The sequence below is a fragment of the Tripterygium wilfordii genome, chromosome 10 (genome assembly GCF_013401445.1).
Source record: "Tripterygium wilfordii isolate XIE 37 chromosome 10, ASM1340144v1, whole genome shotgun sequence".
NCBI lineage: Eukaryota > Viridiplantae > Streptophyta > Magnoliopsida > Celastrales > Celastraceae > Tripterygium > Tripterygium wilfordii.
This window is the reverse complement of record NC_052241.1, coordinates 6,071,699-6,143,787: the sequence shown is the minus strand read 5'-3', so window position 1 is coordinate 6,143,787 and position 72,089 is coordinate 6,071,699. Positions and strand designations below refer to the sequence as shown.

Sequence of the window (72,089 nt, the reverse complement as noted above, 5' to 3'; positions counted from 1 at the left end):
GTGTGTTTGATGCTCTTAAATCTCATGATGATCATAGTGATTGTTATAATGTTGATACTGCACATGATCTTGTGAGTAGGGTTTTTCAGGTTACTAGTGTTGATCCAGTTGAAGCAGTGGTGGGGTATGGTTTGAATGAGAAAATAATTTTTGAAGGAGAGTTGGAGGATGACCGAATAGAGGAGGTATCCAAGCATTCCAGTTGGATCGACCTTATGGCGGTGAGAATACTCCTCCTTTTGAGTAGCTGACGCCTACTAATGCATCTCTTGTTCCCTCAACAATTAACACACCTAATTTGGAGTTGAAGCAGTTGCCTAGTCATCTGAAATATATTTATTTGGGTGAGAAAAACACTTTACCAGTGATAGTTGCTGCCAATCTAAGTTTGGGGGAGGAAAAGAAGTTGATTCGGATCTTGAGGAAGCGTAAAACAACTATTGGTTGGACTATTACTGACATAAAGGGAATCAGCCCAGCAAGGTGTATGCATCAGATTTTTCTAGAAAATAATGCAAAACCCACCCGAGAAGCACAAAGGAGGTTAAACCCACATATGAAGGATGTTGTCAAAGCTGAAGTTCTTAAGCTACTTGATGTGGGGGTAATTTATCCGATTTTGGACAGCAAGTGGGTCAGTCCAATTCATGTCGTCCCGAAGAAAAGTGGCATCACTATGGTGAAGAATGAAAATAATGAGTTGATACCTACGAGAATGACCACGGGATGGAGAGTGTGTATTGATTATAGGAAGTAGAACAATGAAACACGAAAAGACCACTTTCCACTACCATTCATTGATCAAATGTTAGAGAGACTAGCTGGATATAGTCATTTTTGCTTTCTTAACGGCTATAGTGGATACAATCAGATTGCCATAGCACCTGAAGATCAGGAGAAGACCACGTTCACATGTCCATATGGCACTTTTGCATACCAAAGGATGCCGTTTGGGCTGTGCAACACACCAGGTACATTCCAAATGTGCATGATGAGTATTTTTTCTGATATGGTAGAAAAGTTTATTGAAGTTTTCATGGATGATTTCAGTGCATTTGGAGCTGATTTTGATGAATGTCTTGAGAATCTGAGGTTGGTTTTAGAGAGGTGTGAAGAAACCAACCTTGTTTTGAATTGGGAAAAATGTCACTTCATGGTGCAAGAAGGAATTGTGTTGGGTCATTTGATTTCCATTCGTGGAATTGAAGTGGACAAGGCAAAAATCGAAGTCATATCAAAGCTGCCTCATCCAACTACAGTGAAGGGTGTGAGGAGTTTTCTTGGTAATGTGGGATTCTACCAGAGATTTATAAAAGATTTTTCCAAGATTTCTCGACCTTTGTGTGCATTGTTGACAAAGGAGGCAAACTTTGTAAGGATGAATGAGTGTAGAACAGCGTTTGACAAGTTGAAAGAAGCACTCACTTCAGCTCCTATTATGCAAGTACCTGATTGGGAGCTACCATTTGAGTTCATTTGCGATGCAAGCGATTATTTTTTGGGGGCTGTTTTGGGTCAGTAGAAAAATAAGATGCCATATGCCATCTATTATGCCTCTCGTACCATGAATGATGCTCAACTGAATTATTCAACAACAGAGAAAGAATTGTTGGCGGTGATTTTTGCATTGGAAAAATTTAGATCTTACCTTATTGGCTCGCAAGTTATTGTGTATACAGATCATGCTGCTTTGAGGTATTTGATGACTAAAAAGGATGCCAAGCCTAGGTTAATACGATGGGTACTCTTGTTGCAAGAGTTTGATTTAGAGATTAAAGATAAAAAGGGAAGTGAGAATCTAGTTGCCGATCATCTTTCTCGGCTACAACCTGACAGTGAGCATGAAGAACTTTCTTTGGGTGACTCTTTTCCGGATGAGTAGCTCCTATCCATAAACACACTGCCATGGTATGCTGACATTGTGAATTGTCTTGTTACTAACTCTTTTCCTACTGAGTTGTCGTATCAGGAAAGGAAGCGGATAAGTTCACGGGCAAGAGATTACATATGGGATGATCCTTACCTTTTAAAGATATGCCCGAATCACATTATTCACAGATGTGTATCACAATCTGAACAACAAGAAATTCTGAAGCATAGTCATGCTTATGCATGTGGAGGCCACTTTGGGCCTAAAAAGACTGCACTCAAGGTATTTCAAGCTGGATTTTATTGGTCGACTATTTTTAAAGATGCTTAGATTTTTTGTAAGAGTTGTGACAGATGCCAAAGGACCGGTAACATAGCTGCCAGAGATCAAATGCTCTTAACAAATATTCAGGCCATTGAACTTTTTGATGTATGGGGAATTGACTTCATGGGTCCTTTTCCTAACTCTTTTGGCTTTGAATATATTTTAGTTGGTGTTGATTATGTGTCCAAATGGGTCGAGGCAGTCCCCTCAAGAACTAATGATCATCGAGTGGTTGTGAAGTTTTTGCAGGACAATATTTTCTCTCGCTTTGGGATACCACGAGCTATCATTAGTGACGGTGGAAGTCACTTCAATAATTATGCATGTTCGGCATTAATGAAGAAATATGGGATCACTCACCTTGTGGGCACCCCATATCATCCTCAGACGAGTGGGCAAGTGGAGATAAGCAATAGAGAAATCAAGGCCATTCTTGAGAAAACGGTGAATCCAAATAGAAAAGATTGGTCTCTTCGTTTGACTGATGCATTGTGGGCATACAGAACTGCTTACAAAACACCCATGGGGATGTCTCCATTCCGACTGGTTTATGTGAAAGAGTGTGACCTGTCGTTGAATTAGAGCATCGAGCTTATTCGGCTATTAAAAAGCTCAATTTTGACATGAAGGCAGCTGGAGAAAGACGTCGCTTGCAATTAAATGAGCTTGAAGAATTACGGCATGAAGCCTATGAGAATGCCAAGTTATACAAGGAGTGGACCAAGCGGTACCATGAGAAGAAGCTTGTGTGAATAACTTTTTCTATTGGACAGAAGGTGTTAGTGTATAAATCTCGTTTGATACTTTCTCCGAGAAAGCTCAAATCAAAGTGGCATGGCCTGTATGTGATACAAGCTGTGTTTCCTCATGGGGCATTAGAGCTAAAACATCACGATTATGATCAAACATTAAAGGTTAATGGCCATCGAGTGAAGCCTTATTGGGAGAATGTACTAGTTATCATGGATGAAGTGGTATATCTCCACTCCATTGATCTCTGACAGAGTCCAAGACTATGTCTGGCTAAAGACAATAAATTTAGCACTTCATGGGAGGTAACCCACGTGGAAGAGGAGCACAATCTTTGACAACTAAAATCAACTAAGTCTCTCTTCCTTTTCTTTCACTTAATTTTTTTTTTGTTATTTTATTTTCGTCATCACAAATTTTCTTTTTGTTTTCTTTTTAAACATTGAGGACAATGCCGATTTCAAGTTTGGGGGAGAGGGAATTTGTTTTTGTCGAAAATTTTTGAGATTGCTTTGAGAAGAGAATTGGTATACTTGTGCTTAATTGTTATGAAGTGCTTTTGAGACTAATAGTGTGATTATTTGCATAATCTTTTGCAATGAATGTCTGCTTAGTTTACATATTATTTGCAACACCAATTAGCTTGTGAGGAGCCTGCAGAAATTTTGTGTGCTATGAATTTCATGACTGTGTATAGCTAGAACTTGCATTAGACCATCTCAAGTAAATGCTATGTTTTTATTCTTTGAAAGTGATGAAGGCATTCTTTGAAAATTTTGGCCTACCTTGAACCTTGCCTTTGCTCTTAGTCCTTTGATTGAACATTCTTCTCTTGCAATAAACCTTCCCTTCGTTGTGATGTGTTATGCATGTTTCATAAGTCATAAAATAGAATTCCATCATGAGGCTATCGTTTGGAAGGTGATTGATAAGGTGAGGAGGAATTTAAGTGTGTTGTTTGAAGGAAGGTAGTTCTGAATATTGGGAGAAGTGTATAATAGAGTTCTGAGAAATTTGCAACCTATTTGTGACCTAGGTGCTACATGAGTTAAGTGCACAAAATCGGGGACTTAAATCTGAAGCAGCCAATTCAAAAAAAAAAAAGTTTCTCAAGAAAAATTCTAATAAGGTTCGCTTGTGATTCAAGATCTATCTATGGCTACCAGAGGTTTCAAGAGGAAGAAGGGGCACGCGTGTAAGAAGAAGAGATTTGAGGCTCAACAGAAGGAAATGTTTGACATGATTCGTGACTGGACCTTACCCTGATTTTATTTGATTGATGTAATGATATTATGACTAGGATTAGTGATGCTCTGACTTGTTATTTTGGAGGAGTGGAAGCTTTTGATATTCTATTATGTTGGTTCGGTTAGATGGAGTTAGGATTAGTCTTATGATAGATGCCTATTTTTGAGACTGTGTGATATATGGCATGATCATCACTTGTTTTGTTTGAACCATACCTTTATCCAGCTGATGTTAGTTCTTGAAGCTTGTCCTTGTTGCCTTGAAACTTAATTGGGATTGGATTATGATGACTTTAGTTTGAATCCAATTTATATTTATTTTGTGCATTTTTTTAGCCTTCCTGAGCCAATTTTCTTGCTCCCAATAAAGTCCTTCTGATTCATTGAATGAGAATTTTAGTATGAAGTAAGATTGGTGGACATGTGAGCATATGGCTGCAGGTTATGAGTTCATAAGAGAGTAAACACTACCCTTACACTTGAGTGAAAATTTTCTTCTATATATTATGTGTGTACCTTTGTGAGGGTGTGTGAAAATAAATGTGCAAACTGGTGTAGTTGTGAGTAGAGTTAAGGTTGTACAATTTTTCTACTGGATGTCAATGTTGCATTGAAATAATGCAAGGGTACTTGTAATGCCAATTCTCGATTAAAGCTTTTCAAATGATGCTTAAATGGTTTAAACTTTTTCTTGATTGCTTGCTTGAGGACAAGCAAGGTTGAAGTTTGGGGGATTTTGTTAGGTGTATTTTATGTTTCTGGGCTTAAAGTTATTATTTTTCTATGGTGTTTAGTACAAAATACTGGCCATACTGGTATTTTTATGAACAGGTACTGTTGGAGGGTAAAGCTGACATTGGACAGAATTTGTAACTTGTTTTGCAACCTATTGCGGGCGCAGAACGCGGGAATCAGTCTGCATGTTTAAGTTGCTAACGTGGCAAAGACAGCTGGGTCAACTTAGGGTTTTAAAGCTATATAAAGGGGCTCATGTGCTGGGGAGAATACACGCTGTAGCTGCTGGAGGAAAACAGAAACCTAATTTGGACAAAGAGTGACGGCAAGAAGAAGGAGAGGAGGCACATCAAGCTTCGGCAAATCTCAATTCTCCCATTGATTTGAACATTGTTAATGAGTATCTTTATGGTTTTTATTATGACTATGTGTAGCTAAACTCCTTTCTAGCTAGGGTTTGGTAAATCTTCTACCATAAACCTTGTGCACAGATTTGATAGACAATCAGACTAAGTTTAATTCTTTGTTCTCCGGATTGATTACTTATTTTCTATTGTTATGCATGCTTGATCAACATCATAATTCTAGGAAGTGTTAGTTAAATATATTTGGCTGACCATGACCCGGTGTTTGACGAAGTAACAAGAACTTGCGTAAGATCCAAGTTTTGGGAATATAGAACATAATTGATTGGGTAATAGACCATTTTCCTAGATTGTGCAATTGTCGATTTCCTAGTGCTTATGATTGTCTTAGGAAACTCTTAGGATAGACCAACCAAGACTCCTTCGATAAGAAAAGATCTTGCAACTGGACCAAAGTCAGGATCGTTGTTTAGGGAAATCTAATTGACTACAGCTGGACCAAGGCCTTTCAATTGACATTGTTATACTTTTAAATTGTGTGATTGCGTATTAATTTGTGTGCATAGGTGGAGGTAGTTGGCAAACCAAACCCAAGCTAGTTTTCATCCATTGATATTTAGTTCAATTTTATTGTTAGTTGCTATTTGAAGTAGTTAATATTTATTTTCAACTATTGTTGATAGATATAGTTGGTAATTAATACAATCTTCGTGGATTCGACCCTATTCACCATTTACTGTTTTTCGGCACGTACACTTGCGAGTGGGATAAACCCATCGGTATTGAGTTGCAAGTATTTTTTGCAATAAAAAGTATCGATCAATGTACTAATAATCTTTAATAAATTAAGAATATGAACAATTCTTTAACGTCTGTGTGAGTGTACGATTTTCCATATAGTCAGACTGGGAAAATTGACTCACACGTAGTCCTGATCAATACACTCCAAGTGTACTGGTATAGTAAGTTCAAGCTTTGTCACTCTCCTCAACCAAGATAGGTATACTGAAATACTATACCACAGCCAAGCCGACGGTTTGTCCAATTCCGTCTTAGCTGTGATCGCTTACTTATATTCAATAGGAACTTATGAATCGATCTTCCGTGTGCAAGCTTAGACTCTACGTACCAATTCATATACCATATAGAATAAAAGACACTGATGTCAATATGTCTTTTCTCCTTTTAAATGCTAAATATATTCTATTCAAATAAATAAATCGAGTTTGAATATTACATAAAATAATGGCCTTTAGCATACTATTCCTATCAATCTCCCACTTCTGCTCAAGGCCATGACGATACACATCTTATTTCCAGGCCCTCCAAGTGTCCCTCAAATGGTTTTGTTGGTAAGCACTTGGTGAATAAATCTGTCAGGTTATCCGTTGATGCTATATTCGTCACTATGACGTCACCTCTCCGTATGATCTCTCGTATCAAGTGATACTTGCGTTCAATATGTTTTCCTTTTGAATGAGCCCTTGGTTCCTTTGAATTTGCAACTGCTCCGCTATTATCACAGTAAAGTGTAATAGGCGACAGAGCTGTAGGCACCACATTCAAGTCTACAAGAAAGTTTCAGAGCCATATTGATTCTTTAGCTGCCTTAGAGGCTGCTACATATTCAACTTCCATAGTCGAGTCAGCAATACAAGATTGCTTGACACTTCTCCAACTAATGGCTCCAGCTCCCAATGTGAAAACATACCTTGAAGTTGATTTTTTGGAATCTCTGTGTGACTGAAAATCTAAATCTGTATACCTAATGGGTATAAGTTCATCAGACTTGTAAACCAGCACATAATCTCTCATTCTCCTAAAGTACTTGAATATGTGCTTTACAGCAATCCAATGTTCCATACCTGGATTAGACTGATATCTGCTAACTAGACCAACCATATAACATATGTCCAGTCTAGTATACATCATGACATACATGAGGCTTCCCACTACCGAAGCATATGGTACTTGACTCATTTTCTTTATCTCATCAGCGTACTTAGGACACTGATCTCAAGATAAAGTGATTCCATATTTGTAAGGAAGAAATCCTTTCTTGGAATCTTTCATGCTGAATCTTGCCAGGATGGTGTCAATGTAGACTCGCTGAGATAGGCCCAACATTCTTTGTTTCCGATCTCTTAGTTGTTTGATTCCAAGAATGTGGCCAACTTCTCCCAAGTCTTTCATTTCGAATTGACTACTCAACCAAACTTTAATAGAAGATAATATAGCTACATCATTTTCGATGAGTAATATATCATTTACATAAAGTACTAAGAATATCACCACACTTCCATTGCTCCTTTGATGGACACAAGGTTCATCAGGACATTGCTCAAATCCATATGATCTTATGATCTGGTCGAATCTTATATTCCAAGACCTGGATGTCTGCTTGAGTCCATAAATGGATCTCTTAAGCTTGCACAATAGGTGCTCTTGGTTTTTCGCTACAAATCCATCTGGTTGCTGATCGTACTATATTTTATATATTTTTAAACATCACTTTACACTTGTTTTTTTTGTCTCTTTTAATTGAACTAAGCATGGATTCTACATAACTTCTCATTATTTTGATTTTCAGAATATTTATGAGGAAAGTGATGAAAAATGCTTGCCTTGAGATAATCCAATACACATGAGGAATGAAGGATACTTGTAGATCAAGAAAGAAAGAAGAAAGGAAATAAATAAAAGAACAAAATGGGTTACTAGTGCTACTCGTGAGACATTGCCAAGGAAAGGACAAAGAAAGTTCAATAAAAGTCAATCTTGGGGTTTTGAAAGAAGTAGAGCCATCTCTTTTGACAATGAGAAAGCAAGGTACGTAGAGATCAAGGAAGGAAAGAAATAAATAAATAAAAGAAGGAAATCAAGACAAATAAGCAAAGGAGAATGAAAGTCAAAAAGTTGCATGGAAAGTTAGAGCTACACGCATGAAGGCGTTGGTCATTAAAAGAGCAAAAGCAACCACGAGATTTGCACGGCAAGTAAAGGAAATCGAATCAAATTAAGTGAAGGAAACCAAGTTTGACAAGATGATTAATTGAAGGAAGCTTTTGTCACTATAAAAGGGAGTCCTCTAGCACAATAGAAGGACGATTTGGAGAGCCACATTCTCTAGCTTTTGTTCTTGTTCTTCTCTCTAGCTTTTCTCTTTGTTCTTGTTCTTGATTCATGGTGTTCCCATATTTAGTTTCCTTGTTTTCTTATAACATGAGTAGCTAAACTTCTTTGCTAGGGCTTGATGTAGCCTAGTATGATTATTGCAAGTACTTCAATTAATTGAATGCATAATTTTGGTTCATGATTCTTGTCTTTAATTTCTATGCTTATAATCTATTGTTTGTTGGGTTGATTGGCCACCAATTGAATGTTCAATTAGATTCATCTAGCTAGGACTAAGGAACGAACCGAATTCACGTGTCTTAGTGGAACTGAAATTAGGGAAATCAATTGTCGACTGCCATGAACAAGGTTTAGGGGATTGATTGGTTGTTATAGTTCTTTAGATCGTAATGAGTTGTTAGCATTGGGTTAAAAACTGCGAACCGAGCAGGATTAATCCATTGTTAATAATATTTGTTGGCACCGCGAACGAACGAACCAACATATTTAAGAAAGAATCAACCCTTGAATCGGAACCATAATTGTGTGTTTGTTAATTGGATGCTTGTGATAGGATTACTAGGTGAAATCATTGCCCTAGTGTTCTTCTCTTATTGGATACAAAATCTGAATTTTATTTCTTTGTTTTTATTTTATTTTATTTACATCAATCATTCTTCCTTTTTCCCCAAATCTCAATCATTCATCAAGTTAGGTACATTAATTAGATTAACTAGTCTCTGTGGGATCGACCTCGTACTTGCATACACTGTACTATTCGTAGACTCTTGTGCACTTGCGAGAATTATTACATCAAGTTTTTGGCGCCGTTGCCGGGGATTAGTTTAATGTAATTGTGTACTTAATTTTTTTTTATTTTGATTTTTTCAGGTTTATGCAAGGTAGACGCTCTTTGAAAGGAGAGTTACAACCTTACATAGACGACATTGAAAGTTTGTTGAGGAACAAGAATCAAGGCAAAAGTAACGAAGAATCCTCAACCGAAGACAAGAAGATGGCGGTGGTTGTGCAAGCCGAAACGATGGGTGATCTTGACATCCCCACTATTCCAGAGTCCCCACCTATGTACATATACAACAGCGGAATAATAAAATATATCTACCCGATACCAAACCGTATAGTATCTACAAATACAATACAATAAGTTCTCACACCCACACTGAAGAGTCAGCCCAAGGCTACACACCAGCTCACGCATCCCTCTGCCGACCGCCATCACCTACATCCAACTCACCTGAAAGGGGATAAAGAAGAGGGGTGAGCCACAAAGCTCAGTAGGGCGTAGAGAGGAAACGCCAATATCCATAAATAATAGTAATAAATCCATAAATGTAATGCATAGTATGCAATACAGTAAATATACATCCATCAGTAAGTAAACCAAATAGCACAATAGCCGATAAGGCTAAACAGCACTGGAACCACCCACACTGGTCTCCAGAAATCCATACACCAATCCAATCAAGTGAAATGGTAGCCGATAAGGCTATCCAACACTGTAACCACCAAATCAATCTCCAATAATCCATCACACCCCTGGACCCACCCTAATCCCCGTAGGGTGTCTCCCAGTCCAGGTCCACACCGAAACTGGATGAGGATCGGGTATCCCGATAGCATAGCCTACACCAGAGGGCGTCCCCTGTGATGCACCCCATCTCAGACGGTCCACCGGTATATATATCCGGTCTGTATATGTATATATATCATCCATCAGAAATCCATATCCGATCATTTGGGCGCCTATATGGGCCCACAATCCACGTCCACATCCAACACCTCCAATCACCACTCACAGAAACATACCAACAGTGATATATAACAGAGAATATAAATCAACATGTAAACAGGTCGTATTTCCACCCCCGGAAACCAACAAAACCATAACATCGTCAGAGTCCGTAAAATCAGAACTCTAAAGTCACATGCAAGAGTAAGGAAACCCCTACCTGGAAATCGGAAAGCAAATACCACGCAAACGTCCCCGTCAACCCCTGACTCCGAAAGTCAACCCGCTTCAAATCTCAACTGAGATTACCGTCTACACCGAAAAACACGATATACGAAAATACAATTAAAATACGGTCGGTCAACTATGGTCAACGGTCAAACAGTATTGAACCGGTCCAAACAGTGCAAAACCGGTCAAACCGGGTCAAATAGTGCAAAACCGGTCAAACCGGGTCAAACAGTGTAAAACCGGGTCAAACAGTGGCAAAGCGGGTCAAACAGTGGCAAACCGGGTCAAACAGTGGCAAACCAGGTCAGACAGTGGCAAACCGGGTCAAACCGGGTCAGACCGGTCAACAGACCAGTCAACCGAGTCAACTCGGCCTGACTCGGTCAACTCGGCTGAAACCCATTCAACACTACCACCGGAGATCCGGCCACCCAAACCTGCCAAATCTTATATCAAATCGAAGAGCTCGATGAGATGAACTCATAGGTACCTGAAAGAAGTCAAACCATCGCCGGAATCGACCGGATCGACCAAAAGAAATTCAAGGTGACCGAAACTTCAAACTCCGATATCTCCCTAACCGTAGCTCCGATCGACTTGATTCAAGTTGGGTTACACTCGTCTCGTCAATACGCTTCTTTTGATACCAAACACAGCCATCATCGTCACCGGAATCAGAAAATCACCAGGAGAGAGAAAGGTGTACGGGAGAGAGAAGAGTTGTGAGGAAGAGGGTGTATTTGTAAATAGTGAGAAATCTGGGTATTTAACTTATTTACTTAAAACTTCACTGTAGTCCCTGAAATTTTACGAAAATGCCACTCACCAAATGTAAAAATCCAACTAACTAAAAAAAACATAATAAATCCAATTTAAATCCGATTTGAGTGATTCTTGCGTCTAAAATTTTCTTTTAAAATCCTCCACTTATGAAAAATATTTCCAGATTTTTATCTTAATTTAATTTTTATTCTCTTCAAATACCGGTTCACCAACACAGAGGTTCCCTCCACCTCAACCACCACAATAAAATACTATGAATAGTGTAAAGTTATATCAGGATATTACATAATATGTTGCAATGGATAAAAGTATCTGGTAGATTTAAGCATGGCTACTGGCGAAAAGGTTTCCTCATAATCGATCCCTTCTTTCTGAGTCTACCCTTTCGCAACAAGCCTTGCTTTGAAGGTTTCAACCTTACCATCCACCCCCTTCTTTCTCTTGTAGATCCACTTGCAACCAATGAGTTTTACACCATTCGGTGGTTCTACAAGTTCCCAGACCTGATTTGTGTACATGGACTCCTTCTCAGATTTCATAGCTTTCTTCCAAGATATTGCATCTTTATCTTGGAGAGCTTCTTTGAAGTCACTGGGATCAGTATCTTGTTCAATTGGGATCATTTCATACACCTCACCCAATAGAACATATCGACTAGATAATCTAGTTACCCTCCCACTATGACGAGGCCGTGTTTGTTCGTTTGGAGTATTTTGGAGTGATGATTCTGTTCGATTTGTATCAGGATCTTCGCGCTGATCTGGTTGATTCCCTAGCATGTCCTGATCATCCCTTTGAACACAATCAGTTTAGGATTCCACAATCCTCCCACTGCTATGTGGCACTGGATTGTTATCCTCAACTGGTGTTTCTTGAGTTGTTTGGTTTCCTTGTGTTTCCCCTCTTAATTCTTCAAGAACAATCTTACTTTTGGGTTTGTGATTCATCATATAGTCTTCTTCTAAGAATCGGGCATTGGTCTGACAATGACCTTCTGATCGTTAGGACTATAAAACATACTTCTGTTATTGATTCCAAATTTCCCATGTTTCCTACCAACACATGGGCCGAACTACCCCATATCCGTATATGGGCCAAGCTGGGCTTTCGCCCTGTCCATAATTCAGTAGGAGTAGTTGAAACTGACTTAGAAGGAACTAAGTTCAAAATATAGGCAGCTGTTTCAAGGGCATAGCCCCAGAAGAAATTAGGCAACTCAGAAAAACTCATCATCGATCTTACCATTTCCATAAGAGTCTTATTCCTCCTTTCTGCCACACCATTTTGTTGTGGTGTGTCTGGCGCAGTCAGATGGGATGAAATCCCCTCTGCATTTAAGTATTTCATAAACTCTCCCGAGAGGTATTCGCCACTACGATCAGATCATAGTGATTTGATACTCTTTCCTAAACGCTTCTCCGTAATTGCCTTATAGCTTTTGAACATCTCAAAAGTTTCAGACTTACGGTGCATTAGAAAAATGTATCCATACCTTGAGTAGTCGTCTATGAAAGTGACGAAGTACTCATAACCGCCTCTTACTTGGATAGTCATTGGACCACACACATCAAAATGTACCAACTCCAAACATTCTTTGGCTCCATACCCTTGGGCAAAAATGGCCTCTTAGTCATCTTACCTTCTAACCATGATTCACAAATTGGAAGTTCCTCAACTTCTAATGAACTCAAAGGTCTATCTCGTACCAGTCTAGTAATCCTGTTTAGATTTATATGACCTAAGCGTAGATGCCAAAGATAGGTTTGATTTGGTTTCGAAGGTTCCCTTCTTTTAGATGACAAAATCGTTGAGTTATTCAATTCATTACATTTAGCAGAATTTGGACTTATAATGTCAAGATTATCTACCAAAGTACCAAAACAGATAAAATGTTTATTGTACCTGATAACAATAGAGTTATCAAACTCAAAACAATATCCATTCAAAGCTAAAGATGGAACTGAAAGTAAATTTCATCTCATAGCTGGTACGTAAAGACAATCGCTCAAAATTAAAGTCCTATCACTACTAAAACTCAAATGAAAAATGCCTACTGCTTCTACTTTTAGTCTTGCCGCATCTCCCAAAAGCACGTAACTCTCTTCCTTATTTGGTCGCCTGGTTTCCTGGAACCCATGCAACGAACTGCAAACATGATTAGTGGCTCCAGTGTCTACACACCAAGATCCAGTAGACACAACCACTAATTGTGTTTTGACAACAAATAAAAGAAAGTTACCTTGAGTATTCTTGTTTAACCATGTCTGACATTGCTTCTTCCAATGTCCCTTCTGACCACAGTGAAAACACTTGCCTTTCAGCTTTTTCACTCCACCTTGAATACCCTTGGAGTCGATTGATTTATTCTTATTTTGAGTCTTTTTCTTCTTCTTACCTTTCGGTTTAGTAGAAGATCTTTTCTCATTCAGATTAACCTTAGCTTGCTTAGGTTGAAGTTTCTCTGCTCCTTTAAGTCATTGAGAAGTTTCGGCAAGGTATAAAGCCTTTTGTTCATGTTATAGTTCAGCCAAAAATTCTCATAGCTATCAGGAAGAGATTGAAGTACGATATCAATCTGGCTTTCACCATCAAGTACTTCGAGCTCATTCAAAAGACTCATCATCTTAAAAGTGTGCTCACTTACATTGGCTCCTTCATTCATCTGGGTGTTTAGGAGTGTTTTCATGGCAGTCTGCCTTGATCACCAAACATCTCCTTTAGGCTATAAATGATGTCATAGGCACTTGTCATATTCTGGTGTTGTGTTTGTAACACGCCTGACATTGATGCTAACATGTAGCATTTAGCCAATCCATCAACTTTCTTCCACTTCTTGTGAGCACTGATTTGCTCATCAGTGGCACCCTCCTCAGGCAATTCAGGGCATACTTCAGTCAACACAAATTTATACACTTCAGAGGTGAGCACAGTATCCAAATTTCTTTTTCAGTTGACATAGTTTGTTCCATCCAATTTATGGTCTTTCAGTATAATAGATAATGGGTTGAATGAAGACATTTTTGAAAAAACTAAAAAATGACATAGTCAGAAATTAATTATGGCATACATGATTCGAATTATCTAAAATTGCACCCAAAATCATTCGTATAATTAATTAACAATAAAAACACTTTAGCATGAAATTTCCTAAACCCTAAACCCTATCTCGATGAGAGAATAAATTCCATGCAATTTAGTTCACATTAAATTTCATTATCTAGACAACACGTCGTGTCAAATGTAAATTTAATTAGTTAACTTGCTTTGGTCCTATAAATAATGGTATTGATTTCGATGAGAAATATTTCCATAATTTATAGTTAACTGTATAACCATCACTTGATCATAATCTCACCATCTTCATAAAATTTATTCCGATGGGGAAATAATTTTATAATAAATGACTACCCATTATGACTATTAAGAAAACTAATAATCCGAGATATCTGTAATCAAAAATTTCCGAAAGGGAGGAAGGTCTAAGCCAACACATAATTTCAATTACATCTATATTAAATTTTCGTACCAATAATCCAAACTTAAAAAATATTTCCGTAATTCAAAAACTCATGGAATAGAGATATCTTAAAAAATGTATTGACCGGAATTTACGCATTTTCGTATCACCGCCCAAAACCGAGATTCGTTACTGATTTTCTCCATGAAGTGAAACCGTTATCGTAGCACCATAGGTTTTCAATTTAATGATTAACAAATCTAGCAACCAAGTCATTCCCATGAAAGAGGGGGCTTTCCGAAAAACGATGCTCAATTAAGTAACCTCAATCCTCGACAGAACTTTTTAGACATTGCATTGTTAATAATAAATTAGAATACTTAAATGCATGGGTCGGAATTACACACTTTGGTTCCGAAAAGAATCTTAAGTTCAAAACGGATTTTCCTAAAATAATACCGTAGTCACATTTAATATCTCAACTTTCCGAATTTTATTATGACATATTTTCCTTTGAACCAATGATGGAGAACGTAGGGTGATGTGTAACCCTTCTCCCACTTAATATTTTATTTTCGGGTGATTAGTATTTTAATTTCCATGTTTAGATAACATCCATAAATAAATAGGAATCCTAATCTAGCATGGCATGTAATATCCTGATTGAGTTTACACTGTTCATAATATTTTGACACGTTAATCGAGATAAAGTGAACCTCGATAATCGTGAATCGGGATTTGAGGAAAATTAATATAAAATAAAAATATGGAAATAATTTTCATAAATGAAAATTTTAAAAGAAAATTTTTGACGTAAGAATCACTCAAATCGGGTTTAAATTGGATTCATTATAAATTTTTAAAGTTAATTGGATTTTGACATTTTGTGAGTGACATTTTCGTAAAACCGCAGGGACTACAGTGAAATTTTAAATTAATAAGCTAAATACCCAGACCTTTTCACTATTTGCAAAAATACCCTCTTCCTCACATGGTTTTCTCTCTCCCATGGATGTTTCTCTCTCATTGCGACTTTGTGATTCCGGCAACGGTGGTGATCAAGGTTAGTACCAAAAGAAGCGGAGGAGTGAGACTAGCATAACCCAGGTGAAAGCACGTTGATCGGAGCTACAGTGGAGGAGAAATTAGAGATCGAAGTTCCGATGACGATTTGGCTTGATTTAGGTACCTATGAGTTCGTCTTTTCGAGCTCTTCAATTTGGTGTGTGGCTTGGTCGGTTTTGGTGGCCGGATCACCGGTGACACCATTGCGTTGAGAGTTGATCGAGTCTGGGTGAGTTGACACGGTTGACTAGTATGTTGATCGGTTTGACACTGTTTGACCCGGTTTGACACTGTTTGAACGGTTTAACACTATTTGACTAGGTGTAAAGGGGTGATCCCGATTGAGATTCGGAGCGAGTTAACTTTCGAAGTCAGGGGTTTTTCAGGGACGCGTGCTTGGTATTTGCATTTCAATTTTTAGGTAGGGATTTCCTTGTCTCTTGCGTGTGATTCTAGAGTTTCGGTTTCACGGACTCTTATTATGTTGTGATTCTGTCGATTTCCGAGGGTGGAAATACGGCTTGTCTGCATGTTTTATTTATATTCCCTATTGATTATCATTGTTGTTATGTTTTTAGGAGTGGGGTGATTGAGGTGGTTGATGTAGACTGTGGGGCCCATATAGGAGCCCAACCTATTGGATATGGATTTATGATGGATAATATATATATATAGACTGGGTACGTACCTGTAGACCGTCTGAGATGAGATGCATCACAGGGGACGCCCTCTGGTGTAGACTATGCTATCAGGATATACGATCCTCATCCAATTTTGGTGTGGACCTGGACTGGGAAACACCCTACGGAGATTAGGGTGGGTCTAGGGGTGAATTATGGATTATGGATTACGGATTACGGATTATGGATTACGGATTACGGATTACGGATTATGATTATGGTGTACGGATTATGGATTACTAGAGACCGGTGTTTGTGGTTTCGGTATTGTATAGCCTTATCGGCTACCATAATACTTGGTTGGATTACTGATGTTTATATATTTATTGTATGCATATTCTGCATCATATTCCTTGATTTCATATTTATGGATATCGGTGTTCCCTTTCTATGCCCTACTAAGCTTCTTGGCTCACCCTTCTTCGTTATTCCCTTTCAGGTGAGTTAGATGTAGGTGATGGTGGTCAATGACGGGATGCGTGAGCAGATGTGTAGCCTCGAGCCGACTCTTCTAGCAGAGCGTTGGATTTTGGTATTGTATTTTGTATATATTATGTGGTTTTGGCATCGGGTATATATGATTTATTGTTCCGCTGTTGGATATGTACTCTGGTGGTTTAAGTGGTTGTGTATATGGTATTCTGGATACAAGACTGTTCCACATCGTGTTTCAAGAGTCATTATTATTATTCTTACTGTATATGTTTTTGGGTTTAATTATTGGTTTGGGAATTGGTTCGGGGGATGGGGTGTCCCTTGCCAGTCACGTTCTTGTGGGTACAGGTACATTTCGGTATACCCTAGGGGAGAGGGGCGTGACATGACATTTAATTACAATAATACATGCAATTAAATTAGGAGACATAGTTAAAATAGGAAACCTAATCAATCAAGAGCCCTAGCTATCATGCCCTTCAGTCAAGCCCGAATCTCTACTCAATTAGGAATCCCTGTTTGGAAACTGCTAGAAATACCGCTGCCCGATCTGCCCCCTGCTGCCCACATCTGTCCTGCAGCTTCAGACTGTGACAGCTAGCTGCATGATGCGCTGCGGCAGCTGTTGGCTGCTGCCAGCACTTGCTACCTGTGCTGGCAGCAACTACTTGTGCTAGCAGCAACAGTAGGAAGCGACAACAAGGTTGTCGGTGTCCTTCGTCTCTTCATCTGTTTTTACAAAAAAAAATCATAGCCTCCTTTAAATCGGAGATCACAATCTAAAAATTCGATTTACAAAAATTTGTACTCCTTTATTCGGAGCGAACAATTCTAAAATCAGAATTAAAAAAAAAAAAACTAGACCATGATAGCCAGAATTTCAGCCTACAAAAACAAGTTAGCAATAACACCGAAAAACATAGATTATGCTAACAAATTAAATTCGACAAATTTTATTATTTTGTTTAGCATCGATTACATATCTATGACCGACTCCGATACCAATTGTTGGAAACATGCAACTCACAGAAGCGTATAAGGACCTCATAGACATAAACGATAGTTAAACAAGTTTCAAAAATTTCTTATCAAATACTAATCACCATAGCATAAACCATATATCAATTAATTGCAAGTAGATTATTTACCTTGAGATCTCTCTGATTTGATCTCTAATAATCACGAACGAAGGATGGAGTTTACGAGTTTGATACTAAGCTCAACCCTGTGGATCTTCCACCGTATGCACCAATTCCCAAACTTGGATTGAGAGGATGGTCTCTTTTCTCCAAGAACCTAAATAACACAAACCAAAACTAATGGAAACGATTAGAGAGTAGAGATACCAACTAGTATCTCAAAACTTGTGTTAACAAAATACATACTACGTGTGTATTTATATGGTCGGCCACACCTAGGGTTTTCTCCCTAGGTGGGCCGGCCCCTAAGCCTCTCCTTCTCCTAATTCCGCTCCGTTTTTGTTTTCATGTATCTTCTAGTATTGGGCTTCTGGGCTACAGTGGGGACCAACTAGAAAAAATAAAACATCGGCTTCCTATGAATTTAATTATCAGTCCAAACCCATGGACATAATTACAATTCATAAATTATAATATATTCCACTAAAATATTATAATTGCATTCCCCGTTTTATCTCAAATTAAATTTGTGTCCTTCATTATACTTGTTCATAAAATTCCTCACGTTAAGTTACAGATACTCGTCAATTAAATATGCCACTGACATATACTATTTAATTGACATCTTTAAGTATTTCCTTGAGCTTACCGCTTAACTTATTTGAATGTGTCGGATTAATTAAAATCCACCTGTATGGTCTTTACACAATCTCAAATCCTATAAGTATTCTCAAGAGGGTATCATCAATCCATAATTGGATGTGAATTTTATTAACAAATTATTTTTCATCGTACATTTAATGCGGTGATCCAACTCACTTGGTGTTTGTTGGCCTGTACAAAAAGACATCACCCTTTAGTAAATCAAAGTCACATACATTAAATGCACATGTACTAATAATCTTTAATAAATTAAGAATATGAACAATTCTATAACGTCTATGTGAGTGTACAATTTTCCATATAGTCAGATTGAGAACATTGACTCGCACGTAGTCCTGATCAATACATTAAGAGTGTACTGGTATAGTAAGTTTAAGCTTTGCCGCTCTCCGTAACCAAGATAGATATATTGAAATACTATACCACAGCCAAGCCAATGGTTTGTCCAATTCCGTCTTAGCTATGATCGCTTACTTATATTCGATAGTAACTTATGGATTGATCTTCCGTGTGCAAGCTTAGACTCTACACACCAATTCATATACCATATAGAATAAAAGACATTGATGCCAATATTTCTTTTCTCATGCTAAATATATTTTATTCAAATAAAAAAATCGAGTTTGAATATTACATAAAATAATGACCTTTAGCATACTATTCCTATCATAGGGATCTAAATGAACATTGTCATGCTCAAACTATTTCAAATATGAAAATAAATTGGAGTAAAGGGATGAACATTCCTCAATTGGTGGAAAAGAGTGACATGAGAAGTTTATTCATGTAAAAGAGTGTAACAATATGATGATAAGAAATAAAATATAGCGCACCATTATAAGCACCCAGTTCTGCAAGCCAGCAAAACATTCCCTAAAGGTGGAGTTTCTCTTATCAGGGAGTTGATTGTTAAGCTATAGAAGAAATTTACTCTTCACCTTTTCCATATTGTCCAACATATCCTGGAGGTGAATAAGTAAATTGTGACTCTCATACTCACAAATTATTTGGGACTAACCATAAAAAGAAAAAGGGTACTACTTACTCTTCAATGAAAACACATTGCATTTCATTCCCACACATGGAAAGAAAAGTTAGAGAAGGTACAAGCAGACTCACCTTTCACTGGATCCTTGTAGGTGATGAAGCTTTTGGAATATGATCATATGAATCACCCTAACCTATATGTATTAAATAACAATGATTGAGAATAAATATGGGTGTGCATGCCCTTGCCCCTTGCCCTTCATGTATATGTAGGAAAGGTCAGTACTGCTAGTGACCATGCATAATGCATTTTATGTTCTACCCTTCTGCTTTCTACTGAGAGAGCATCAAGACGACAAGACTCTCCATGGTTATACAATTTATTGGGTGGCCATGCATTTACTGACACTTCAAACTAACCTTCTCTGGGTATACCATATATATCTCCTCCTGCCTTTAGAAAAATGGCTTCTGTTGCTTCATAAATTGACTGCAACAATTCTTGATGAGTTGTGGGTCATGTTTATCAATCATCAAAATGCATTCTGTTCACACATGCTTTAGTTCTACACAGGCCCCAGTGCATTAAAATGCTTCCAGCTGCAAGGACAGGTAATCTTTTTAGACAATCTTCTAATAATTGTTTCACTATCTTCACATTAATTGGATTCGGTTATACCTACCCAACAACCTCATGCACATAATCTAGAAGGCCACACAGTAGTTATTCTAATGAAATACAGTTCTTGCATCAACAGCTCATGCAAATGCAGATCGATCAGTCGGCTAATGACAGTCGCCAACAAATATACGTGGCCCATATACATTGACCGTTAAACAGACTGATTGATCGGTTATTATAAAATATATGTTAGTTAAATGGATTGATTGATCGGTTATTAAAAAATATATGTTAGTGAAAATCAATCGAAAATTCAAAAAAAAGATCAAACCATAAACACATTGCATTTCACCTTCTCTGTTGCACATTCTATTGCTGCCTCGTCCAGATGAATCTGCAGCCAAGCAATCATGACGTTTCAATTTAAAAAATCAACATAAGTAAGGTAAAGAGCATGGATAATAAGAACACACATATTATAATGTTGATAGCAGAGCACGTAAATTTCCTTCTTTCCCTGCAGCCCAACGTTTGATCTCAGCATCCAATGTTTCAACAATCCTTTGAAATTTACGACATGGAAATACCTTTGCCGTTGGATGCTCTTTTGCTGTTGGATGAATATAAACATCACCAATAATCGTAGTGTTCTTATTTCCATCACCATTAGCCAAAATATGGGGGCAGATGGACCAAAATTAGGCTAAGTACATTGCAGAATATTTTAAAGAAATCCTACACCATTGAACACAGATTTAGATGGTCAACGGTTGTTTAAGGCCGCACAAAATGGAAGAAACATTGAGCATATCATCAAGAACTAAAAACTGACCAAATCACAACAATCAATAGACACATAACCACAACATTTGAATGCATCCATGATCTCTTTCACAAATCCTGGAGTAGAAATTTCCAATTTCAATTGAAACTTATCCACTCAAGATTCCCCTTTTTTGTTTTTGTCAAAAATAAAGATTACCTCCTAACCTCTCTTGGTGCCGCTGAAGGTGTTTGGTATGGATTTAATTGCAAGTGGACGAATCGCACAAGTAATAAAGAGATGAGTAAATTATCGTTTGCACGAGGATATGTTGGAAATTAAAATCAATGTCAAACAAGTAACAACTATGTAAATTGGAGAAAATGATTTGTGATTGGTTTTGTTTTAAATTAAACTAAATCAAGTAGTAAAAGAGCAATTAAGAAATCACAAATGTAATCAAAGATGGGAAGCACTATGGTACTTAATTTCACATCACCTTATCCGATTCAACTCACTTGGTCCCTTAATCCCTAATTACTATCTCTCAATTTACAATCGGTTTCCCTATCCTATTCAATGCTTCATTCTTGATTACACCGAAAGTGTCTCTATCCCTAACCCCTGTTATTCCTAACAATCGGGTTCAAGAGACAAAGACCCATTAAGATTTGTGGATTAATCGTGTAGCAATTGCATAGGTCATGCCCCTATATTCCTATGGTTCATCCAACCTATGTCGTCTATGGCAAGAGGAAAATACTGTTGCTAACTCTTCTCCTCTTGAAATTTCATCTCCCAATGTGTACTCAGGTTCTGCTCCTTCTTCACCCACTATTTCTTCACCATCCTCCACGCATCCATTGCTTCAGCCATCAGACCCCTCATCTCCTCTCATTCGTAACTCCTCATGTGTCACACATCCCCCCGTTTATGTTCAAGATTATAATTGCAATAATGCTTTAAGCATGGCTCCTTCCAATGCTCCACTTGGGACTGCGTCATCAACATCTTTTCCTCTAAGTAAGTACATACATTACAAAAAAATTTCATCTGCTCATGCTTCATTTTTATGTTCCATTTCTTCTACTCGTGAACCCACTGACTTTGTTGAGGCAGTCAAACATGATGCATGACAATCCGCCATGAACGCTGCAATACATAAGCTAATGATACATGGGAATTGACTTTCCTACCCTCTAGTTGTCGTGCCATAGGATCGAAATGGGTGTATAAGATAAAACACAACCCAGATGGTTCCATTGAATGCCACAAAGCCCGGTTGGTGGCACAAGGCTTTCGTTAGAAACTTGGTTTTGACTATACAGAAACATTCTCTCCAATTGTTAAAATTGTTACTGTCAAAGTTTTTCTTGCATTGGCTGCAATGAATGGATGGTCATTCCAGCAACTAGACGTACACAACGCGTTCTTAAATGGTGACTTGAATGAAGAGGTGTATATGCAGCAACCACCTGCCTATCACACTCCACATTCACAACTTGTTTGCAGGTTGAAAAGATCAATTTACGGACTGAAACAGGCGTCGCACCAGTGTAATGAAAAGTTTTGTTTTGTCCTCCTTTCATATGGTCTTCATCAGTCTAAAAGTATTACTCCTTATTCACACTAAAGAAAAGGAAGGATTTTGTGGCTTTGTTACTTTATATAGACGAAATGCTCATTGGTGGGAGCAATGATACTTTGATACATTCTGTCAAGTAGCATCTTAACTCTTGCTTCAAACTCAAAGATTTGGGCACGCCCCAATATTTTATGGGACTTGAGATCAGAGTCGTTCCAAGACAAGATTGGCTATTAATCAACGCAAATATACTCTTGACCTCTTGCATGATGCAGGTTTTATTGATGCTAGGCTTCTAGAATCTCCTACAGAATTGAATGTGCACCTCTTGGGAGATTCTGGATCCCCTTTACCTGATCCTTCTTTGTATCATTGCCTCATTGGATGTCTTACATATTTGACCTTGACACGTCCAGACATTAGTTATGCAATACATACACTAAGCCAGTTCTTACAACAGCCTACAGATCAACATCTACATGTAGTTTTTCATATTCTTCGTTATTTTAAGGGCTCACCAGGTCAAGGTTTATATTTTCCTTCTGCAACTTTGACACAACTCAGTGCCAATTGTGATTCAGATTGGACTTTCATTGATCCTTCTACTCAGCTTCAGGCGTACTGTGATTCGGACTGGGCTTTTTGCCATAATTCTCGTCGATCGATTAGTAGTTTATGTATTATGCTTGGGGTTGCCTTGTCTCTTGGAAATCCAATAAGCAACCCATTGTCTCTCGATCGTCCGCTGAGCTAGAGTACTATGCCATGGCCAACACATGTAGTGAATTAGTTTGTATCTCAGCTCTCTTACGTGATCTGGACATTCACCATTCTCAACCAATTGATTTATATTGTGACAATAAAGCCACCATTCATATTGCTAATAATCCGGTTTTCCATGAATGTACTAAACATATCGAATTGGATTACCATTTTGTTCGTGAGAAAGTTCAGGTTGTTCTACTGAAACTCCTTCATATATCTTCTACAGATCAACCAAGTGATTTTCTTACCAAGCCCATTACTGTCTCTCATCTTCAACGTCTCCTTTCCAAGCTGAATATGTTCAATGCACACCATTCACCTTGAAGGGGGTGTTACGAGTACCATTTGTATAGCTGAGAAAGTCTCTTTGTATAGGCGGGTCTTCTTCGTTACTTAGCGTGTAAGGTTTTTGTTGTATGAATATTTTATTGTTTCTTTAACTTAGGTTGATAAGAGGTCTTTTTGTAACTGTTCAGTGTAATGAGATTAGTTCACTTTACCTTTTCTATTCTCGTTCACTCTCTGGAGGTACTGTAAGCTTGTTAATTTTGTTACCCCATTGTCTTTACCTTACGGACAATTGTGGTCGAATCTCAAAATTCACCATTGTGAGTGAGGGGGAGATCTCAACCGACTGCGGGATGGCTTATACACAGAGCAAAAACATTAACCGTATGAACTGAATCCAGGATGAAGCGTAATCAAAGGAGCACCGAAGGCGAATGATATGCTCCTTATAACCCTAATTGATACACAAGAGAAATTATAGAGGAGAAACACACAACACAGAGAAGAAAGTGTTCTTCGTTTCCAGTTTTACAAATCTGCCTACAACAATACGAGACTCAGCTAATATAGTCGAGTACACCGCCTTAATTATCTTGACCAACACTAAGCTACCATCTATACTTTTAGTTACAAATCCACTAACTAATACACATGCTAAGTAAAACCAACATATGAAATGAAAACTACTCTTAACTACCCTTCCAAGTATTTCAAATACCAATAGAATTCATAAGAGAATGCCTATCAATTCCCTCTCCCTTAAAACAACCCTTGTCCTTAAGACAAACTCAGCAGAGTACAAATAAAACCAATATAAGCACCATTCAACTAATGGACCTATACTAGAAATGGAATGCTGAAGATTTCTGCACAAATTCATCATAGTCTTCCCAGGTAGCTTCTTCTTCATTATGGTCTTGCCAATGAACTAGTAATTGAGTTCGAGCCATGTTGCTTTCCTTATAAATTCTTCTCTTCAAGATTGCCAAAGGTATTTGATGAACCAACCTTGTTCTATTACTACTGGTAGATGTGCCAGAGGAACTACAGTAGACCGTATATGTTTCTTCAAGTTGCTGACATGGAAAGCAAGATGTACTCTTGTATCCTCTGGTAGTTTTAATCTATAAGTTGTAGCACCCACTCTTGCTAGAATCTCAAATGGCCCATAGAACTTAGGATGCAACTTGGTAAATGAATGTGTAGCCAAAGATGGATATTGGTAGGGAATTCATTTGAGATAGACAAGGTCTCTCCCACTAGGAACTCCCTGTTAGTTCTGTGCTTATTTTCCTGATTCCTCATTCTGTCTTGAGCTAGTTACAGGTTGTGCCTTAACAATGTCAAAATTGAATCCCTTTCTATCAATGCTTGATGTAGCATATCTAACTTAGTAGAACCTGCTTCATAAGATATTACATGAGGGGGTTCATATTCATACACAAGTTCAAAGGGAGTAAACTGAGCTGAAGTATGGTAGGCAGTATTAAAACTCCATTCAGCCCAAGGAAACCATTGCAACCATTTCCTAGGCTGCATGCTAGTGAAGCAACTAAGATAGGTTTCCAGGCAACTATTAACCACTTTTGTTTGTCCATCAGTCTATGGATGGTACCCAAAACTCATACATAACATAAATCCCTAAAACTTAAAGAATTGCTTCCAAAAGGCACTAAGAAAGACTGGATCTCTGTCAGATACTATTGTGGCAGGCATTCCATGGAGTTAAAAAATGTTCTCAACAAACAATTGAGATACCATCTGAGCTATATATGGATGAGACATAGAAATGAAATGGTAATATTTAGTTAACCTATCCACCACTACCATAATGATTAATTTTCCTTTGCATAAGGTTAATGCAGAAATGAAATCCATACTTATGTCTTTCCATGCTTGAGTAGGAATAGGTAATGGCTGCAAGAGACCTGGTGGTGATATTGTCTTATATTTATTTTGTTGACAAACATTGCATGCTACCACCCTACTCTTGACATCCTTCTTCATTCCCTCCCAGTAGAAACACTTCTTTAATCTATGATATGTCTTCAAAACTCCTACATGTCCTACTGTTGGTGAAGCATGAAATTCAGTGAACAACTTTTCCTTCCAATGAGAAGAAGGACTCAATACTATTCTGGACTTGTGCTTCAAAAATCCATTATCCAGAACATACTTAAGAGGCAAAGCAGGATCATTGGCCAACTTCAGATTTTTCAATTTCTCTATAATCCATGCATCTTTCTCCAAATCTCTTCTCCGCTCATCATGCAAACCGAAGTAGAGATATGTTATATTATTGCAAGTAATTTCTTAACTTTACTCTGGAATCTGCACCTTAGGTAAAGAAGATGAACCTAGAACTCTGGAAAAGGCATCAGCAACAACATTTTCCACACCCTTCTTATAGTGTATTTCATAGTCAAATCCTAGTAGCTTAGCAACCCACTTTTGTTGGAAAGGAGTGGATGCTTTTTGATGTAAGAAATATTTTAAGCTACTATGATCTGTCTTGATGATAAAATGCCTACCCTGCAAGTAGTTTTGCCATTTTCTAACTACTAAAACAATGGTCATCAATTCCTTCTCGTAAGTGGTCAATGCCTGGTTTCTTGGACCCAAAGAATAACTAGTAAATGCTATAGGTCTTCCTTGCTGTTGCAAAACTGCTCCTAATCCTAAACCAAAAGCATCACATTCAATTTCAAACGAGGAGAGGCCATTACACTTTTAAGCTTTTCAAACGCCTCAGTAGCCCCACTTGTCCATAAGAATCCATTCTTTTTTGTTAACTGGTATAGTGGTTGACAAATCTTACCATAGGAAAAATTTCCTATAATAGCCAGTTAGGCCCAAAAATCCCCTTAACTCTTTCACAGTAGCAGGTATTGGCCATTCTGTTATAGCTTGAATCTTTGTGGGATCAGCAGTCACCCCGTCATTAGTCACCATATGTCCCAAATACTCTACTTGCTCCTACCCAAAGGCACATTTTTGTCTCTTAACTAGTAAGCTTTACTACTGTAAAATGTCAAAAGCTTTCTTCAAATCTCTCAAATGATGTTCCCAACTATCAATGTACACCAATATATCATCAAAGAATACCATCACACTTTTCCTTAACAAAGGCCTGAAAATATCATTCATTAAAGATTGGAAAGTGGTTGGTGCATTAGTAAGGCCAAAAGGCATAACCAAGAACTCCTATTGCCCCTCATGAGTTCTAAAAGCAATTTTTTCTATGTCATCCTAATTTGATGATAGCCAACTCTTAAATCCAATTTTGAAAAGTACCTAGAACCATGAAGTTCATCTAATAAATCATCTATCAAAGGGATAGGGTACTTGTTTTTCACTGTGAGTTGGTTTAACTCTGTATAATCCATACACATCTTCCATGTGCCCTCTTTTTTCTTGACTAACAAAATTGATGAGCTAAATGGACTATGACTGAACCTTATAAAACTAGCTTGTAACAGCTCCTGAGTATCCTTTTCTATCTCAATCTTTTGTAATGGCCTATAATAGTAAGGCCTCTTACTAGTAGGTTTTGAACCAGGGATCAATGGTATTCTATGGTCATAACTCCTCTTTGGTTGTAAGGAGGATGGAGTCTGAAAAATTTCCTCATAAGAAGACAGTAGAATCTGTAAATCATCCTTCTGTTGAGATGTCAATTGTCCATTACATTCCAAACTTACCAACTCTTGTGAGTATAATAACATTCCACAACTGGTATTGTGAATGTCCTTCTCAATCTGATGGACAGAAGCTTCTTTAATCAGAAATTGACTTTGATTAATACTAGTTAACTTGTAAGTTTTTCCACCTTTTAAATACTCCATCCTTAATAGTTAGAAATCCCATAGAATAGGACTAATAGTAGTCAGCCACTCCACCCTCAAAATCATATCACAACCTTTTAGAGGTAGAACAAACACACTAGTAGTACAACTATAAGGTCCCATAAGCAAGGGAATTGATTTACAAGAACCCATACTTCTCACTTTACCTCCATCAGCAATCATCACTTCAAATTCTGGAGTCTTTTCAAAAATAGCCAGACAAATGCCTCACCATCCTTGAATCAATGAAATTATGTGTATTGCCAGAATCTAGCAAAACTACCACAGGTTGTTTATTAATCCACCCTTTCACCTTCATTGTTTTTATTGTTTTGTCAGCAGCTACACCATAGTAAGCACTAGCACTTAACTCGATTTGTTGGCATTCAATAGGTTATTCTATTTCATTAACTACCTCAAAGAATTCATCATTTTCATCTTCTGGAAATTGCACTTCCAACAATAGCAAATTGCTTCCTAGCACACTTGTGCCCCTTTATATATTTCTCATCACAATAAAAACAAAATCCCTTATTCCTCCTATCCTGAACTTCTTGTGGTGAGAATTTCTTTGTAAGAAACTCAATTTTTTTAGCAGAACTCTCATTAGCAGTAATTCTTTTATAAGGCAATTCAGCATATCTAGATGATGATTTAACAGTAGATGACACAATAGCAGGTTTTGGTGTAGAAATTCTGGAAGTATTTAGACGAGCATGATTCAGTTTAGAATCTACCTGGAAGGCTATAGCAATGGCATCATGAACATTGCCTAGTTTCAACAGCTTCACATCATAACAAAGTTCCTCTTTTAAACCTCCTAGAAAGCAGCTCTTCAGGAGCTCAAGACTGATGCCCACAGTTCGAGTTGCTAGCCTCTTGAATTCCTGCACAAATTCCTTCAATCGACTGGTTTGCATCAACTTAAACAGAGCTTCAGCACAATCATCGAATTTACTAGGACCAAATTCTCTACAGAAGGCTTTTGCAAATTCCTCCCATTGTGGAGTTGATTGCAGGCAATTCATCCAACGGAACCACTAAAGGACTTCATTTTCAAGGTTGAAAGAGACTACGACGATCTTCTGTTGATCCAAAGTTCCATAGAAGGCAAAGTATTGTTCTGCCTTGTAGATCCAAGTGATAGGATCATCTCCTTCCACAAAGCGTGGGAAATCCATGTTGAAATCCTCGAGGTTCTTGAATATCACTTCGCTTGAAAGGACAATAATGCCCTACCTCAGATCTTTCATCATCTTCAGAAAGGCCTAGATCTTGGCGATTCAGTTCGTTCTTTCCTTTAGCAGAGACTACAGATAATTTAGCATCTATCTGAGCCTCCATCGCTGCTGGCCATTTTGCAATTTCATCTTGAACAAATGTCTGGAAGTTTTCCAACGAAACTGTGATCTTTTCGACTATGGTTTCAAGACTGGACAGACGACTATCCATGGCTATGAGCATTAGTCTTCACGGCATGCACAGTGGGAAAGAAGGAGGATGCTAGGCTCTGATACCAAATTGATATGTTGAGAGTGTATACTAAAAGCCAGGATTTTATGTATACATTAACTATTTGATTTTATGAATAAAATGTTTAGTTATTTTTTCAATTGAGAATGATGAATGTCATATATGTCTATTATTTAATATAGTATATGAATTGGTATGTAGAGCTATATACGTGCATACAGAAGATAAATTCATAGGTTATTATTAAATATGAGATTAGGTCACAACCTAGATGGAGTTGGACACACTATCGGTATAGTTGTGGTGCGATATTGTAGTCGGCTTATCTTGGTGACAGAAAGCGGGAATTTCTTTACCTTATCGTACTAGTACACTTTGTGTGAATTGACCGGACCAAATACAAATCAATTATCTAGCTGACTGTATGAACAGTTGTACATTTGTATATTTGTTATTGAATTGTTTATGCTCTTAATTTATTGATGATTATTGTTACGTATGCACATGGTATATGAGACTTTGATTTTACCAAAGGATGAGGTCTAGATTAAAGGCCAATAATTTCAGAAAAATTGAGTCACCGCATTATATGTATGATGGAAGGTAGTTAGTCAATAGGATTAACGTCCCTATCGGGATTGTAAATACCCTCTTGAGGTGGCTTATAGGGTTTGGATTTGTGCCTAAGTCTTGCAAGTGGATTTTAATTAATCCAGCGCAAGCAAACGAGTTAAGCGGATTTGCTAAAGGATTATAAACATCGATTAAATATATGATGTCGGTGACATGTATTTAGTTGATGAGTATTTGGTACTTAAAGTGAGGAGGCATATTAGACAATTATAACTTGAGGGACTCAAATTGTAATTTGAGATAATATAAGGAGTTATTCAATATTAGTTTTTTTGTGGAAAAAAATTAATATTCATATTTAAAAGTAAAACCTTGTATGATGGGTTTGGACTTTTAAATATGGTGTAGCCCATATATTATTTCCCTTGTAGGTCCCCTGGTGCTAACGATCTTTGTTGTAGAGACCACTCTCCACATCAAGGATTGATTCTAGGGAATAAGGAGGAAGATTTGCAAGTCATAGAAGTCTGAATCTCATCTACAACACACCGGATTTCGAATCAAGTTTTCAAGGGTTACAATCTATAGATTGTTGAACTCTCCTTGTGGGTCTTCATCCGGAAAATCCAAAAGGTATTTTTCTAAATCACATAACTAGGATTCTGCAAACTTGGGTTGATTGAATGTAGTTCTAAAAGGATCATGACATTACCTAAAACTCTATTTTACAAACGATTTTTCTTACAATTGGTATCAGAGCAAGTCGAACATCATTCATTATCGACTTAGACAATCAAGGATGCGATCTAGTTATGTTTAGAATCATGTCTAACCTTTGTTTTGCAGGATTAGGCTATCATGGTCAATCGAATGTATATTTTGGTTGTTTTGATTGGATGCCTAGAATCTTGTGAAACCCCATTTTTAGGGGCTAGGATTTTATGTAATTTTATCATGTTAGATTGATATGATTAGTGTGAAAAAAACCCAGAAAAAATCGGATTTGAATGCACGCCAAAATTGGCCAAAGATGTGAAACTACCTAGTTTGGAAAAACCAGAAAATCAGTACTTCAGGTTCATCTTCCAGGGCTTTCATTAGGCAGCAAACAAAAGTGACTGGGCTGAAAAACTATATGACCTCCAGGTGGTCGGCGATGGCCTGGGTCAGCCGGCAAGGCTGTTCGGTCAGCCAGTTTCCAAAACTGCGCAGTTCAGCCCTTTTGCGGTAGTTTTTCGTTTTCAATCCAGAATTCCTACGCAGTTAGAGTTGCATTCCCGGATGACTTCCAAATTGATCATGATGGCCATAAATTGCTGTTTTAATTGTTTTTAATTATTATTATGTGTGTTTGGTAATTTTACATGTATTAGGAAATTGGATTTGGATAAAGGAAACCTAATTGGTTTAGGAGTTCTTAAATATTTTCTTTTTTCAAAATTTTTACTCTTCATTTAAAAATTAAGTGGGAGAGGGGTTACACATTATCCCACGGTCTCCATCTCGGGTCCAATTGAAAATATGTATTTTATTAAAAGTTTTGAATGGAAGGATGTTAAATGTGACTACAGTCCCATTTTTTCGATAAGTCCGGACTAGCACCGGTTCTACTTTGTTTGGGATGTCTGGTGGAGCGCTTATTTGCAACATATCTAGGCTACCTCTTAAAGTGGGAAAACTCCGAGTGTTACAACGGCACTAAAAGTGGATAACTTCCAGTCAATGCATTTTGAAATATTTTTATTCCAGAAACTTTAATAAATTACAGATGTATTTTCTATTTTGGATTTTTTGATAAGAAATTAAATAAGGATACAATTAATTTGCGTATTGGATTTGAACAAATCCATTTCGGATGAACAATACACCCACAACTGATATAGAACTTCGGGAGCCTTTCGTAGAGAAAGTGAATACGAACGTCCTGAGAAGGAAAGTTTATGAGTTTCCCCCTACGCAACGACTTTGAGAGCGGTAATAAGAGGCAAACCCTTATGTATCATCCCAACACGACCCTTCTTGGTCGGCATCAACCTCCACCACATGTCCAATGGAAGCCCCAAATTTTTCCCCCAAGGCTTTCGTAATGCATGGAGGTTGTGGATCTGAACCCAGATAACCTCCTTATCAAAACTCATCTCCTTGGTTGGAGTCTCACTTTCCATATCCTTGAGGATTAAAAGGCTTTGATCGAAAAGCCATGATCGGCCATCCATCACCCTCATCTTATCCTTTTCAGACTGAAAAATTATTGCATACACATTATTCCCCAAATCGTGAAACCTTGGAGCCACGGAAATCTTCCACACCTTTAGCATTTTTCTTGACACCACTTCCGTAGAAATGCCCTGATCTGTGATAACCTTTCCAATAACCCCCAGATTGGATGAGGTTAAATGGAAACATAAATCTCCATGTTCGACCAAGATACCCTGACTCTCTTCCTCTGTAACCGCCAGTTTTGACCAAAGCTCATATAGCTCCTCCATCAGACCCAAAAATCACAGCACCAAAAATGATCCACCAGGAGGACAAAATAACCCAAGATCAATACAAATAGAACGAAGACCAAAAAACTCAGCCAATCCCCTTAGTGTGAGACTAAGAAGAAAGATGATAAGATAACACGTCCTGGTATTGAGATTTGAAGCTCAACACTAGAACTTCAAAAATAGTAACCCTAGAACAACAACAACTTGAAGGTTTTTCTAAATAGATAATAAAGACAAGACGAACGAGGTAATTATACAAGCTTTCAAAACAGCCCTACAAGACAACCCAAAGACTAAGCCCAACACAACACTCAGACCCAAAGAACAAAAGGAACCAACAATAGACTTCCTAACAATGCTTCTCCCTTGAAGAACAATCTTGTCCTCAAGATTGGGTGTGAGGCAACAACTCAAACATCTTGGAAGCTTCCTCCCAGGTAGCCTCTTCAACTGGTAAACCAACCCATTGCACCAACAGCTCCAGTTTATCTTTGTTCCACGAAACGCAAAGGTTTCAACTGCACTTCTCCTTCACTAAACTTGGGAAGTTCCTGCATTCGGGCTACCTTCTTGCCTATGAATTTCTTAAGGCAATAAACATGAAACACCGGGTGAACTAGCGACCCTTCAGGCAGTTTAAGTTTGTAGGCTACCTGGTCAATTTTCTTCAGTATCTCATACGGACCGTAGAATTTAGGTGCCAACTTCATGTTACCTCTTCGCTGCACCATATGCTGCCTATAAGGTTGCAATTTGACGAAAATAAGGTCCCCAACTTCAAAATTTCACTCGGAACGAATCTTGTCCGCAAGTTGTTTCATCCTATTTTGGGCCTCCACCAAATTAGATTTCAATTGTTTCAATAACTGATCTCTACTCTTCAACTCACTCTCCACTGCCTCCACTCTAGCTATACCAGGTTCATAAGCCAATAAATTAGTAGGAAGCCGACCATACATAACTTCAAATGGAGTCATATTAAAGCTGCTGTGATAGGAGGTGTTAAACCAATATTTAGCCTAAGCTAACCAGTGAATCCACTTCTTAGGATATTGTCCAGAAAAACATCTGAGATAGGTCTCCAGACATCGATTCACCACTTCCGATTGACCGTCTATTTGCGGATGATATCCATAACACAATTTCAATTGGGTATGCTATAGTTTGAATAACTCCAACCAGAACTTACTCACAAACACCTTGTTCCGATCACTTACAATAGACTTAGGCATTCAGTGTAACTTCACTATATTCATCATAAAGGCGTGTGCCACGGATACAGTAGTAAAAGGGTGCCTCAAGGCAACAAAATGGGCTCCTTTTGAGAGCCTATCCACCACCACCATTATTATCGTATATCCATTAGAATTCGATAACGCCTTAACAAAGTCCATTGTAAGATTTGACCAAATCTCTTCTGGAATGGGCAGGGGTTGTAAATAACCAAGAGCTCTAATAGTTTCATATTTTTATCTTTGGCAAGTGTCACATTCTGCAATGTATTGTTTAACAAAAGCACGTACACGTGGCCAGTAGAATTTCTCATAACTCGATGGATAGTTTTTTTATAACTTGCCATGGGACCATCATGTAACTCGTACAACAACCTTTGCCTCCAAGGAGAGTTTGGGCTAAGCACTATCCTCCCATTGTATCTCGGACAACCACCCACCACCGAATAGTTTTTCTCCAAAAAAGACTTCTGTAATTTTCCTTTCATCTCCAGAATCCACTTGTCTTCTTCTAACTCCTTTTTTAACTCTTCCAACCATATGGGTTTCACTTGAGACAAGGCACATAAAGTGTTTTCAACTTCTGCAATTTCCACTTCCTTACGAGACAAAGCATTCGCTACGGTATTTTAAGCTCCTCTTCTATAAACAATTTCAAAATCGTACCCCAATAATTTTGTAAGCCATTTTTGTTGTAAGGGAGTGTGAGCCGGTGAAACCAAGAAGTGTTAAATACTTTCATGATCTGTTTTCATGAGGAACTTGTGTCCAATTAAATAAGAATATCATTTGTTGACGGCAAACACCACAACTAGGAGTTCCTTTTCGTAGGTGGACAAACCCAAATGTTTGGGAGCTAATCGCTTGCTAGCAAAAGCAATTGGCCTACTTTCTTGAGTCAAAACAGCCCCTAGACCCAAACCACTAGCATCGATTTCCAGCACAAAGGATTTCAAAAAATCCAGCATCACCAAGACTGGGGTAAAATGCCTTATCCGCCTCTCCTGACCACTGAAACTTTCCCTTCTTCAATAAATCCGTAAAAGGCGCACAAGTTTTTTCATAATCTCTAACAAACTTTCGATAATATCCGGTGAGTCCCAAGAAACCACACAAGGTTGTCAATGAAGCAAGATAAGGCTAGTCTAACATATTCTGGATTTTGGTTGGATCCGTCTCGACCCCTTTTGTCGTGATCACATGGCCTCAATCCTCCACCCTTTCTACCCCAAAGCTACATTTCGAGAATTTCATGAGTAATTGGTGGTCATGTAACCTCAAAAACACCAGCTCCAGATGACGTACGTGCTGCTCCATTGAGGAGCTATAAACCAATATATCATCAAGAAATACAACAACAAATTTTCTAAGATAGGGTCGAAAGACCACATTTTATGAGTTGTTGAAATATACCCGGAGCGTTGGTTAGGCCAAAAGGCATTACCAACAATTCAAAATGACCGTCATGCGTGCGAAATGCCATTTTGTGAATATCCTCATCCTCCACCTTGATTTGGTGGTAGCCTGGTAAAGGTCTAACTTGGGAAAAAATGTCACGCCATGTAACTCATCTAAAAGCTCATCAATCACAGGAATGGGATATTTATCATTGACCGTGATGTTGTTAAGCGCCCGATAATCAACAGACAACCTCCAAGTTCCATCCTTATTACTCACCAAAAGAGCTGGCGAAGAAAATGGACTACTGGATGAATGAATAGTACCAGTCTGCAACATATCACTAACCAATTTCTCTATTTTAGCCTTCTGAAAATGGGCGTATCTATAAGGGCGCACATCGACTAGAGCACTCCCTGGAAGTGTGGGAATTTTATGGTTCAAGTTCCACATAGGAGGCAGCCCAGTGTGTTCTTCGAAAATCTTGCTGAATTTCTGGATAAGTGAAGTAATTGCTGGTTCTGATATGTCTAGTACTTGTTGAAGTTGAGCATTATCATCAAGGTCAAGTGTAGTGATGAAAGGAGTCACCATAATACCCAAAGTTTCGGATACCTTCAATAGTTTTTCCATTCTCCTAGCCTCTATGACTTTAATTGGTTTGGAGTTCAGACCAGTAATAGACACCTCTCTCCCACCATTAATGAATCGCATTTGAAGCTGATCAAAATCCCAGCACACTTCACCCAAGGTCTTCAACCATGCCATCCCAAAATAGCATCATAGCCACCAAGCATGAGCACAAAAAAAAAACTATCTCGCACTGATATTGTTATATTTGCACAGGCACCAATGGACAAAACCCAGAACTCTTCATACTCCCACCATTCGTAATTTTCACCTCCATGGCGACACTCTTATCTATTTTACAATCAAACTTTGACACCAACCGAGGATGTAAAAAATTATGAGTACTCCCTGAATCGATTAGGGCAGTGGACAATTGATTCTTAATGCATACTATGACCCTCATCGTTTGAGGAGTAACAGAACCACCTAAAGCAACTATAGATATATGAAGTGCTTCTGACTCTTCTTGTTTTGGGTTCAGTGGTTGTCCCCCCTTCTTCGCACTCTTCCAATAAGAACAACCTTTTTTGTTTGCACTTATGTCCTGCTACCCACTTCTCGTCACAATTGTAACAAATTTGTTTCTTCTTCCTCTCCTCCATTTCTGTAGGAGATAACCTCTTAATCAGTGGCAACACAGAGGATTTGTTTTCTTCTTGCAACTTCGGTTTTGGCAGCCCAAACTTCCCTCGTCTAGTATTCAATTTATCCTCCATCAATCGCGCCAACGCCATGGCCAAAATTAATGTAGAAGGTCTTACCACCTTGACTTCTAACTGAATTTCTTCAATTAACCCACCAACGAAACAACTTATTAAAAACCCTTCCAGCAAACCTTCCACCATGTTCGCATATTTCTCGAATTCCTTCTAGTAATCACTCACTGACCCTGTTTGCTTCATTTTAGCTAGAACTTATGCATAATCCTCAAACTGGATTGGCCCAAAACGAGTAGATATCGCCTTTGTAAAATATTTCCAATCCTTCCAAACAATGGTCTTATTCATCCATTTGAACCATTGTAGAGCCTCCCCTCTGAGGTAGAAGGAAGAAAAACGTATTTGAAGATCCGAGGGAATTTGATTAAGATCAAAGAAATGCTTTGCACAGTAAACCCAATCTGAAGGATCGCCTGCATCAAACTTTGAGAAATCCATACGAGTGCCTTTTGGAAGGACACCCACCTCCGTTCTACGATTCAATTTTTCTGGAGAGAGTTTTGAAGCTACTACTGAGGACCTTATGGTCTTTATAGTCTCCCGGCCTTCGTGCGCCTCCTGTGGACTAACTACAACCCTCTCGATCTTGATACTCAGATCCGCAACCAAATCGACTAGCCATTGCATCTGTTGTTCATTTTTTTGTAAACGCGACTCAAACCTTTGCTCCATCTCCTGGCAACGGTGTTTCGTCTTCTCTACTACCTTGACTAACTCTTTCTCCATGTCTCTCTTCTGTTTTTGAGTCAAGACCACACGCAGCACAATCTGCCTCTGATACCAGATGATAAGATAACCCAAAGACTAGATATTGAGATTTGAAGCTCAACACCAAAACTTCGAAAAACAATAACCCTAGAACAACAACAACTTGAAGGTTTTTTTGAATAGATAATAAAGACAAGACGAACGATGTAATTATACAACCTCTCAAAATAGCCCTACAAGACAACCCAAAGACTAAGCCCAACACAAGACTCAGGCCCAAAGCTGCAAAATAGGTGGGATAAAATAATATTCTTGTTAGCGTGTACTTAATCTTTAGCATATAATTGTACACATTCTTTTCCTCGCTATAATTTGCAATTTACAATTGCAAAAAGTTTTGCAATATCGTGAACAAACCTCAAATTGCAAAAGGAGATAACGTGTGCTCAATACGAAATCTGGTGCTGTTTTTCAACCAAAAGGGGGAAGATTTTCTAACCAACGTGCTCTTGACCGGAAATGTCGGTGCAAGAGACGTTATACAAGGAATAAACGTTGGTGCAAGGGTCAATACGAAGTATCTTTCCATTTGAAGACCATAAGGGTGAATATTTTTTGATTTCATGAACATAGATGCAATGGTCGTATAAAAAAATTATTACTTACACAAACACAAAAAAACCTTATAAACTTCATAATTAAGGGGAAATTTTATTTACACACCATAAAAACACTAACTCTACATCATTTTTTAATTTTTAATAGTTTACATAAATATCCTTATATACAATGACATATTAACCCTTAAAATAAATTTTGCATATTTAATTATAAACTACTAAGTTTACACCACAAAGAAGCAAGAGAGTCCATTGCTTCTCCTTCTAGCAGATTTCTTCACGATTCCTAATATTCTCATGCAATAACCAATACCGAAATAATTGAATTATGGGCAGATGAAAGGGCTTGCGTACATTAACAACTTCAATAAAAAAGATGATGATCAAGATAATGTTTGCAACATCCCCATGCTACTGAAAGAAGGAGACTAGCTGCTTTGACTATGATGGCCGAAAAGGAAGAAAAAGGGCATCAAAGAAACAAAAAAAGCCCAGAAATAACAATTGCAACAACTCATTCTGAACCTGACTCTGCTTTTCAGTCTTGGCTTGCGACGTATTCTCCGATCCTACCACGAAAGTGGCCCAATTCTCGTCCCCACTTGGTGCACTATTTTCTTGTTTCTGATCCCCGCTCTTCGGATATGGTTTTGGGCTCGGGTCCTGCGTCACCACGGGCTCCGGCGCCTTCTGCTCGCTCTCTGCCTTGGTCTCTGTCTTGGGCGGTTCCATCTTTTAGAGGATTCAGAGGCGAAGGCGCGTGTGGAGTTTTTCTTTTTCTTTTTCTGTTGGATTATATGAATCAACAAAAGTGGTGAGGGAGGAGAATATTGAGTTGTGGTTAATTTATGTGTAAACTTAACAAATTAATTCTTAATATTATACAAAGCAAGGGTATTTTCATATATTTATAATGTTTAAAAAGTGGTGTAATGATAGTAGATTAGTGGTGTGTATATAAAATTTCTCTATTCAAATATAAGAAATCGCTCTCGCGCGACCCGTGCATTTCGCTACTAGTCATATAGATTGTATGAAAACGGAATAAGGAAATGCTTTTAGAGGGCCAGTAATCTTCTATATACCTTAGAATGGCGCCACATGTAATCTACTTTTAATTAAATGGAATTTTTTTAATAAAAAAAATAAAATTAATTTCAAACTTGACTGTTACTATGAGTTATCGAAGAGTAACCCAAAATTCAACTCGGGCTCCTTTCGTACGCCATTTGTTCTGCTTCATATCTTCACGATGGCTCGAATGACGAATGACGAAAGGCGCCGCTTCCTATCTTCACTACTGTTCGTCAGTGATGATTCAATTTGATGCACTTTTCGTTTTTATACTTTGTCTTTTGTTGGTGGGTTTTAAATGAGAAGACATAAAATATGAGATTTGTTCAATATTTTTTTGGGTTTTTGTCCATAACGACAAAACATAAAAATTGGGGGTAATAGCACTTTTGGGTATTGAATAATCTGATTCAGTTCAACTCGGGAATTCATTTTTCAAACGTTCCAAGTTAGGTATCCAAAAATTAAAATTGTTTCAATCTAGTCATTCGGTCAGGCTGCTCACTATTTGGGCAATAAAATCATTGATGTGGCTTAAAAATTAATATTTTTAAATTTTTAACTGACTTAGCCTCTAACGTGGCAGACGATCAGTTTGATATTTCTGTTTTTTTTAAATAACCCAAAAAATAAAAACAAAAAAAACCCAATTCCTTCTGCTTCTTTACACCCACCGTCCAATAAAAAATCAAAACCTAAATTCCTCTTCTTCCTCCTTAAACACTGTCCATCACAATTAGCAGTTCAAGCTCACAGACCAAAATACTTTTTTTCTCCTTGACAAAAGTATATCCTCGAGAGAGATCCGAATGATGCCATTGAAGTGTTCATTGACGGATACCCTGTTAAAATCCCTAAAGGTATGATGGTGCTGCAGGCTTGCAAGTTTGTTGGGGTCGACATTCCTCGATTCTACTCTCACTTGGTGTGAAGGTCCGCTAAAGTTCCTGCAAAATTTTCTACTCAAGACCACGCTGTCGCCGCCATCGCCTGGTGGTGGCCCTGACCTTATTGTCGACGATGGAGATAAATGGGACCCTGTTATTCATTTCTTAATTCGTTCGATCTCTTTACAAATAAGTTGTTGAAGTCTTGCATGGACAACCTGATCGTTTCAGAGACTACCTCCCTGCTGTGCCTTCTCGGCCACTCATGGTCTCGTCGTTCATGCCATTGCAATTGAAATCGAGGACGCTGAGACTGCCTTCCGCACCAGCGTGTCCCATGGCGTGAAACCCAGAACAAAACTTGTAGTTCTTGAAAATTGAAGAGGACCCCCTCTTCGTTCACCTCTTCCAATCTAACTCTGATTCATCCTTCTTTGAAATCAGGGTGAAAAAGACTTGCAGAAAGTAAGCAAACTCGGGAGATCGAAGAGGAGTCGAACCTACATGGCCACAAAGACAAGATGCCGTCCAAAAAGAAGACGGAGAGATTTGGGGACCTCCATTGTAGCGTATTTGGGAATCCCACGTTGGTAAGGAAGAAGATGGAGAGATTTTGATTTTATTTTTTTTTATTTTCATGTGCTTATTTTTTTTATGAAATATCCAAGTCACCCATGGCCATATCAGTTGAAATATAAATAAAATAATTGTTTATGCCACATCAGTAATTTTGCTGCCCGAAATGATAGAAATCTGCCCGAATGAGTAAAATGAAACAAAGTTGAAATTTGGATACCCAACTTGGAACGTTTGAAAAATGGATTCCCGAGTTGAACTGGGTCAGATTATTCAGTACCGAAAAGTGCTATTACCCCTTAAAGTTGTATTTCAACAAAGACAATCTAAAAAAAACTTTAGAAAAAATGATAAAGCCTAACAATTTATCAAAATACCCTCCCTCATTCTTTTTCTTCCTCATTTCTTCTTCTTCCTCCTCCTTTTCTTCCTTGCATCACCATATCGGAAATTGACAGTCCGACCATCATTTTCAACGAACGAACAATCAAAATAATGTTCTAGGTCAGCCCAATCAAAGCTCGGTCATTATCAGCAATAGAAAATCACTTAAGTCGCCGAAAAAGCTTTGTGAAATCACGACCACCGTTTGAAAAAGAGCTAGATTCGGTCAATACGGCCAACACCAACGACCATTAACACCTCCAATCAACTCCACAGACCAAGGCGCATCACCTTTGAGATTTTATTGCTTTTTCAAACTTTTTTTTCCATTTGAAATCGGATCTGAATCTACAGATATTATATCTGTTTTGGATCTGTTCTGATATATTATCGGGTTTTGGTCGTTTTGGAACTTCAAATAGATAACATTTCATTAAGGACAAATAACATTTTAACAAAACAGATAACATTTAGCAAGACAGATAACATTATGACAGATATCAAATTAATCGAAACAGATAACATATCACCTGCAGTCTGCAAATATCATATCAGAACCAAAAAACCACGAAAATCACCATAGAAACTGTCGAAAATAATGATGTGATGACATATCAAAGGAAAACAACAAGATCTACAAGTCTCGTGGCGAGTATGAATAGATCTAGTTCGAACACAACAAAATTCGAATGAAAAATCACTAAAAATGTCGTAGAACTCTCGACTAAGCCATGAGAGGCGGAGACGAAGCTTCCGGTGGAGGTTCAAGATGATTCATGTGCAGGAGGTATGTGCCATGTTTGAGGATGATGATAAGGATATTTTAGACAATAAAACCATATATTTTGACTTTTTTTCTTTCTTGGAATATTAGTTCAAACTATATGAATTTTATGGAATAAGATTTTTAAGAGTGTCCTTATTGGAACAAAACTTTCCAATAAGGGACTTATCCTTAATTTTTCCTATTATTAATCAACTTAAATGAGATTTGTTCAATAATATTAAGAAACTTTTGTATTTAAAAATACGGTACTTCCGCAACAAAATAGCACCGCTGAGAAGACATAAAAATTATGGTTTACCAAATTAAACTCGCAATTTAACAAATACTGTGCGAAGCGCGCTGGGGCAAATATCTGGTTAACTATTAAGGCTATGCATTCATGATGATATAGATGGAAAGAGAAGTAATTACTAGTGAAGCAAAATTTTCAAAAGCTAATTGTCTAATTCAACCTTTCAAGAAGACGACAAGAAAAGAAAGAAGGAGATTTGTAGTGCATGAAAGTAAAAAAGAAGACTAAAGGAACATTTATGGATGTTAGGGAGTGGGTGGACAGTCAGTTACATGAATTTCTTCCTTCAATCCGAAGAAGAAAAGAAGGTACTCTTCCAAAATTCACAAGGTTGACACATACATACATGATACATGCACATTCATGGCATGGCCCTTTGTAAATGAACCCTTTTCCCTTATTTGTCAGCCCAAGATTGCCCTTCACGAGAATGACCATTTCCAACTTTCCTTGGTTTGTTCTACTCTTCCATCTGTTTGTCCTTTTCCGCTCTCTTGGAATGTGTGTTTGAGACTCTCCTCTCTTTAAATTTTACTGTATAAATATAAATATATATATTGAGAATATGAACCATTATATTAAAACATGTACAGATTACATAAGGAGGATCTTTGGATGTAAGTACAAGAAAATATAATTGATTTTTGGATGTTAGTAGCGACCTCAAAACAACAATCATGACACTGAATAAACTTTCTCTATATATTAAACTATAAAAAAACGATAATGAGTGTTCTTATAACATTAGATAAGTATGAAAAAATGCATTGGAATTTGAAAAATGTATGTATTTTAAGTTTAAAAATTACATGAGAGAGTATCCATCACACATGATATACTGTGATATGTTGTCGTTAATCTTTAACAAGTGATCTTAGGGCACCTGTTATCATGCCCAACAATAAAATCAGCAGCAAATAATTAAGAAAACTCAAAACATTTTTTTATGATATATATGGAACCTCAGTCACTTTAACTATTCTGGTGTGTTGTGGGCTTTCATAACAATCAGTATACTACGGATGTCGGGTAAACACAAGGTAATATATGTACAGACTTGATAGAAATGGAATCGGCGACCTCGAAAGAGATAATAGACTCTCCTAACCAGTAAGAGAAGTAGTTGATTCCTCAAGCATCTTTATTTGTCATCATATCTAGAGATCCTGAGCCCTCACAAATAAAAAAACTCAATTTTTTACTTAATTTATATACCAAAAAGAGAACATGGACTCATCAAAAAAAGCATAAAAATATGGTAAAATTTTTCCAAACTGCAAAATGGATATTTATGTAGAGTACTAGAGTTGAAACTTCAGTTGAAATGTTGTTGTTGCTCAAGCCATGGCCAAAACCCAGATTGGTCATCGATGGTGCAGAACATGTTTGTAAGGTTTGTTTCTTCTTTGACAATTTGATCAACCTTTTGGCATTGGATTTCTGGCCTTGAAGGGTTTGGGAAGAGCTGTGCACCACCACCACCTCCACCTGTAGGCCTCATTAATGATGATGGAAAGAGAGATCTGCTTGTAATAATTGGATGATTAGATATTGATGGGCTGTCAATAGCTGCCGGTGTTGTTGATATATCCAACTTGATATCTGAACTGTTCTCACTTCTGTTGCTGCAAGAACCCTCTGTTTCTTTGTTCAAGTTGATAGACTCTGTTGGCTCCCTACCTTTTAGTGCCAATATCTGCACCCATTAATCAAATTCAAATATCTATATATATATATATATATATATGTATATATATATAAGTATAAAAGAAAACAAAAGATAATTTTCCTTACCTCAGCATGGAGTTTGTGGTTTTGGGATTGGAGTAAATCATTATCAGCTTTGAGAGCTTCAAATTGCCTCTTAAGGAGATCATAGTCTTTCTCAAGCTGCTTAGTCTTCCACCTAGCTCTTCTGTTTTGGAACCAAATAGCAATCTGTCTGGGCTGGAGTCCAAGTGCCCTTGCAAGCTGCATTTTTCTTTCAGGCTCAAGCTTGTTACCCAACTCAAAGTTCTTCTCGAGTGTCTTAACTTGTTCCATGTTAAGCCTCCTCTTCTTCTCCCCCAGTTGTGATCCATCATCAGACAAATCATCTTCCCCACCACCATTTGCCTCTTCACACAAATCCACCCCTGAAAATGACATTGATGATGTTCTCTTCCCTATAAATGATGCAACCCCTAAACACAATAACAACAACAAAAAAAAAATAATTAAAATTAATTATTGTAAGATAAAAATTAATCAAAACAGAGCAAAACAGAGTGTGTTTATGTATATATACCATGAAAATCTTGGGGTGGACAAGGAGAGGGAATTGGACTAATAAGAGAAGTATTGTGAGGTTGATGATGGTCATCCTCATGAGAAGGGGTTTCGAGCATGAAATTTGTTGCTTGGAAGAAGGCCATCCCATTGCAAGTCATCAACAACAAGCTAGCTAGGCTTGATCCACTAAATATGTGGTGGTGTTAATCCCTCGCTCATGGCAGAGATAATATTTCCAGCTGCTGGGAGGACTTGATTTTCTTTTTCACATAAATATTTCCAGAGAAAAAACAGAAGAGATGGGGAAGAGAGAGAGAGAGAGAGAGAGAGAGAGAGAGAGAGAGAGAGGGAGGACGATTATTTAGTTTGGAGTCACTTTATATGATCAAAAGGACTGAAACTTTTTCTTCTAATTATTTACTGTGATTTCGCTGCTAAAGGAAGCACGTTTTTATACTTATTTTGCTACAAATAAATAGCTTGATTCCTTAGTTTAAGAAAGGAGAGAAAATAGAGGCATTAGAGTTTTATTGCAGCAAAGAGAGAATCTTTCGACTGGTTGTGATAGTTTTATCTTGTTTCAAGTGAAGAGAAAGGATAGATTGCTTGACAGAGAAGAGAAATGAGTTGGCTATGTATCTTTTTAAAAGTGGAGAGAGAGAGAGAGAGAGAGAGAGGAATCTAAGGGATGGGTCCAATGGAGAGGGGCAGGGTTTGCTACCAAACCCACCAACAAGTATCGTGCGTTAGGACGGAGCTCTTTCACATCCATTATCCTTTCATCGGTTTCATTTCAGTGTGTGTACAGTTGAAAGAGAAGGCTCTGAAAAAGTCCGGCCAAAACCATCTCTGTTGTTATTAACCCTAAAAATGCAGCCCCCCCCAGTACTTACTGCCACACCAACCCAAATGGCCTACTCTGTGTCCTCTTTTACCATGTATCAAGTAACTTTTTTCATCAAGTACCATGTAAAATGTAACTACTTAAAAAGAGTGGATGAATTGGCTGGAGATGAATCCTTCGAAATGAACGATCAAAATTTGACTCTTTCACATCACGAGACTTATCAAAGTATTTGAATAGGGTTGGACGATTCAACTCAACTATGTCAAAATATATATTGGCACATCTAGATCTCATTTGGGTTGTTTGGTTCCGTTGGATATATTGGGCCTGCACGGATTTATCTTTCTAGCAGGTCACCTATCTCAATAGTACTATCACAGAAACGAGCTTAACTACAGAGTTATTAGGGATATTTTCTTCTAAGAAAAGAAATTATTGATAGTAAACCCCATTATGTGTGGGGACCGTATTTAGACCAAATGAATAGTGTCAGATGGATCCTTCACTTTAAATGATCCTCACCCGAAAATTGCCCTATATATATGTCGTAGCATGGAAAGAAACATAAACATTTGGACTCACCAGTGTAGAATTAAATATCCAACATATGGTCCCAATATATGGTAAACTTGGCCATAACAAATTCCGTTTAGTCTTTCAGTTGATTGAATGATAAGATTTTGACACCCCAAATACCCAAAGACACTATTTCATCATTGTAGTCTATCTTTGTGACCCAGATATGTGGAGACATTATAAATTGTGAGTATTCTGATCGCAACTTCAATTATTAATGTTTCATGTAGAGGAAGAGGAGGAGTAGTAGCTTGTGGTTGGAAAATCATTTTATGTAAAAAAGAGTACACCACCCACCATTAATCTCAGCAAAGACAAAGCTACTTCTCATAGAGCATCACATGACTTTAGTATTTGGAAGCTCCATTGGCATGTTCCCCATATATATACACACACACACACATATATATATATACTCAAATTTATTTTTATTAATTTTTTAAATACAGTTGATAAAAGAAAAATAATATAAAGAATAAAGACTGGCTGCTGAATCTTCTGCTCCACATGCCCCTCACGCTTCTGGTGCCTTCAGCTTGCTCTGTTCCCATGTGCCTTTCCCTGCTTGACGTCACTTCCTCTTTCTTTCTTATTCTTTTATTATTTAAATTTTATATTTAATATATGCATACTGATAGTGATTTGTCAACTACTGGACAGTGCTTTCCTCGTGGTCATGTTTTCCTTTTATCAGGAGAGATGGCCCATCAATCACAACCGTTCATTTGGCGGGACGCTTGTAAAGAAAACACAAACGGAAACTGAGATTACCTTACAATGAAAATAAAAAATGAAAGTTCAATTAATGTTCTATTAAACATACAGAAAAATATCTAAACTGAAAATTTTCACTATAAACTATTTTTTTTTATGAATAATGTTCGAAACCTCAAAATATGATTCAATTTCACCTCCAATAAATATGAAGTGTAGGATGTTAAATGGGCCGTACATGTATAATGATTTTCAATAGTTATTTCACATACCATATAGATTTTGAAGCAAAATGGAGGTCATATTTTTTGGGTTTGTAGTAGGAATGACAATTTATACACAACCCACTTCGACTCGCCCCGACCCAAGCAGATTTTCTATGATCTGAGGCTTTGAAGGGGCTGGGATGGTCTGTCTCCCAACCCTCCCCACACTATATACCGAAATTGACCTCGACATGTTAGCTGATACATGTCAAGATGAGCCCTAAGGGAACAAAGAACAACCAGTCTCCTAATGACACGTGACGGAGATATGATCGTTTTATATTAGTAGTTGCTCATTTTGTAGGTTTTCGATTGGTTGCTGACCTAAAATATGGAGTTAGTTCCCAACAATCAGGACTGTCTGAGATTCAATGTCCAAAAGGCTACAAATCAGGGAATTATGGTTGTAGCGGATTATTCTTTTCAAAAGTGGTTTGTAGAGGAATAACAGAAATTTCTGCAGGAATATCTCAAAGAGAGTCCAGAAGACATCATGTTCTATTAGCTGAATATTTCTGACTTCTCTCAAACGTGTTTCCAACTGAAACACGACACCATGAAGCCTAAGTCACGTTCGTCCTGCACATCAAGGAACATATTTTTACACAATCTTTCATGTAGAAGCATCAATAGAATGGTTGTTGTTAGCCATGTTCTCACATATTCAAGCATGAAGTCCTGAAGGTCCGCCAAGTGGAGACTACCGCGACTTCCAAGAGCATCCACATCCTCTTTGAAGAAGACACACAACCAGAGAGAGGTTACCATGATCCCTGTATTTAGGAGATAGTTGCAGTTGAAGATCATTAACTCAGCTATTCAAGCAAGCAATCACAAGGCAGTTTTACCACGATCCCCATGACAGAGTTCATGAAGTGAGTACCATATAAGCAGGAGAAGAGACATCACTTGGCAACATAAAAGAAGAAAGAAGAGAAATTTACAGACTCCCCGCATCAAACACAGAACCAGTGTCTTCAATCCCTTATTGCTTTCTTAAACATGGCTCTAGCCACTTATCTTTTTACTTAGCATGGCTATGGCCAACTAGTTTTAGATTTGTCTTTTCCTTTCCAAAATCCCTGCGACTATGTCTCTATTTTAGCCTGTAAGCATGCTTACATCTTAGGATGTATTCATTTTCAATGAAATTGCTGATGCATTCCAACAATGTGTTGTTTTTATTTCCATTCAATAAAAACTCTTTCATTCTAGTGATAGTCTTCGACTTTTTGCATTTTTTAAGATTGACACTACACGTATTTTAAGTCCTTTTTTCGAAAGGCTAACCTTGAGCTGATAGCCTTTTGTATTCTCTAACTAGACACAATCCATTTGGTCCAGAGGTCAAGCTCGGTGCAAACTCCTATCAAATTCTTTAGGCTAACAATAAGCCTTGACACACCTGTAATTTCATCATCTACAGCCACAATACTCCTGATCCCTAGTGCAGAAGATAACCAATAATATCATATACCTTAATATTATATTGAACATCAAACTAACAAAGTTTAATTGATTGAAAAGAAATATGTCTAGACCCTAAACTTTATTCGTAAGTCTAAACCCTAAAATTGTAAACATAATATGCTCTACTCTCGAATTCAATTAAATAAATGTTGATAAAAACTTAAGACCCTAAATCCTAAATTAAATATGAACCTCTACACCTAATTCAATTGAACAGACGTTGATAAATACTTAAGATCCCTAAACCGTAAGTTAAATTGACTTGAATCCATTCTAATATTTATTAAAATAGAGATTTGAATGCTCTGTTCAATCAATATAAATAATCACTCTTAAGTTATGCAATAGTTGTAGAACGTATTTATACATAAAAGGCTATAATAGAACCTCTACTCCTAATTAAATTAAATAGATGTTGACAAATTTTTAAGACCCTAAACCCTAATTAAACACCTAAAATCCTAAACCATGAATTTATGTTGATAAAATCTTAAGACCCTAATTAAATCTCTAAACTCTAACCTTAAAACCTAAATCAAATTAAATGTTGATAAAATCTTAAGGCCTTAAACATTATATTATAAAATTAAACTACTAACGTAACTAAACCTTATTACCTGCCGATGCGTTTTTCTACACAATTGACACTTCGACTCTCAATTCCAAGGAATGACGTGGATGGTGAACCTCTGCACTTGCAAGATAAGAACCGGGGGCACTCGGACGCCCAAGTTAGAATTCTTGTTCAAAGAGAAAGCAAGAAGTTCCAGAAGATAATTTTTTAGTACGTACCTCGTCCATAGGGTTTGAGCTCCTTTTATAGTTGTTTGTGGAGTGCTTCTGTTGAGATTTCCTTATCTCGAATATCATTTGAACTTTTGTTGAATTTTGAGTTCAACGATACTGATGATCATCTCGTGGTTTGAATTTTGAGTTTGAATCTTCATAGATTGAGGTGAGGAAACTTCTCTATAGCTATCCTCATGTATAAAATCTCTTCTCGCAATTCATGCCCTCCATGTGTCCCGCTGACTCAGCATTGGATTTTTCCTATCCACAATTGCCCCCAACATTTTTTCCTTCGTTTTTCTTTTCTTAGAAAAAAAAGACGGGATAAATGCTAGGAATATTATTTTTATTGTATCTTCTAGTTGTACTAGTAGTCTCCCTCTATCTTTCCTTTAGTAACTAGAGTTAGAATTCTACTCTTATTCTAGTTTTTCCTATGCCTCTTATAAAAGTCTCAAACCTCATTCATAATTTTAATTCTAATACTTGAACATTCATTCCCCCTCCTGCACAAAAGAGGTATTCTCTTCTCCCTTTGTTTATTTTATTTCTCTTTTTATCAATATTATTTCTATTTATTTGTTATTTTTATTTATTAATAAAATAACACGTCCGTGGTTGCCATCTTCCTATGTTCTGCAAATTTTTTTTAAATCTTCGTTTTGATCTTCCTATTGTTAGTTCGCAGATTCACACCTTTTGGTAGTTTCCATGGGAAAATCCAAGAACCTTCTCTCCAACGCATAAAAGCGCAAGTCTTCGAAGATGTGTATGGAATCCCATACCATGTTGAGATTCGTGAACCGCTCAATGATGAAAGAGGCATCTTCCACAGTATGTGAAGGTTCCTATTATGATAGTCGTGGAGTGTGGGATTCGTTTCCCATTGGATCCTTTTCTTCTGGACTTCTTTTCCATAACTCAACTTCACCCATCCCACTTGGTTTAAATTCATACCAAATTTTGGGGGCTGTTTAGTCCATCTGTGCTACCAGCGGTAGCAACAAATATTTCTTGAGTGGCAAAAACAATAACACCTTAATCCATTGTATCCTTGGTGGCTATAAAGATGTCGAGTACATGCTTGTTTCTGGAGACTGGGGGTTTCTCTCCTTTGGATCAAGGGCTGGTCATGCGTGAAAGCGTCCAAGTGCGCTTAGTTTATTTGCCTCTTCTTCTTTTACTTTTTTTTCTTCTTTAAATTTGTTGTTGCTTCTTATTTTTCTTAACATATGTTTCCCTTTTCTTTTTTTTGCCCCAGATAAGATTTGCTTTCTCGACGGGCAAATGAGTGAGGCCGTCAAGTTCGTTCTTGGTAATTCTCTTGCTAAGACTTCTCTTGGTGGAGTGTTTTGGAGGTCCGCTTGAATGTTACTTGGACGTACTCCTTCTTATCGTAATTTCAAGGTGCTTCCTCTTGGCACGAATCTTATAGAGGCGAGGAGGTTCTTTGAAGATTTTTACTATTCATTACTAGGGAAAACTATCGTGGCTTTCCCCGTGTCTCATACCTCCGGAGAACTTTTTAATGAATCTTTTGGCTCTGAAGAAGTGGAAAACTCCGATGGAGAGGAAGCTTCTTATTCTTCATCTCGTGAGGATCTGCCTTTTGATAGAGGTTTGTTCCACTTTCTACTCCTCTTGCTCTGTTCTCTTACTCTTGTCTTGTATGATTTATATTTTTACACTACTTCAGCAACCGTGGTGCATCCCCTCGAGGGAGTGACTTTAGTTGGAGATTCCATATGTGAACCTAATAGGGGTGGTTTACTCCATACTCCTACTGGTGTAGCACCCATATGCAAGAATTCAGTACTTGAGCTACGAAGTGGACGCGACCCCAATCCAAGGCGTGCTATCTTTGGTTCATTTCTACGCTTGGATAAATCATTGGTATTAGCGTCTAGTCATGCACCTGGTGTTTTCCAAGCTCCGAGCAGCTCATTCATTCATCCCACCATATTGTCTTCGTTCACCAACAGGTTTTCGCCGCATCCTTTTGCTTTCACTTCCAGTAATGATTTTGCTGTTAAAAATACTTTATGCTCAGGGACTTCACCTTCCTCAAGTGTGACATCTATCATTCCTTTCATCCCGAAGGATTCAAGGCTAACTGCTTCTCAACTACACTCATCTCTTACCACTAACAAGCTAAGGAAGCTCCAAGAAACTCCCATTGAAGATGGACTTGGATCCTCGCTTGATATGATTTATGGGATACGTCTTCTTCTTCTGCTTCTTCATTCTTTATCACTTTTTTCTTGCTTATCTTGATCTTTTTTTTTGTTTTGCAGGGTGCTAAGAGGTGTGCCTACTACTTGGAACTTCTTCAAGATTAGAATAAGTCCCTGAAGCGTAAACTTTATGAATCAGATTCTCTCATTGCTTTTTTGAGGAAGAACAAGGATGATCTGGCTAAAAACGATAAGGAGTTATCCAAGGCTCAGAGTGAGCCTTCTAAGGCTCAGGAAGAACTTTACCAAGCTGAAGAAGCAAAGATCCGAGTAGTCAAGGCACGTGAAGAAGAGTGTCGTGATTTCTATTCCGAGATGCTTGACATAGAGTCTAATTATTCTTTTAGACTTGGTTGAGGCAATGCCTTATTGGCTTTTGGTGTTGATAAGTCTTCCGAGGCTAGGTCAATAGCGCTATCCCTTGGCCTTTGCTTAACCTTACCCGTCCAAATTTGCGGGAGCATTTCGGAGGTAGTCATGTTGAGAATGTTCCTCATCCTTCAATTAGAGATGAAGGCAACCGACACTATGTCGGTTCAGGTCCATCATATCAATCTATTCCTTAGGATCATGCTGAAGATATCAGTAGTAGTTTATTTCTTTTGAAGTGTCATAATTTCTTTAGTTATTCTTTTGAGATTTCCCATGGAATAATGTTTTGCCGCTCGGGCTCTTAGGTTTTATTGACTAATTTCTTCAATTAGTATAATATATCTTATTTAGATTTTTATTTTTATCTTTACTAATATCTTTAATTAGTAGAGTATGCTCTCTTTGGCTATTTCTTTTGTATTCGTAGTGCGCCTCTTTGGCTAATTTCTTTCATATGATTGTGCTAGTTTCTTTGTAAAGTGCCTCTTTGGCCAATCTAATAATCTTTATTTAGATTAAAACAAAGGAGGAAAAAGATCTCTTTATTGAATTTCAAAGTAGAGGAATATCACCCCTTTATTACTAGACATGGCCTCTATGGCTTTGAGATCTCTCATACATAAAATTTCTTTAAATTCGAAGTATTTTAGGATCCATGGACTCTCTTGCCATATAGCTTCTCCAGCTTGTAGGCCCCTTGCCCAACCTTCGCACTGATCTTGTAGGGCCCTTCCCAGTTTGCCCCTAGTTTTCCTTCAGTTCACTCCTTGGTTAATGGTAAGATTCTCCGAAGTACCAAGTCTCCGACGTCAAGACTCCTTGCTTTGACATTTTTAGTATACGCTCTTACCAGCACTTGCTGATAAGCCGTGAGATGTATCATTGTCTGGTCTCTCTTCTCCTATACGAGATCCAAAGTTCTCTCCATAGTCAAGTGTTGCTGCCTTCCTCAAAACTCTCAATTCGTATTGTGGGCAATCCTACCTCCAATGGGATAACAGCTTCGACTCCATAGGCCAACGCAAATGGTGACTCTCATGTAGACCTTCAGGGTATGGTGTGGTATGCCCACAACATGACTAGAAGTTCTTCCACCCACCTTCCTTTGGCCTACTCAAGCCTTTTCTTAATTCCATCCAACATGGGTCTATTGGAAGCCTTTGCTTGACCATTCACCTGAGGATACGCAGGGGTGGAGTAAAAATTCTTCACTCCATAGTCGGAGTGGAATTTCTTGAAGGCCGCACTAATGACTTAGCCTCAATCCAGTTAGTAAAATAGTCTATAGCAGTAATCGACCATCTTTTATTTCCCGTGACACATGGAAAAGGTCTTACCAGGTCCATCCCCCACTGGACGAAGGTCCATGGGCTAGTCAATGGCAGAGATCCCTAGCCAACTAGTTGGGGATGAGAGCAAACTTCTGACACTTCTCGCAACACCTCACCTACTTCACGACATCTTTCTGCATGTAAGGTCACCAATAGGCCTGTGCCATTGCTTGGAAAGCCAATGATCTTCCTGCCGCATGTGCTCTACATACTCCTTCATGAATCTCATAAAGTAAATCCTCCACCTTGTCAGGGTGGACACACAACATGTATGGGCATTGCATTCAATCCCACCAAATGGGTAGGGACTGGGATGAGATCAACTTAGTCACTTTTGAAATAGGGAGTAGTGCGTTATCTCCGCTGAGCTCCCTTGATCCACCATTACTTTCTTCACATCAACATTCTCCATGCGTAAAGTAATCACCAGCGCATCGTTATGCGGAAATCATACCCCTGCTGCATCTTCTTCGGAGAAGGTTACTACTGGAGTATCATCTATTGGTATTCTCTGCTCCACCCTAGGCTGCATGTCCAAACCTATCACCTCATGCTGATGTCGCGTCTTTCTATACTCCCCTAAAGCTTCATTTTCGAGGCCGAAGTGGTTAAGAAATTTATCAACTGGGCCAAAGGTTCCATCTTCTCCTTTTGTCGAACATCCCTATCTTCTTCCTTCTTTTCTTATGCCGTCTTCTCCTTGTCTATGAATTCTTGGAGTGTCCTTGACGAACAAATTCTTCCAAGTGCCGCCTAAAAGTTTTACAATCCTCAGTCCTATGACCCTTATCCTTATGATAGGTGCAAAACTTCCATTGATCTCGTGTGGATGGATCTCCTACCATCTTCAACGGTCATTCGAAATACGACTTCTCCTTAATCTACGGAAGAATTCTATAGATCGGCTCCTTGAAGACAGTTCTAACTACTTCATAAGTAGTCCTCTTATCATTCTCCCGATGGTTCTCTCTGGCTTCCTATCTCCCCTCTGTGCTCCATCTCGCGGCGACACATTATGATGATCCCCCTATTGTTTATCTTCCTCCAACTTCACATATTGCTTTATCTTGTCCTGTAGAGCAAACATACTCTATGGCAGCGCCATAATCAAACCCTCCTATAGCTTATGATCTCTAGCAGCCCAAGCCAAAAGGTGGCATCTACTGTCTTCTCATCACAATCTTTGATATCAGCGTACATGTTTGAATATCGAGACGCATATGCCCTCAAAGACTCTCCCCTCTTAAGCTACAAAGCAAATAGTGTATCTAGGGTCGTTGGTTCCCTACTATTGGCAATGAATCTTGACACAAATTATTGTGCCAACTCCTTCCAGGTCGAATTGAATTCTTCGGGAGTTAGTGAAACCATTTCATCGCTGTCCTCCCTAGGCTATAGGGGAACATCTAGCACATCAATGCATCCCTGTCTGCCCATAGTGTGATCTTATGGGTATAAATGACAATATGAGCTACATGATCAGATTTCCCATCATAAGCTTCAAATGTCGGGGTGTGAATTTTGCTGGTGAATCCTCACGCTGGATGGACATGAAGAAAGGTATAGGAGTCATCCTCTTCAAAGTCTACTCAACTTTCTTCTGAGCACTCCGTAATGCCTCAGTGATTGTCTTCCCTGTACTCTTTCGAGCCTTCTCTACACTCCGAGACCTAAACCGACGAACCTAGGACCTTCCGTCCCTTGACCTCCCATCCTTCCTTATTGGACTTGGAGGTGTGGAGTGGCGTTGCTCCCTCCTGGTCATGGGGGAATGCCCCCGCCTTCTCTTTGGTGAGGGACTCCTCCTTCTCCTGGATCTCCCCGTGCTCCTACTCTCAAGTTCTTAGAGTCTCTCTACATCCTCCTCATCCACTCTTCTTTTCCTCCTACTCGGGTCCACTGGCTCCATGACACTCGCCAATCGGTTGCCTTTTCCCAAGTTAGAAATCTTTTTCAAAGAAAAAGCAAGGAGCTCTAGAAAAGAAATTTTTAGTGCGTTCCTCGTTCGTAGAGTTTGAGCTCATTTTATAGTTGTCTGTGGAGTGCTTCTATTGGGATTTCCTTATCCCGAATATCATTTGAACTTTTGTTGAATTTTGAGTTCAACGATACTGATGATCATCTCGTGGTTTGAATCTTCATGGATTCATGAGGTGAGGAAGCTCTCTGTAGCTATCCTCACGTATGAAATCTCTTCCTGCAATTCTTGCCCTCCACGTGTCCCACTGACTTAACATTGAATTTTTCCCATCCACAACTGCCCCCATCATTTTTTCCTTCGTTTTTCTTTACTTAGAAAAAGTACGAGATAAATGCTTGGAATTTTATTTTCATTGTATCTCGTAATTGTACTAGTAGTCTCCCTCTATCTTTCCTTTAGTAACTAGAGTTAGAATTCTACTCTTATTCTGATTTCTCCTATGCCTCTTATAAAAGTCTCAAACCTCATTGTAGTAACCAATTTTCGTCCGGCCCAAAAAATAGAAAAAATAGAAAGAATAGAAAAAAAAAAGAAAAAAGAAAATGTAAAAGCCCGTTCTTGGGCCCACAAGCTCACAAAAATTCAACAGCCCGTTTTTGGATCCACAATCCTATAAAAAGTCAATTACCTTGACCCATGAACTCAATGCAACTAAACCCTAGAAAATATCTAAAAATAAGAGAATTAAAAATTTTAAAAATAAAACCTTAAAAAGGAAAAGGTGGCACCTTTTAGGGTTTTGCAAAAAGAATGGAAAAGACAAAAGGGTTAGTTTCATAGGGTTTGTAAAGATAGAAAAAACTAGGGTTTAAGGGGAAAAAGGGGAAAAAAATTGAAGAAGATATAAAAACATTAGCCACACCATTTTGGTGGGGGCAGCACAAAGGAAAGAAGAAAAACAAAGAGGGTGTGGAGAGTTTTGGTGTGAAAAGGAGAAGAAAATCAGCGGCACACCACAAAAAAAGCTGGGAAAAAAAAGAAAAAGGGGAGCTTTCGAGGGAATTTTTCAAGAGGAGAGAGCCTTTTTCACCTGGGCCAGAGTGAGGGGAAGAGAGCCAAAGGCAAGAGAGTGTCAGAAACAAAGAGGAAACGCAAAGAGAATCGAAAGAGGAGTACGACTGAGGAAAGCTGTCGCTAGACTCAGAAGAGAAGAAGAAAGGTATTCCTCGGATCTTTTTTCCACTTTTCTGCTATCTTCTTTGGTGTCATTTTCGGTTCTAGTTTTTGGTCTCTGAACATTACGGTGTGCGCTCTTGTTTACTTCTGGGTTTGTTCTAACAGTAATGATTTGTTCATAATCTAACCCAAACCTGGTTTTATTTCATTGATTTCGATAGTCTATACATGACTCTACTGTTTTGGGTTCCATTTACATGGGTGTTGTTCCTCTAAAGCATGTATGGATTTGATTTTTGTGGTTTGGATATCTTGGTCTACTTGCTCTGTAATGTCTAGTTTTGATGTTTGGTTTCGCCTATTATTGTGATGCCTAATCGTTGATATCTGGTGACTTTCCTGGTTCCGATACCGATTGCTTATGCCTTGGTTTTGATATTAATTTGTCATATTTGAATCTAGATTTGGCTTTGATACTCCTGATCATTCACTGTGTTAAATCCTGACGTTGATACTTGGCTTTGATACTCCTGATCATTCACTGTGTTAAATCCTGACGTTGATACTTGGCTTTGATTTTTCTGGTGTGAATCTTGTTTGCTCACGGTGCTGATGTTTGATATTATGTTCGATTTTGATGTTAGTTTGTGGTCATATGCTTGTTTCAAAAGAAATAGGGTTTGGGTTGATATACTTATTGCTGGTTGATTGGTTCTATATGTGTTTGAAGGGTTTGTTTTGAAGGTTTTAGTCGTATGTATTTGTTTGAATGTAGCTTCTGATTGTAGAATGGTTTTTCTTGATTGACAATGATGAACTGTGACTCAAAATGGTATTCAATACTTTTATGAATATATTAGTAATTTGTGAGGAGCGTGTGTAGCTTGGTAGCCGAATCTGAATTGGAGACCATGTTTATAGGTGACATCAGAGTTATGTATATGTGGCCGTTTTATAATGAGGTTCTGATATAATTTCGATATTGATTACATTTGAGTATTCATTTTGACATTTTTGCTCATTCTCTTGTTGATTTTTGCACGTGGATCGCGTTAGACCTTACTTGGGCCGGAGTGTGCATTTAGAGATTGGACCGGATTTGAGTAACATACGGGCTCCATGGGTTATATTTGTATTTGTATTTTATTTTTATTTTTATTTTTATTTTTATCTTGTTCTTATTCGGCATATGTATATATGTTTGTAAATGTAAATATGTAATAGGGTAGTAAAAATAATGAAAAAGTAGTATAGAGTAGTGTAGTTTAGTTTTATACATGTTTAATGTGATTAGTATGCATGTTTAGGGGTTGGTAACTTTAGAATATCAAATATGCATGAGTAGAAGTAGTTGGTAAATTATTTAGAACGCATAATTATATGTTAGGCTGTATGTTTAGTTTTGTTAATTTGTCAATTCAACAACCACATCTTCATTAAATTTTCATTTTAACAAAATAACGAAAAACAATAGATACCCAAATTAAAGTCAATTAGGAGGAGGACTTGATGACATCAGCTTTTACCCAGACTTTAATCATGATATCTTCATGAACAACAAATGATAAATTAATTTACTAGATACCTAAATTAAAGTTCATTAGGAGGAGGATTTGATGACATTCAGCTACTGCCTAGGCTTTAATTATGATATCTTTATTTAAACAAAAAACAAATGATAAATTAATTTACTAGATACCTAAATTAAAGTTCATTAGGAGGAGGATTTGATGACATTCCGCTACTGCCTAGGCTTTAATTATGATGTCTCTTCAAATTAAAATATCATTTATATTCGTAAACCCAATGATAATTTAATTTATTAGATATCTAAATTAAAGTTCATTAGGAAGAATACTTGATGACATTCAGCTCCTGTCTAGGCTTTAATTATGTTATCTCTTCAAATTAAAGTATCATTTGTATTCGTAAAACAATGGTAATTTAATTTATTAAATAACTAAATTAAAGTTAAAATAGGAGACGGACTTGATGACATTCAATTCTTGCCTAAACTTTAATTATGTTATTTTTTCAAATTAAAAATATAATTTGTATTCGTCAAATAAGAATTAGATTACTTTTATTTTGTGATTGTGGAAGTCCTCTTGGTATAAAACCCAATGCCCGTTTGCAAATTCCACCAAATTCTTTCTAAATCAAAACAATATTTTTCGGCCAAGCTGGGCATGACCATAGTGATCCCGTGCATTCTTTTTAAAATTTCAAAACCAACTTCAAGTGGGATTTTTCATCAATTTACAATAAAACCCATCAAAATGGGATCTTCAAAATAAAGCTTTCGTCTAATATTAATGGAAAACATTCCACCCATTTGATAATACATGATTTTTCGGGCATATGAAAAATTCATTAAAACAAATTGGGACAAACAAATTTTCAGGAAAAAGCACATAGATCAATCTAGGTAACCTTTTAGGGAGTTGTGGGGTGCCTAACACCTTCCCCACACTCAATAAACCCCTTTACCCATTTTCTGGTTCGTAGACCACATTTTTAATGTCCAATTGCACTCAAATCAATTGGTGGTGACTCTAAACATTTTTCATCCTTTTATCGCCAGTTTGCGTCGTGACCCCGATTGCGACACTCATTCATAATTTTAATTCTCATACTTGAACATTCATTCCCCCTCCTACACAAATGAGGTATTCTCTTCTAGTGGTAAGATGTGCACTGATTTTCCATAACTAAAGATGCTATGGGTTCTAACTCTAAGATAGGAGAGAAAATAAGAATATTTTCTAGATAAAACCGTGAGGGGGTAAGAAAACATGCATCGTACCCCGAAGTAGACAATACCTTGGATGCTAAAATATGCATCCACATAAAAGGTGCCTTTCATGTGGATGCGTATTTTAGAATCCAAGGTATTGTCTAAATGGTAAGATGTGTGTTTTTTCCATAACTAAAGAGGTTATGGGTACTAACTCTAAGATATGAGAGAAAATAAGAATATTTTCTAGATAAAACCGTGAGATGAAGGGTAAGAAAAGCCGTATCGTACTTCGAAGCGGAAAATACCTTGGATGCTAAATACGCATCCACATTACCTAATTTTATTTACCTTAAGTTATTTTATTATTTATTGATATAAGTGTATAATATAAAGTAAAAAATCAAATTGGGTGCTCGTTGGTGGAATACTCGTGCCATCATGCGGTAGCCCCAAAAAACCCTAAGAAAGTTTTCTACTATCAAACACGTCGCATCTTCGCAAGCTGTCGGCCGCATACAAAGAGCTTGAGATTCTTAGGATGATTCATATCAGATTTTTGTATCCTCTGTTCCTCTAGTTAGTGACGAACCGACACAGGTAACAAGCTCGATCTTGTATCCTCTATTTCTCTTGATGTTTATGTATTCTATGGATTTATGGGTCCCATTACATGTTTATGAAGGATCGTGCTCAACACAAGAGGAGCATGAATTGTGTCGCCAAATTCTACTAGGAATCACCTTAGACAAATTTGACCAAGATAAAACCAAATAGCACTTAGCACACAAATTAGGTCTCTAATATGTTTCCTAGTCAAATTTCACTCAAATGCAAGATGTGATACAATGATAAATGAATGTCAAATTATCAAATAATCAAGTAACACCAAATCTGTTTTTCAAACAATAATTTGCGTACCAAAATATTTTCAAGCAATTTACCTAGCAAATCAAACCCAAATCACACGAAATTTTATATGCAAGTTCACAACACCCTAAATAACAATATACTAAAATTCTTCAAATTCAAATCCTAGCTGGGATAACTTGCATGGGTAGATTGTGGTTCCAGAAATTCCAGCAAATAAACAAGAAGCAAGTGAAAGCAAATAAGCAAGTAAGATCAACACAATGATTTAGAGTAGTTCGGAGATCCTTCTCCTACGTCTACTGTCTAGGTTCACCAACCTAGAACTTTTCCCAACTCCACTAAGGTGTGGTTTTCCAAGAGCATCACAAAACTCTATACACCAAGGGTTTCAAGAACTCCCTCAAACTCAACCTCTTCAAGGTTTGTGCCCAACAAAGGGACTTTTTCAAATTTGGGTATGATAGGTTCACTCAAGGTTAGCTCTAAGCTAATATGGTGAGGACCACTCAAGAATTACAACAAATATCTAACGTGTAGTGTAGAATGTAAGTTCAAGTGAGGTATTTCGAAAATCAAGATTTGAGCCCTATAATGATAAGCACTTCCTCTTCGTAAAAGCAAGTAGATGAGGAAGCCTTGAGATTGTATGGCTCGGGTAGAAGCAAGTTTGAGTAGCAAAGATGAAAGCTTGATTGTAGTTGAGAGGAAAAGTAGATTCTTTCTTGCACAAAGTTTCTCCAAGTATAGAATGAGATAGAACGCTAACTTTCATTTGTCCCTACACAATCTCCACAATTGGATCAATCTTCATTCTCTCAATCTTGACTTTTCATTCATGACTTAATATTGGCCCTTGATGATTTGAACAAACAAATCTCCACCCTCCATTTATGTGCCGTTGGGACTTGTCTCAAATTTCCACTTTGACAAGAAAAAGTGTTGATTCAATATCAACCCTTAATCTTGCTACTTTGGTCATCATCTTGGCCATTTAATGTCTTCATGCACAGCTAACCATTGGATTAAAAATGTCTCTAATCCAAGCCATCCATAAAGAGACTGTTGGCTCAAAAATGGTCTCCAAAAAGCTTTAGGTGCAGAGGCTTGTTTGGGGTCTTCACATGTAACGACCCATCCCAGAGGGAGTCTGTGAAATGACTAAACTAACCTCGACTATCAAATTTCTTTTCAAAATCCTCACAATGCATATATTATTAAAATAAATAATAGAAATGTTCAACAACCTAGTAAACTATCCATAACCCGACAGATTTTAGTATCCATGTCATCACGATCACCTCGTCGGAGTCTAGTCACCATCTACGACCTCACCTGAAAGTGGAGAAACAAAGAGAGGGTGAGATGTAAAGCCCAATAGGAGTAAGTACCCGACAAGATCCCCGATACCTATGGGACAGATATCCGACGGAGCAACAAACAATTGAAACGGACAACGAAGCAAACGATTTTCGAAAACAATGAAACAATAACTAGGGTAGAGAATACATACTGAACAAGCGAGCAGATAAATGTAGACTTAATCTACCGACACCATAAACACACTAGCAAATCAATGACAATCAAAAGACAATAAATAATGCATATGAGCATGCCAAGTCACAACCAACCATGCATAGTAATTCGTATACGTGTATATATATATATATATATCAAACAACCACCCTAGCACCCAACCATCGAAAAGTAGCCCAACCACTACATGCAACTACTATCATCAACGACAAATGTATCGTCCATCCAACATCAACAACAAGAGTGCCCACTAGGCCAACAATTACAACAAAGCCCACTAGACTATTCAATAACACGGCCCACTAGGCCAATCCAACAACAGTAAGGCCCACTAGGCCATCCAGCGATAACAAGGCCCACGAGGCCATCCAACAACAACAAGGCCCACTAGGCCATCCAATAGCGATACAGCCCACTAGGCCAATCATCAATCACACGGCAAGTCTCCAACAATCCAATTAATCTATTTACCAACAATATGATGCATGAATTTTCAATAAACTATCCATGCACCTAAAACGATTCAAAACTAGTTTCGAGAATTATTTATTTTCTAAAATTTTTATGCAATGATCTACGAAGAATTCTGATCAAACGTGAACACTTTTATTTTAGAAATTACTATTGATCCAATTTTCAAATCAATGCATTCCTAACTATATGCCGAAAGAGTGCACTACTACAAATTGACGAATAGAAATCATGAAACGATAAGATAAAATAAGTAACGACAACAATTTCCAAGAGTGGAACACAAAAAAATCGACGAAAAAAAACATTGCAACGAATAGTCAAGCGAGGAACAATTCACAAAACTATATGAAGCGATAGAATATCAGGCACCAGAGGCCAAGAATATGAGAACCGCTACCTCGATAATAGTGCGTAAAAATTATGCGTCTATGAGGTCTCCTGAATATTCCCTTCCATAACTGTAGCCCTACTGATGTGCCAAATATATACATACATTTGCACATCCTTTACACATAAGTTCATCCCATTTTGAGTTGATTAAGAGTTGATATTGCCTAACAAAGTTATATTTGCATATTGTAGGTGTCAAGGCAAGAAAGGAAGGAAAAGAGTGCAAAATGAAGATTTTTACTCCAGAACCGATTTCCGATCGATCTGAGCCATTCCCGATCGATCGGACCTGCCAAAACAGCCTTGAATTCATGGAGACAGATTTTATTTCCGATCGATCGGAACAGTGTCCGATCGATCGGAGGACCTATTCACAGCACGAGCAGTTTCGCGAAAAAGTTCCGAATTCACTTGTTTTTAATCCAAAACGACCCCAACTTGTTTTGAAAACGACATAAGAGTTTGGGGAAGTATAAAAGGGCAAAAAATAGGGTTTTGGGAGTTCTTGGAGGGTTTTTCATTCTACCACCATTGGAGAGCTTGGAGCCACCATTGAAGCTTGGAGAAGAAGAGGGTCTACAAGGGGGTTTTCTCTCTCCTTTTCTATCCTAGTTTCTATGGTTGATTTCCTTTGTTTAATGATGTATTTTGCTTCCATGAGTGGCTAGATTTCTTACTAGGGTCTTAATGTAACCAAATCTTGAAGATTCAATAAACTTGGTTTCCTTATTTCTTGATTTATCTCTCTCTATTGATTGTCTATGGGTGTGATTAATGCTTTTGAATGTTTGGTCATCATTCAATTGATTTGCTGCCTAGATTGAGACCGGAAGGAGATATCTAGGGTTTGCCTCAAGCCATAGATGACATAGGGTGCATGAACCATAGGAATATAGGTTTGTGGCTTATGCAATCGCTAAATGATTTCCATAGTTCTTAATGGGTTTTTGATATATTAATCCGATTGTTAGGAATAACGGGGATTTATGTTGAAAATACGTTTGATGTATCTAGGAATAGAACATTGAATAGGTTGGGAAATCGATTGTCATTATAGAGAGATGAATTAGGGATTAAGGGACTAAGGGAATTGAATTAGATAGATGAGGTGACTTTAAGTACCCTAGTGCTTTCCATCCTTGATTTCACACTTGTGTTTGATTTGTCTTTATTCTTTTTAATTAGTTTAGTTAAAAATCAAAACAAACCGCAAAACCTTTCCCCAATTTGCATAGTTGTTACTAGTTTGACATTGATTTCTATTGCCAACACATCCCTAGTGGAAACGATAACTTACTCATCTCTTTATTACTTGTGCGATTTGTGCGCTTGCAATTAAATCCATATCAAGTTTTTGGCGCCGTTGCCGGGGATTGAGGCAATTGTTTTTTTTGTCAAATTAGGTTTTCAATTGTGTTAATTGGTTTTTATTTTTCTGCAGAAATTCTTTCTCTCGTATGAGCTTGGGAAGACGTTCTATTAATCCGGAATTAATTGCTATTGATTTGGAGATTGAAAGGACTCTTCACAATCTTAGACGGGAGTTTATTAATAATCAAATGGAAGGCATGGGAGACAATCAAGGAAGGGGGAATGTTGGTGATCTTGGTGGAGCTTTAATTGTGAATGATGGTAATGGTAATGGTGGAGGTGCTAATGGAAGAAATGGTGATGAAGCGGTTGAAAACCCTCCTAGGCAATTTGATCCTCGCTCTCTTGAGGATTGTGCTAAGCCTACTTGGGATACAAATCCTTCAAGCATCCGCTATCCTCCTATCAATGCTACTAATTTTGAGATCAAGCCGGCTATTATCAACATTATCTCTAACTCGGTGGTTTTCTATGGTCTTCCTCATGAAGAGCCCAATGTCCATCTTCGCTCGTTCTTGCATGTGTGCACTACTTTTGGGATTAACGGAGCTTCTAAGGATGCTATTCTCTTGAGGTTATTTCCATTCTCTTTGAGGGATAAAGCTAAGGCATGGTTGATATCACTTCCTCCCAATTCCATCACTACATGGGATGAGCTTTCGGAGCAATTTCTATCTAAATTTTTCCCTCCGGCGAAAGCGGTTCAAATCCGGAATGATATCATGACTTTCTCCCAATTTGATCTTGAATCTTTCCACGAAGCTTGGGAGAGGTTCAAAGCTATCTTGAGGAGTTGTCCCAATCACGGACTTGCGGAGTGGATTGTTTATCAAGCTTTTTATTCCGGATTGAGTATGTCCACGAGGCAAATGTTAGATGCAGCTGCGGGTGGTTCTTTTATGACTAAATCTCAAGAGGATGCTCGTAATTTGCTTGAGAAGGTTGCCAAGACGAATACGTTGTGGCCTACGGAGAGGCTACCACAAAGGCAAGGCAATTCAAGAGATGCCGATGTGATGTCCGCTTTGGCCACTATGGCTAAAAAGATTGATGCTTTGACGGTGAATTCTCCTCAAGGAGTGCATGCGGTTCAAGGAATGCCTTTCGTATCTTGTGATTATTGTGGTGCTAGCCATCAAACCGGAGAATGCTTGATTACTAATGCATCTTCTTCTCAAAGTGAGCAAGCTAATGCTATTGGAGGTGGGCACTATAATCGGTCAAGAAATGATTCATACTCAAATTTCTACAATCCGGGATTTAGAAATCATCCAAATTTTTCTTGGAGCAACACTCAAAATGTGCAGAACCCTCCTCCTCAACAAATTCAGCCCCTGGAGAAGAAGAGGGACATCAATGAAATGTTTGCTAAGATGGCCGGGAGTATGGAAGCATTAGCCAACAACACAAACAACTTCATTAGCAAGACTGATTCTGCATTACAAACTCAAGCATCATTGATTCAGAATCAAGGGGCTTCCATTAGAAATCTTGAGATACAAGTGGGGCAACTAGCTAATGCTTTATCATCTAGAGAAAAAGGGGGACTCCCTAGCCAAACGGAGGTGAATCCGAAAGGGAAAGATCATTGCTATGCTATTACTCTATGGAATGAGAATCTAGTGAAAACTGCTACTGATCTAGATGCTGAAAAAGCGAAAAAACTAAAAAATGTAGAATTGCAGGAAAATGCAGCTGAAAAGTTACAGAGCCCATCTCCGATCGATCGGACATCCTCTCCGATCGATCGGACCACAATTCCAGCTGAAGATGAAATCGAGACAGAGCCAAAATCCGATCGATCGGCCCAATTTTCGATCGATCGGACAGCTGCAGATCACGCTGAAAATGTTGAAAAAACACAGAAGAGCAGGGATGTGCAACCCCGGTATGCAGTTGAGTTGAATTGGCCTGATAGTTCTCTTCCTGCACCTCCAATCAAACCTTATGTGCCTCCTATTCCATTTCCTCAAAGATTGAAGAGCACTAAGAAGAATGATGATCAATTTTCTAAATTTTTGGAGGTATTCAAGAAGCTTCAAGTGAACATCCCCTTTGCCGAAGCTTTAGAGCAAATTCCTTGCTATGCCAAATTCATGAAAGAGATCTTATCCAAGAAGCGGAGGTTGAAGGAGCATGAAAAGATACAATTGACCGAAGAGTGTAGTGCCATTGTGCAACAGAAGCTCCCAATTAAGCAAGATGATCCGGGAAGTTTCACAATCCCGTGCACCATTGGAAACACCTTGATTGAAAGATCTTTATGTGATCTTGGAGCTAGCATCAATTTGATGCCATTATCGGTAGCTAAGCAAATTGGGATGAAGGAGATTAGTCCAACCACGGTGTCTTTGCAAATGGCGGATAGATCTATCAAGTATCCTATTGGCATGGTGGAGGATGTTTTAGTGAAGGTGGGTGATCTTATGTTCCCGGTGGATTTTCTTATCTTGGATATGGAAGCCAATCCCACCACTCCCATAATCTTGGGAAGGCCATTCTTGAGCACCGGGAGAGCTTTGATAGATGTTGAAAAAGGGAAGCTTACTTTGAGAGGTGCGGGAGGTGATCAAATCACTTTTAAAGTGTTTGGCAACAAAAGGCAAGAGGAGGTTTCTCAACAATGCCTCCAAGTGGAGCATATTGACATGGTTATCCCCGACACTCTTAAAAAGGATGCTCCATATATTCCGGTGTAAGTTTTCCTAGGCCAAGACTCCAAAGTGAAGCATGAAATTCCCAAGGCAGCCACCCAAGCTGAAAATGATGTATCAATGTCTCTAGTTGAGGAGCCCAAGGAGAAGAAAAAGAAGAAGACGAAGACCAAGAAAATGAAGAAAAATGCATATCCTAAGGAAATGGTGGTGATGAAAGCTATGCTCCTTGCATGACACCTAAGCAATCAAATGTCAATCCTAAGAAGCCATCAAGGGGAGTCTACACCACAACCCTCAAGGATCCCGGTTGAATTCACAAAGGGGAGTCGGGCTGAAGACTTTAAACCAAGCGCTTTCGGGAGGCAACCCAGGTTTTATTGCTCTATCTCTATCTTCTTATTTCTATTTTCACCTATTCCATGCATTGAGGACATTGCATATTTTAAGTGTGGGGGTGGGAATTTAGGTTTCTAGTTTTTGTAAAAAAAAAATAAAAATTTTGACTTCAAATGCCTTATGCCGTGTCATTCTTGAGTGTATTTGGATGAATTTTGTGATCTTTGAAGCATGGATGAATCTTTCTATGGACATTCTTTCCAATTGAGTCTTCCTATCTTGAAAATTGTTTTGTCCATTGTGTTTTTGTGATATGGAACACTTGATTGTGGGGTAGGAAATATGACATGACCTTGGCATTTGTGGTTGTTTGAGAACAATTTGATTCTAAATAGCACTACTTGAGCAATGAAAAAGAAAAAAAAAATATAGAAGAGAAAAAGAATAGAAAAAAAAAATTATGTTTATGAATAAGTGGTTTCTTTCATAAGTTTGCTACTGAGTAACCGAGCCTCTTGCCTAGCAAGCAATGAGTTTCGCGTAAAAAGGTAGGAAATGAATGTTAGAGTACCTTGGTGACTAGTTTAACCTCGTAGCCTTTTTGACTCGGGTAATTAGATCCGTTGGGGTGTCTTAACACCTAGTGCCCTAAGCCAACTGGATTGGGAGTCATTGGTCGAAAGCTCGTTACATGGGTCATTTAGAAAGCTTAAGGAGGTTGAGCATTGCACAAGTCACCTTTGAGAAGAAAAAGAAAGAAAAAAAAAATGTGAATAAGAATGAAGTTTGAATAAATGCTCATTGTATTTGCTCTTTGATTCTTATTGTTCTTGGAAGACTACATGGCCATTGTTTATGTCACTTTGAAGCCAAATATCAAATGAAATCCATTATGTGCATCAATTCTTGAATTTATAAGCAAAGTGGATGAGATAAGATTCTTGAAGGAATGCTTTTATTGCTTTGATTGCCCTAATGCTTGATTTGTTAGTGTGGATAAGGTTGCAATTGAGAATCCATTTTATACTCTTGTTGATGACATGAGTTTTGGCATTGAAGTTGTTTAATGTTTGTGGGTATCATTCTGGTAAACCCTTAGGAGACACAACTCCTCCTACTAGGGGCACCTAGGGGTTTAAAGGCTTGTGGCACATGCTAAGTGTCATCGTGAGCCCTACGAAAGTGGCATAGATTAGTTACTTATTTAGAGGTCTTATTTGTTTTATTTTTCATTTGAGCTTAACGGAAAATACTCTTTCCCTCCTTCATTCATTCTCAATTTGCTCGAGGACGAGCAAAGATTAAGTGTGGGGGTGTTTGATGTGCCAAATATATACATACATTTGCACATCCTTTACACATAAGTTCATCCCATTTTGAGTTGATTAAGAGTTGATATTGCCTAAGAAAGTTATATTTGCATATTGTAGGTGTCAAGGCAAGAAAGGAAGGAAAAGAGTGCAAAATAAAGATTTTTACTCTAGAACCGATTTCCGATCGATCGGGAATGGCTCCGATCGATCGGACCTGCCAAAACAGCCTTGAATTCATGGAGACAGATTTTATTTCCAATCGATCGGACACTGTTCCGGTCGATCGGAGGTACTATTCACAGCACTCGCAGTTTCGCGAAAAAGTTCCGAATTCACTTGTTTTTAATCCAAAACGACCCCAACTTGTTTTGAAAACGACATAAGAGTTTGAGGAAGTATAAAAGGGCAAAAAATAGGGTTTTGGGAGTTCTTGGAGGGTTTTTCATTCTACCACCATTGGAGAGCTTGGAGCCACCATTGAAGCTTGGAGAAGAAGAGGGTCTACAAGGGGGTTTTCTCTCTCCTTTTCTATCCTAGTTTCTATGGTTGATTTCCTTTGTTTAATGATGTATTTTGCTTCCATGAGTGGCTAGATTTCTTACTAGGGTCTTAATGTAACCAAATCTTGAAGATTCAATAAACTTGGTTTCCTTATTTCTTGATTTATCTCTCTCTATTGATTGTCTATGGGTGTGATTAATGCTTTTGAATGTTTGGCCATCATTCAATTGATTTGCTGCCTAGATTGAGACCGGAAGGAGATATCTAGGGTTTGCCTCAAGCCATAGATGACATAGGGTGCATGAACCATAGGAATATAGGTTTGTGGCTTATGCAATCGCTAAATGATTTCCATAGTTCTTAATGGGTTTTTGATATATTAATCCGATTGTTAGGAATAACGGGGATTTATGTTGAAAATACGTTTGATGTATCTAGGAATAGAACATTGAATAGGTTGGGAAATCGATTGTCATTATAGAGAGATGAATTAGGGATTAAGGGACTAAGGGAATTGAATTAGATAGATGAGGTGACTTTAAGTACCCTAGTGCTTTCCATCCTTGATTTCACACTTGTGTTTGATTTGTCTTTATTCTTTTTAATTAGTTTAGTTAAAAATCAAAACAAACCGCAAAACCTTTCCCCAATTTGCATAGTTGTTACTAGTTTGACATTGATTTCTATTGCCAACACATCCCTAGTGGAAACGATAACTTACTCATCTCTTTATTACCTGTGCGATTTGTGGGCTTGCAATTAAATCCATATCACCTACATTAGTGCAAAACATTTTATTTTCCTTTCTTTGAGAACATCCGAAGAACCACCTAACCAATTTAATAAATAATCAACACAACCTTATGTCAATATCTTACCCAATCAAAATGATTAACTTCCTAGCACTCAAGACCTTGTTAGTTGTTCAATAATTACCTTGTAAAATCTCAATAGGTCCAAATCGGATGCAGAATAGATCTTAGCTTCAATTCAACATTGGCGACATCAATTGTATGCCAGACACACGACTTCTTGTTGGATTATAATAATCAAATCAAACGGCTGTCTGACTTCCCCTCTCTCTTCTGTTTTTGTCGAAAAGTGCTGCAAAAATCCAAAAGACAAGAAGAAACAGATGGGTTTTCTCCTTCATCATGTCCTCTTCGCAGCTTCGCCTCCATATTTTAATATCTCCTTTGCAAATGTATGCTCTCACCTTTTACGTTTCTTTGATCAAAAATTTTTCTTTTAAAATTAAATTTTACATTCCTCTTAGACCTTAATGAACAAAGAAAAACTTCAAAAACCATTACTAGATCTAAGTTTGACAAATCAGCAAAACAAAATCATCTCAAACAAACAATTATTTCTCTCTCATGAACTCTGGTGCCCGACCCTTGCATGGATGTATATCTCGTGAACTCTGGTGCCCGACCCTTGCAGGTATATAAAATCGAATACGGAGTTGTCGAATGTAGATCTGTTCAAACAAAATTGGTCTCTCTCTTGCCAGGGAAGAGGGAGGAAAGGATGGATCGCCGATTGAATTTTTTGTGAACGGAGAATAAGAGAGAGAGGAAAAGAAAGGAGGCATCTGGAGAGGAGAAAAAATTTTAGTCAAAAAAAGTTAGAGCGTTGGATTTGGTTTTTGGAAATCCAACCGCTCATATTACGTACAGGACGATAGTCCGGTACTTTAGGTACCGGACCGCCCCTCAGTCCCTTCTTGTTATCAATATGTGCTTGCACGGTCATATTAGTTAAAACAAGATGATTGGCACAGACCTCGTGTCTCGGATTTGCGCATAACAAGGCGAACCTTTCCGGTCTCCTTGTGGTTTAAGAATTTAAAGTGTCAGCGTCTCTCTCCTTCAACTGGTTCCCATCCGTATCAAATCTATATAGCTTTACTTTCAAATCGAGAATTGGATTTTCATCCTCCTCACCAGTGCTAACGGCGACCTAATCGAGCTTGACAATCCCCGCAATTATTCCCATGTCTTCATCGTCGGCGTCAGGATTCCTCATATTCTCTGTGATCGGGCTCTTGCGATGGCTACTGTTGCCACCGCTAGCTCTATAGACAGATTGTGTTTCTTTGTGTTATTATACAAGATATATATATATATATATATATATATATATATATATAGATGATGTGGCTCATGCTCTTCCAAGTCTTTTGCCTCTATGCTTTGTCTCTTGAATTCAAAGCAAATAAAACTTCCCTCAAATGCTTGAGACTCCTTCTAGAAGTTTTGACAATTAAAATTCCAGTAATGCAAGGCTTCATATATTTCATGCGCATAAATCTTCAAATGTTGCACTTGAAATTCAACTCTGAATTTTCACTTCACAATCTGAATTTTACAGCTCAATATTTCTCATCATATCCAGCCCTTAGGCTAATTTCTATCACCAATTAATTTCATGCAAATCAGAGAACATTTGGTTTGTCACGTTTATTGAAGAACACATATACTCAAAACGTAAGTTTTAGGCAAAAACTTAGGGTGTGTTTGGAATTCGAATCAGTTTTAAGTTTTCGAAAATGATTTTAACTTGAAATTTTTGGAAACGAAAGAGATAAAAATTGTTGAAATATTCGTTTGATTTATGTTATTTGGAAATTATTTTTGGAAACACAAAACTCAAATTCATTTGATAGATAAATCTCAAACAGAGTATAATGACATTCATTTCTCAAACAAAGTTGAATACAATAAAGAACCCATTGTCGTGGAAGGCAATAAAGTACCCATTCTCAAGCTTTGTTGAAGCCTAGAAGCATTGTGAAATCCACAGAAACCATCATAATCTCCTTTACTAGTCTTGTCGATTCGATTGAACCCCAAAATCGCCATTCAACCTCATTTCATTGTTGCTATTCCGAATCCCTTCAAGATCCACCATCAAACCCATCAAGTTCAAGACCTATTGAAGACCCATGAAGCACTAGTGATGATCGACGAAGATAATTCAGGTGGCGGTCGGGATCGAGGAGGCTGGCAGGGTAGGGCATGGCAGAGGTAGACTGGGAGTGGTCGACTACACCAAAGTACAGAGGTGATACAAAAGAGGGAGAGATGGTAGTCAATTATTTACAAATATGTCATCCTTTAATGAAAACAATTCTCCGTGTGTTTTCCATATTTCCTTGAAAACTGAACACTCTCTTTCATTGTTTTCATTTTTTGGTTTTTAAAAACACAATTTTACAAAATAAATGACTGAAAACTAACCTGCCAAATGAATTTTAGATCCTTTTTAATTTTCGGAAACAAAAAACTGTTTTTAAAATTGTAATCAAACAGACCCTTAGTTTTAGCGGAAATTAAGCATATGACTAAATATGAATGTAATGCACTAATTCTTGTCCTATAACACATATTAGGATCTTATGAATGTGTGGTTTAAGTTTCATGCCATTTCGACCTAAGTTGGTTAAGTTATGGAAAATCAAAGATTAAAGCCTTAACTTAGTCGATTCTTGTTTGTTTTCAAAACTGATTTTCCAGCACTATATTAAGCATAAATGGATGTCAACTTCACATAAATATAGGCATAAATCTCTCTAATTCCCCTTTTTTCTCCTGTGATACTTCGTGATAACTAGAATCATGGTAGTATGGTGACAAGATAGAATAGAAATTAGAGTCAAATCTCTGAAGTATACTCAGGTTCTCATACCTCAATGTCTTGAGCTACTAGCTTTGACCTTGATTGAATTTACATACTATACCAGACCATACCATTCTATTTCTTAGCGCTTCATTCCCCTGCACTTTATAGTAGAAGTTGGCTTATGTTGGGGATCCTCTGTATAGCTGTAAATGTAAAATGTATTCACCAATGATTTTCTTGTAGTCCTCCTAATCTTTGTTAAATTTGAAATCCTCAAAGCATATTTTGTTTTTCTTATAATCTGGAAGGACATGAGCTCAACTTTCTTGTTGTAATTTGTTGCAGGTACTGTGAACAAAATGTCAATGGATCTTCACATGGAAATAATGAAATTATTTGTGGCTCTAATACTTCTTCACCAATCATTGAGAGTCCACAATCATCTGTGATCTCATCTCATGAGATTTGATCAGAGTCTCCTACTCATATGGATACTCAACAAGAGTTTGCAACTCCCGCTGAAGATAGTATGAGTACTGAAAAATTGACAATCAATGAAAAATTTAAGGCAGAGTGCCAATATTGTTTTAACTACCTTGTTAGGGAAAGTAGAATGGGGACCAAGCATCTACATGATCATTTTAAGAGATGCCCTAAGTGAAAGTACAGTGATATTAAAGATATCAGGCAACAAGTTTTGGTGAATCAACAAAATAATCTTGATGAGAAAATGAGTTTGATTGCCTATCACTTTGATCAGGAAATAGCAAAGAGGGAACTCGCGATTATGATTATCTTGCATGAGTATCCTCTTTCTACGGTTGAGCATGTTGGGTTTAGAAGATTTGTTGCTTCATTCTAACCTATGTTTAAGATGGTTTGTAGAAATACAACAAAGAGTGAGATCTTCAAAATCTATGAGCATGAGAGAAAAGGTGACGAAGAAATTAGATAAGAATCTAGTTAATTATAGTTGTCATAACAACTGATATGTGGACATCAAGT

General features: G+C 37.8%; 2 protein-coding genes across 3 annotated transcripts; one reads left to right on the top strand and one right to left on the bottom strand.

Annotated features, from left to right (window-relative positions):
- Nucleotides 1-42,350: 42,350 nt before the first annotated feature.
- LOC120007473 (homeobox-leucine zipper protein ATHB-13-like) lies at nt 42,351-43,782 on the bottom strand. The gene is made up of 3 exons (XM_038857720.1): nt 43,596-43,782; nt 43,103-43,491; nt 42,351-43,004 (listed from the first exon to the last, which is right to left on the bottom strand). Exons 1-3 carry the CDS (start codon nt 43,735-43,737, stop codon nt 42,624-42,626), a joined length of 912 nt encoding a protein of 303 aa, XP_038713648.1. The 5' UTR covers nt 43,738-43,782; the 3' UTR covers nt 42,351-42,623.
- Nucleotides 43,783-49,078: 5,296 nt separating this feature from the next.
- LOC120007471 lies at nt 49,079-51,138 on the top strand. Of its 2 annotated transcripts, XM_038857718.1 has the most exons (4): nt 49,086-49,391; nt 49,503-49,859; nt 49,938-50,223; nt 50,292-51,138. In XM_038857718.1, exons 2-4 carry the CDS (start codon nt 49,610-49,612, stop codon nt 50,386-50,388), a joined length of 633 nt encoding a protein of 210 aa, XP_038713646.1. In that variant the 5' UTR covers nt 49,086-49,391; nt 49,503-49,609; the 3' UTR covers nt 50,389-51,138. The 2 variants fall into 2 exon arrangements, with proteins under 2 accessions (XP_038713645.1, XP_038713646.1); XM_038857717.1 differs by having other exon boundaries at nt 49,079-49,391; nt 49,938-51,138.
- Nucleotides 51,139-72,089: the final 20,951 nt, after the last annotated feature.

Coding starts and splice junctions, on each gene's coding strand:
- LOC120007471 (XM_038857717.1), top strand. CDS start 49,610: ATGTTACTTGGACGTACTCCTTCTTATCGTAATTTCAAGGTGCTTCCT. Junction 49,860..49,937: donor GGATCTGCCTTTTGATAGAG/GTTTGTTCCACT, acceptor ACACTACTTCAG/CAACCGTGGTGCATCCCCTC.
- LOC120007473 (XM_038857720.1), bottom strand. CDS start 43,737: ATGACTTGCAATGGGATGGCCTTCTTCCAAGCAACAAATTTCATGCTC. Junction 43,492..43,595: donor TCCACCCCAAGATTTTCATG/GTATATATACAT, acceptor TATTGTGTTTAG/GGGTTGCATCATTTATAGGG. Junction 43,005..43,102: donor ACCACAAACTCCATGCTGAG/GTAAGGAAAATT, acceptor TAATGGGTGCAG/ATATTGGCACTAAAAGGTAG.